The sequence below is a fragment of the Petromyzon marinus genome, chromosome 80, assembly GCF_048934315.1.
Source record: "Petromyzon marinus isolate PM22_M1 ecotype Great Lakes invasive population chromosome 80, UKy_Petmar_22M1.pri1.0, whole genome shotgun sequence".
NCBI classification, from domain to species: Eukaryota; Metazoa; Chordata; class Hyperoartia; order Petromyzontiformes; family Petromyzontidae; genus Petromyzon; species Petromyzon marinus.
In genome coordinates this window covers 234,807-291,234 of record NC_133746.1, presented here as the reverse complement: position 1 = coordinate 291,234, position 56,428 = coordinate 234,807, and the positions used below count along the sequence as shown (strand labels likewise).

General features: G+C 48.7%; 1 protein-coding gene across 1 annotated transcript; it reads right to left on the bottom strand.

The window, feature by feature from the left end:
• Positions 1-450: 450 nt before the first annotated feature.
• Positions 451-54,340, bottom strand: LOC116958613 (von Willebrand factor A domain-containing protein 5A-like). The gene is made up of 15 exons (XM_076057274.1): positions 52,878-54,340; positions 48,477-48,682; positions 38,104-38,355; positions 34,599-34,721; positions 29,326-29,682; positions 20,262-20,343; positions 19,682-19,902; positions 19,426-19,514; positions 18,954-19,098; positions 15,722-15,801; positions 8,061-8,175; positions 6,670-6,828; positions 5,121-5,233; positions 3,605-3,891; positions 451-800 (listed from the first exon to the last, which is right to left on the bottom strand). The coding sequence occupies exons 1-15, from the start codon at positions 52,918-52,920 to the stop codon at positions 547-549; spliced, it is 2,526 nt and encodes an 841-aa protein (XP_075913389.1). The 5' UTR covers positions 52,921-54,340; the 3' UTR covers positions 451-546.
• Positions 54,341-56,428: the final 2,088 nt, after the last annotated feature.

Below are 56,428 nucleotides of genomic sequence, written 5' to 3'. Positions count from 1 at the left end.
GGATGACCGTTGAAAAGTATGATCTTGTGTTTTGATTTAGTGTGCTGATCTTAAAGGTGCATTGAAAAATGTTGATACTCCTACTGATGCTCCTGCTGTTGTGGAGTGACTCATGCAGCCAGCTATGGCTGCAGGGTTTGGTGGTACATGTTGTTTCTGTCGTTTATTGTGAAAATTCGGTCACAGTTCCTATGATCACTGTTACATTGCTTATGGCTTTATTTTGGTGATTTCGAAAAGTTTTTTGGTTTGGCCATGTTTGTTTGTTTGTTGTAGTACGGAGTTAGACTGATGGCTTTAATCTAAGTTGTCTTGTGGTTGTTGTTTGTTGTTTGACTTGCATCCCACTGGGATTTTTGCACACAGCGTTGGTGTACGGTGCTTTTTCTGGAAGACTGCAGTTTTTTCCTGGATTTTTCTGTTTGCACGTAGTCACTTTAAGATGTTTTCTTGTTCATGTTTTTGTTTTGTTGCGGTTGCACCCGATTCAGGAGCCGAATGGCTCACGGGCTATACCTAATAAACTGAAACTAACAGCACTTGCCCCTACAGTCTGTTAAGGCTAAACGGGGGATCTTTATCTATTTGTCTTTGTATCTGTGCTTGTCGCTGTGTGTGTGTATCTGTACGTGTCGCTCTGTGTATTGTGTGTGTCGCTGTGTGTGTATTTGTGCATGTCGCTGTGTGTGTGTGTGTGCATCTGTGTGTGTGTGCATCTGTGTGTGTGTGTATGTGGTACGCACATGTTGTAGTGGATCTTGGAGTATCCAATGAATTCAAGTCCATCATGTGCATGGGCACTGCAAAAAAAAATCACCACGTCATCCTCACTACGTCATCATCATCACCAACTGAACGAAACACTGAACTAAAAAAACACCTACCAACAGACTGACCGACTAACACACAAACCGACTAACACACAAACTGACTAACACACAAACTGACTAACACACAAACTGACTAACACACAAACTGACTAACACACAAACTGACTAACACACAAACTGACTAACACACAAACTGACTAACACACAAACTGACTAACACACAAACCGACTAACACACAAACTGACTAACACACAAACTGACTAACACACAAACCGACTAACACACAAACCGACTAACACACAAACTGACTAACACAAACTGGCTAACACACAAACTGACTAACACACAAACCGACTAACACACAAACCGACTAACACAAACTGACTAACACACAAACTGACTAACACACAAACTGGCTAACACAAAGACTGACTAACACACAAACTGACTAACACACAAACTGACTAACACACAAACTGGCTAACACAAAGACTGACTAACACACAAACTGACTAACACACAAACCGACTAACACACAAACTGACTAACACACAAACTGACTAACACACAAACTGACTAACACAAACCGACTAACACAAACCGACTTACACACAAACTGACTAACACACAAACCGACTAACACACAAACTGACTAACACACAAACTGACTAACACACAAACTGACTAACACAAACCGACTAACACACAAACTGACTAACACACAAACCGACTAACACACAAACTGACTAACACACAAACTGACTAACACAAACTGACTAACACACAAACCGACTAACACACAAACTGACTAACACACAAACCAACTAACACACAAACTGACTAACACAAACTGACTAACACACAAACCGACTAACACACAAACCGACTAACACACAAACTGACTAACACACAAACTGACTAACACACAAACTGACTAACACAAACCGACTAACACACAAACCGACTAACACACAAACTGGCTAACACACAAAGTGACTAACACAAACCGACTAACACACAAACCGACTAACACACAAACCGACTAACACACAAACCGACTAATACACAAACTGACTAACACAAACTGACTAACACACAAACCGACTAACACACAAACTGACTAACACACAAACCGACTAACACACAAACTGACTAACACAAACCGACTAACACAAACCGACTAACACACAAACTGACTAACACACAAACTGACTAACACACAAACCGACTAACACACAAACTGACTAACACAAACCGACTAACACACAAACCGACTAACACACAAACTGACTAACACACAAACCGACTAACACACAAACTGACTAACACACAAACCGACTAACACACAAACCGACTAACACACAAACCGACTAACACACAAACTGACTAACACACAAACTGACTAACACACAAACTGACTAACACACAAACCGACTAACACACAAACTGACTAACACAAACCGACTAACACACAAACTGACTAACACACAAACCGACTAACACACAAACTGACTAACACACAAACTGACTAACACACAAACTGACTAACACACAAACCGACTAACACACAAACCGACTAACACACAAACCGACTAACACACAAACTAACTAACACACAAACTGACTAACACACAAACTGACTAACACACAAACTGACTAACACACTTACCAACTATAACACTGACCAACATATTGGCCGATCAACACACTGGCCAGCAAAACACACTGTCTGACTAACACACTGACCGACTGACACACTTACCGACTAACACACTGACCGACCGACACACTGACCGACTGACACACTGACCGACTAACACACTGACCGACCAACACACTGACCTACTAACACACTGACCTACTAACACTGACCTACTAACACATTGGCCGACCAACAAACTGACCTACTAACACACTGACCTACTTACAGATTGGCCGACTAACAAACTGACCGACTAACAAGCTGACCGACTAATAAACTGACCTACTAACACACTGACCGACTGACACACTGACCGACCAACACACTGACCGACCAACACACTGACCGACTAACACACTGACCGACTAACACACTGACCTACTAACACACTGACCTACTAACACATTGGCCGACCAACAAACTGACCTACTAACACACTGACCTACTAACACACTGACCTACTAACACACTGACCTACTAACACCCTGACCTACTGACACACTGACCTACTAACACATTGGCTGACCAACAAACTGACCTACTAACACACTGACTGACTAACGCACCATCCGACTTTCACACTATCATACCGACTAGGCAGATGCACAGACACAGCAATTAAGTGACCGGCAAACGACAACACAGGCTGAGAGACAGAGAGACATACAGGGACTGACCGACTGACATACCCCCAGACACACCGACTGACTGACATGCCCACAGACAGACACCCTGACCGACTGACATACCCACAAACAGATACACCAACTGACTTACCCAAAGACAGACACAATGACCAAGTAACTGACCCACAGACAGACACACCGCCTGACTAATATACCCACAGACTGACCGACTGCCAGATCGACAGACTGACACACAGACTGAGTGACATGCTGACAAACCATATCACAGACCCACAGACCGACCAATTGACATATCCACAGACAGACAGACAGACCGTCCGACTGACAAACCCACAGACTGATTGACCCACACGCTGACTGACAGAACCACTGACCCACAGACCGACCACACAAAGCCACCCACCCACCTCCCCCCGCTTCTAACCTGAACCACGGAAGAAGTGATGGCGTGGGGTGGGGCGCTCCTGCATGGCGGCCCCTAGTGGCTGGCGGGAGTCGATGTCCACTCCAACGAAGGCCGTGTAGGGGGACACGATGCCCGACTCCACGCTCAGCGCCACCACTCGCTCCCGGCGAGCCTTGGCCTCCTCCTCCTCATTATTCTTATTCCGCTGCTCCGTATCGCCCGGCGCCGGCGTAGAGTCGGGGGCGTTGGGACCCGACACGAGGTGGCGGATCATCGCCTTGGCTGCGAGCCAGTGCAGGGTGGTGCTGGGAGAGGTCACGGTGGAGGGGGGTTGTAGAGGCTCACTCTTGAGCCTGAGAACCGCTCGCTGAGAGTCTCACTCTCTGGGTCTGCCTGAGCTGCTGCTGCTGCTGCTCCTTGGTCCTGTCATGTTGCTGGGTTCCCCTAACCAGCTTCATCAAGTGAATGGTTTCAGTACGATGATTGATGAGCTTGAAAAGTCAACATCATCATCTAATCTTCTTTGGTTCTTTCGGTAAAGTCACGTAGAATGAGAATAAAATAATAAATTGATGAAATAAAATAACGCAATGATATTCTCACGACGTTTCTTTATTTTATTCTCATTCTACCTGGTGACTTTACCGAAAGAACCAAAGAAGATGAATCCTTGCAGTCACGAACGCTTTAAATCGAAATCATCATCTAATGTCTGGGAACCTCGGGGTAATTTTTTTATCCCGCCTTGAACTTTTGAGTGTCATGCAAGGAATGTGACTTAAGGTCTCCTCCTTCTGTCACCTGTTACGAGTGAGAGTCTCATTCTCCCTGAGTCTCACTGCAGACTCTGGCCCTGGGCCCGTTCTCCTCCTGGAGTCTCACTCCAGACTCTGACCCTGAGACCATGATTGAAAGCGATGGCACTTAGATTAAATAGTGTGGAATGCAGCAACTGAGAGCAGAGTGTAAAGGGAGTTGAAGCTCCGAGTTGGGTTTTTGTGAGACCAGGTGAGAAATAACGAGATCAGGGATGAGTCTCATTCACATGAGTGGGTGAGAATGAGTGGGTGGGTGAATGAGCGGGTGAGTAGGTGATCGATCAGGTGGGTGAATGAGTGAGTGGGTGAATGAGCAGGTGGGTCAATGAGCAGATTTGTGAATGAGTGGGTGGGTGAATGAGTGGATGAATCAGTGGGTGGATGAACTAGATCATGGTGAAATTAGCATGTGGATGAACGAGCGGGTAGGTGAATGAGGAGCTCGGTTAATTAATGGGTGAATGAGTGGGTGAGTGAATAAGTAGGTGGGTGAATAAGCGGGTGAGTGAATGAGTGGTTGGGTGAAGTAAGGAGTGGGTGAACGAGCAGGAGGTTGAATCAGTGGGTAGGTGAAGGAGCGGGTGGTTGAATGAACGGGTCAGTGAATGAGTGGGAAGGTTGAATCAGCAGGTGGGTGAACGAGTGGATGGGTGAACGATCGGATGGGTGAATAAGTGGGTGAGTGAACAAGTGGGTGACTGAGGGGGGCTACATACCGGGACTCGTCAGGGTTGGCGGTCTGGCTGGTGATGGGAACCCGGTTCTCCACGGACTCCCCATTTAGGGAGTACTTGAGCACTGCCTCGCCCTGCCATGGGGCAGCCGGAGCCTGTAGAGATGAGAGGCCCAGTCTGGGAGACTGAACGTGAGACTCAGTCCCTCCCTGAGTCTCACTCTGACCCAGAGATCCAGTCACCCCGAGTCTCACTCTGACCCAGTGACCCGGTCACCCCGAGTCTCACTCTGACCCAGAGACCCAGTCACCCCGAGTCTCACTCTGACCCAGAGACCCGGTCACCCCGAGTCTCACTCTGACCCAGAGATCCGGTCACCCCGAGTCTCACTCTGACCCAGTGACCCGGTCACCCCGAGTCTCACTCTGACCCAGAGACCCGGTCACCCTGAGTCTCACTCTGACCCAGAGACCCAGTCACCCCGAGTCTCACCCTGACCCACAGACCCGGTCACCCCGAGTCTCACTCTGACCCAGAGACCCGGTCACCCCGAGTCTCACTCTGACCCAGAGACCCGGTCACCCCGAGTCTCACTCTGACCCTGAGACCCGGTCACCCCGAGTCTCACTCTGACCCAGAGACCCGGTCACCCCGAGTCTCACCCTGACCCACAGACCCGGTCACCCCGAGTCTCACTCTGACCCAGAGACCCGGTCACCCCGAGTCTCACCCTGACCCACAGACCCGGTCACCCCGAGTCTCACTCTGACCCAGTGACCCGGTCACCCCGAGTCTCACTCTGACCCAGAGACCCGGTCACCCCGAGTCTCACTCTGACCCACAGACCCGGTCACCCCGAGTCTCACTCTGACCCAGAGACCAGGTCACCCCGAGTCTCACTCTGACCCAGAGACCCGGTCACCCCGAGTCTCACTCTGACCCAGAGACCCGGTCACCCCGAGTCTCACTCTGACCCTGAGACCCGGTCACCCCGAGTCTCACTCTGACCCAGAGACCCGGTCACCCCGAGTCTCACCCTGACCCACAGACCCGGTCACCCCGAGTCTCACTCTGACCCAGAGACCCGGTCACCCCGAGTCTCACCCTGACCCACAGACCCGGTCACCCCGAGTCTCACTCTGACCCAGTGACCCGGTCACCCCGAGTCTCACTCTGACCCAGAGACCCGGTCACCCCGAGTCTCACTCTGACCCACAGACCCGGTCACCCCGAGTCTCACTCTGACCCAGAGACCAGGTCACCCCGAGTCTCACTCTGACCCAGAGACCCGGTCACCCCGAGTCTCACTCTGACCCTGAGACCCGGACACCCCGAGTCTCACCCTGACCCACAGACCCGGTCACCCCGAGTCTCACTCTGACCCTGAGACCCGGTCACCCGGAGTCTCACTCTGACCCAGAGACCCGGTCACCCCGAGTCTCACTCTGACCCAGAGACCAAGGTCACCCCGAGTCTCACTCCAGACTCTGACCCTGGGACCCGGTCTTCCCGACGCTCAATTAGACTTGTCCCCATGTCTCGCCGTGTCTAAGCAGGTCCCCGTGTCCCCGCGTGTTGCGTGCGGTCTCACGGTGCCAGCGAGCTGTGCGTAGAGGATGGTTCGCTCGCCCAGGAAGATGCTGCGTGGCACCTCGGGCACCACGACGGCCGACAGGCCCGGTGGGAGGCTCCAAGAGAGTGACACGGAGGTCAGCGTGGGCTGGAGGGCGCACTTCAGGGCCTTCAGCACCTGGGGTGGTGGGCACGGAGATGCAGACAGAGTGAGGGAGACAGAGGGGGGGAGGGAGATGGAAAGACAAGTAAAGGGGTGAGGGAGGAAGGGAGGCAGGGATGGAGGCAGGGAGGGAGATGCAGAGAGATAGGACGGGAGATGGAGAGACAAGTAGAGTGAGAAGGGGAGATGGACCGAGTGGTGGGGAGATGGAGAGAGAGAGGGAGATGGAGGGAGGGAGATGGAGGGAGGGAGATTGAGAGAGAGGGAGATGGAGGGAGGGAGATGGAGGGAGGGAGATTGAGAGAGAGGGAGATGGAGGGAGGGAGATGGAGGGAGATGGAGGGAGGGAGATGGAGGGAGGGAGATGGAGGGAGGGAGATTGAGAGAGAGGGAGATTGAGGGAGAGGGAGATGGAGAGAGAGGGAGATGGAGAGAGAGGGAGATGGAGGGAGAGGGAGATTGAGAGAGAGATGGACAGCGCGAGTGAGAGGGATAGAGAGGTGGGAAGAGAGAGTGAGAGGGAACGACAGGTAGAGGCAGAGGGGGCGGGGGGAGAAGAAGGGAGAGCGAGAGAGAGGGAGGGAGACAGGGAGGTTCAGAAAATGGTCACTGGTGTTGACCGTGAGCGGGAACCGAATGAACTGGTCCTGGGTCTCCCCTAGGTCGAAAGACTGAGAGACACAGAGACACAGGGAGAGAGAGAAAGACAGAGACAGAGAGGGATACAGAGACACAGCGACAGAGACACAGAGACAAGACAGATTGATACAAAGACAGAGAAACACGGAGAGAGGCAGACATGGAGAGAGACAGAGAAAGAAAGAGACAGAGAGAGACGGAGAAAGAGACAGAGAGACTTAGTGACAAAGAGACAGATACAGAGAGCGACAGACAGAGAGAGACACAGCGATAGACAAAGAAAGACAGAGACACAGAGAAAAACAGAGATACAAAGAAAGACAAATACACAGAGTGACAGAGAGACAGAGAGATATCAAGACAGAGGGATACAGCGACAGACAGCCAGAGAGAGAAAGAGACACAGGAACAGACAGAGACAGAGAGAGACGCAGATATACTGATACAAAGACAGAGAGACACAGAGACAGAGAGACACAGAGACAGACAGCCAGAGAGACAGAGAGAGACGCCCAGTCCCCGGGCGTCTGAGCGGCACTGTCTCAGCTGCGGGGTCTCCGTGTTGGCAGTTTTCAGTCTGAGCGGACCTAGGGGCACACGGCACTCACCTTGCCCTGCAGACGCTCCTTGCCGGTGATGAACTCGGCCGTCCCTCCACCGCTGGCGGCGATCCCCTTGATCAGCTCCGTGGAGGCACCGTCACCGATTCCAAAGGAGAAGCAGCTGCAGACACAGAGACACACAGAGACACACAGAGACACACAGAGACAAAGATCCCCCTTATAGCCTTAACAGACTGCAGGGGCAAGTGCTGTTAGCGAGCACCTATTAAGACCGGAACGGTACACGAGGGGGTGGGTGGCCAGCACCAGGCCCGACCGCCTTTGTCTCCCTAGTGGCGATATTTACACACCGCACCAGGTACTCATTTGAGGCTGAGTCGACCTAGGGGAGGCCCGGGACCGGTTCAGATAATCGTCACTGGTGTTGGCCGTGAGCGGGAATCGAACCCGGGTCGCCAGGTTCATAGCGCAGCGCGCTAACCGCTACACTGTCGCTCCCCACACACACGCACACAGACACACGGACACACATATACACAACAACAACCGCCATTCGCCACTAAGTGGCGGTGACGTCACCACGACGCTTGTGCCAGGCTATGTGCACGTTGAGGCCACGGGAAGTGTTGAACGCCCGCTGGCAGGAGGTCACGGGGCAGACCCAGGTGCCACGGGTCGACTGACTGAGACGACTGGCCGATGCACCACCTGTGCCCCCTACTGTGCCAACCTGCTGTGCTTTAGCCACTCGGCGCTCTGCTCGTTGTTGTGAGCGTCGCTCCTCCGCCCTCCGTTGTTGTTGGAGGACGACTGCCGCCAACTGCCCAGTAGCGTCCTTCACGAGCCTCCTCCACAGAGGCCGATCTTGACACCGCTGGTACCAGTCATCGGCAAGTCCACTCAGCTCCACGTCCTCCTGTACCACATCACTCCATCTCTTCTCGAGCCCGTGCCGCGCCTGTTTAGCCCCCTCAATCCGGCCAAACAAAAGCTGTTTCGGCATGCGGTGGCTGGGCATGCAGGCTACATGACCCAGCCAACGCAGCCTTGCCTGCCGGAGGAGCTCACCGATGGAAATTTAGATAGATCCTTTATTGTCATTGTCACCAGTACAACGAAATTTTAAATGCTCACCAGTCAGTGTATCATTCATAAATTTAAATAAATAAAACAATAAATAAAAATATAATATAATAAAAAAAATTATATATAAAAACTGCCCAAGTATACCCACATACCCACATTTTGTCATTGCACATCCCTATTTTACAGTCAATTGTAAACAGTGTTACTTAATAATTAATTAGCAGTAGTGAGTGTGGTCATTGCTGTAGGATAAACGCAGTGTTTGAATCTGTTTGTCCTTGCTTTGACTGATCTGAATCGTCTGCCTGATGGCAACAGCTCAAACAGAGAGTGTCCAGGGTGAGAAGAGTCCTTTATAATGTCGTGCGCTCTTTTGATGCAACGGGAGCTGTGTAGTTCTTCCAGTGTGGGGAGAGGGCATCCGGCGATTTTTTGGGCCGTGTTGATGACCCTCTGCAGTGCTTTCCTCTGAGCCACTGTGCAGCTGGTGTACCAAACACAGATGCAGTATGTAAGAATGCTCTCGATGGAAGCTTGGTAGAAGGACACCAGCGGTTTCTGCGTGATGTTATTCTTCCTGAGTATTCTCAGGAAGTAAAGTCTCTGCTGGGCCTTTTTCAGTAGCTCGGAGGTGTTGGCGCTCCAGGTCAGGCCCTCCCCAATGTGGCACTCCCAGGAAGCGGAAGTCTGCCACCCTCTCCACACAGTCCCCGTTGGTGGTTAGTGGTGGAGTGTCCGTTTTCTTTCTCCTGTAGTCTATTATGAGCTCCTTGGTCTTTGCGGTGTTAAGGAGCAGGTTGTTGCTCCTGCACCTTGCTGTCAGCCGCTCCACCTCGTCCCTGTAGGAAGACTCATCCCCCCCCCCCAGAGATGAACCCCACCACTGTGGTGTCATCAGCAAACGTCACAATGGTGTTGCTATGGTGGACGGGGGCACAGTCATGTGTGTAGAGGGAGTAGAGCAGGGGGCTCAGTACACAGCCCTGGGGGGAGCCAGTACTGAGGCTCAGGGCCGTGGATGTACGACGGCCCACTCTGACCCTCTGTCTGCGGCCCGAGAGGAAGCTATGTATCCACATGCAGGTGGAATGTGGAAGCCCCAGGTCGCCCAGTTTTACCACCAGTTTGTGTGGCAGGATGGTGTTGAACGCAGAACTGAAATCCATGAAGAGCATCCGCACACAGCTCCCCTGCTGCTCCAGGTGTGACAGTGCAGCACGTAGTGCTGTGGCCACGGCGTCCTCCGTGAATCGGTTCGCTCTGTAGGCAAACTGGCGGGGGTCAAGGCTTCGGGGAAATGTTGCAATGATGTGACTCCGGACAAAGTTTTTCAAAGCACTTCATCACCACTGGCGTCAGTGCTACTGGCCGGTAGTTGTTGAGGCTGGAAATGTGGGGGGGTTTTTTCGGCAGGGGGACTATGGTGGTGGACTTTAGGCAGGGTGGTACCGTGGACTGTTCCAGAGACAGGTTGAAAATCCTTGTGAAGACTCCAGGCAGCTCGTCAGCACAGTCCATCAGCACACGTCCCGGGACGCCGTCAGGTCCCGCAGCCTTCCTCGTGTTGATGGCCCACAGCGTGAGCCTCACCTCGTGCTCCTCTACGTTGAGGTTCCAGCTGCCGTGGACCGTGGGGGTTTGGTGATGCTGTCCCTGGTGGTGTCACCTCAAAGCGGGCAAAGGAGAGGTTCAACTCCTCTGCCAGAGCGGTGTCACCATCAGCAGCTCCGAGGTTGGCCCTGTAGTTGGTGAGGTGCTGAACTCCCTGCCACACCTGCCTGCTGTCGTTACTGTCCAGGCGTTCCTCAATCCTCCTCCTGTAGTCTGCTTTGGCCTCACGGATGCCTCTCTTCAGGTTAGCTCGGGCTGTGCTGTAGAGAGCTTTATCTCGAGATTTGAAGGCGATGTTCCTCTCCTTCAGCAGCTGCTGGACCTCCCGGGTCATCCAGGGCTTCTGGTTGGGGTAGACCCGAATGCGTTTGTCCACAGTGACAGTGTCTATGCAGTTTTTAATGTAGCACAATACACTGTCTGTGAACACCTCCAGGTCCTGATGTTCGAATAGCCCCCAATTGATCCTATCAAAGCAGTCCTGCAGCTGTTGGGTGGTACCCTCAGGCCAGGTGGTGACAGTTTTTGTGATGGTTGGAGCCGTTTTCTTGATGGGGGCGTATACAGAGATCAAAAGCAGGGGACAAATGGTCAGACTGGCCCAGGTGTGGTAGTGGTCTAGCCCTGTAGCCTAGTTTGATGTTGGTGTAGACCTTGTCCAGAGTCTGAGTTCCCCTAGTAGCACACTTAACATGCTGGTGGGATTTAGGGAGCGCTGCCTTTAAGTCTGCATGGTTGAAATCCCCTGCTATAACCTGCACAGCGTCAGGATACTTGCTCTGCTGAATGCTAATGCTGCCATGTAAAAGTCCAATAGCTGAGTTAGCATTGGCATCCGGTGGGATGTAAACAGAGGTTATCATGACCACAGTAAACTCTCTTGGGAGGTAAATGGGCCTACATTTAACAGTCACATACTCCAGATCTGGTGAGCAGTGGTTGTCTACAGTCACTGTGTTAGTACACCAGCTGTTATTCACGCACACACAGAGCTCCCCTCCTCTGCTCTTACCGGAGACAACTGTTCTGTCATGGCGCTGTGCTGTATAGCCTTCTAGCTCAATGGCTGTAGTCTGTAGCCTCAGTTCATCCATTTTGTTCGCGAGGGATCTGGCATTCGTGAGAAATAGGCTGGGTAGCGGTGGTTTGAGTGGCTGCCTCCGTAGCCTGGCTAGCGCACCGGCCCTGCAGCCTCGCTTCTGCCTTCTCTCTCTACGCCACCTTCGCCTCCTCCCTGCCGGGATGATGATCCACGGAGAGCCGGGGCTCCTCGCTAACTCCACCGGAATCTTGTGAAGACGGAGAAACTCGCTTGTAACACTCCGTTCGTAACATAGTCCGATCTTAAGGAGATCGTGCCGGCTAAAGGTGTTACTCGCCCGACAAAATGTACACAAAACAAGACATAATGCGTACATAAACAACCATACAAGGCACCGACCGGGTAGATACTGAGCTGCTGCAGCTGTGTGCGCCGCCATCTTCCACATTCGATTAAGTAGAAGTCCAGATATTTCGAAGATTTGTGAGCTCCTCACACAATCCAGCCTGGTTAAACCCAGGATGGATCGTTGGCAGGCCAGCCTAAATGTTTCCAATCGATGAAGATGTTCCATTAGAGGAGTCCACGTTTTGCAAACATAGAGAAGGGAGGGCATGACCTTAGCTGAGAAGACCCCAAACTTCTGGCGCGGTAAACCAAGTAGCTTCCACACAGCGTTATGCAGCTGATGAAATTATATTGTCACTTGGCTGATTCAGCTTGAGACCTCTGCTGTCAAGCTGGAGCCGGTCATGAGCACCCTGTCCAGGTATGGAAAACTCTCCACTCTGTCCACATCACCAATTGGGAGTTTTGGGGGTGGAGTGTTTGATGGCACAAAATAACCAGGCATGTGCTTAGTTTTGTTGTTGCTGATGGTAAGGTTCCACCTTTTAGTGGCCCGCTCCAGGTTCAGCAGCAGCGCCTCTAACTCCTCCTCTAAGTGAGCAGCAATCACCAGATCATCAGCATACATAACGTGGTTGACCAATAGGGAGCCATCTATTAACCGCACCAGGGCATCGATCAGCCATCAAAGACTTCACTAACTACGTGGTTGGAATAGATGTAAACTAATGTGAGAGTCAAATGACATCTCTGTCGCACCCCAAGGTGAACAGGGAATGGGTCCGACTCCGAGGCCTGCCCACCATCATGAAGGTCCTTAATTATTGTGAGCACAGAGTCAGGGACTCTGAAAGCAAAAAGAACAACCCAGAGCCCAGGCCTACTGATGGTATCATAGGCCTTTACCAGGTCAATAAATTTGAGATGAATGTCCTGTTGGAATTACCTACACCTCTGCTGTAGCAGACAGACAGAAAATATGGCATCTGTGCTGGAACACCCTGGCCTGAAACCACATTGGGGCTCTGCAAGCCTCTCCTCAGCGTGCCTGGCAAGGCGATGTTGAATAATCATTGCCAGGACCTTTCCCAGTACACTGAGGAGGGAGATGTCCTTGTAGTTGTTACAGGCTGTGCGGTCCCCCTTCTAAAAGAGGGGGGCCATCAGGGCATCCTTCCATTCCTGCGGAACCTGTTCAGTGGTCCAGACTGTTATTATGATGTCATGTAGAGCAGAGATTATCTCTGCTTGCAGCATTTCCTGGTCTAAGACTCTAGGTTCTCTTCTGTACTTCCTCAATAGATGGCACTTGAAGCAGTCACTCACAGCGGGTGACTACTTCTTCCAATATTTGAGTTTGCCTCATGATGTTTTCCAGGCTGAGGGATTTCCCCTTCCCCCAAGACTTACAGAAATGCTCAGAAAATCTGCAAACATATAGCTGGGGGTCAGAGATTTGATCACCGTTATTTCCCATAATGATAGTGATAGGTGTGGTGCTGCCAGTTACTTTATTGATGGAGTTAAAGAGTGATTTGTGATCACGGGGTATTGAGGCAGACTCCATCTCCTCAGTAACCTATGACCACCACCGATCCTTGCAGCGCCTCATGGCTATTTCGAAACTCCGAGCGAAGACTGCAGTAAGCCCACTCATTCTCTGATGTGGGATGCTGGATACGGTGGAAATGGGCCTGTCGCGTTTTCTGAGCCAGCAAGAACATCTCCTTTGTCAGCCAGGGTCTCTGTGGAGATTTGGACCGTGTACCAAAGCAGCTATTGCAGCTTTATGAGCCACGGGTCCTAAACCTCGCCAATTTCTCCTCAAGCATTAGGAGGCAGGGGGGAACGATGCCAACCCCAGCTGCAAGCGCTAAATTCTCACTTGCAACTTTCATCAGCTAGCTGAAACCAGGCCACTGTGGTTTTGAATGGGGTCCTGGGTGTACACCCACCACCGGAGTAGAAGAATGGCAGGCGCATCTTACAGATGACAAGCCGATGGTCAGTTGGGCAGATCAGCTCGATGGTAGGTGCTAGTGTCAAGGATATCCAGTAGATGTGTTTGGTTACACCTGGCGTGCATCCGTGATGCTGACAGATGCACCCATGCTCGAACAGCGTGTTGGTAATTATAAGCACATGGGTTGTACAGGAGTCTAGTAGCCTACTATTGTTATGGAGCTGATCTGGCCCATGCCTTCAAATCACTCCAGCCAAGTTGTCAGCATCATGACCGACTCGGGAATTAAAGTCACCCAACAGGATGACTCTATCCTGAGGGGCCACTTTAGCTAGCACCTGTGACAGGAGCTCATAGAAGGCATCTGACTCATCAGCCTTGCCTGCATCCCTCGACGGATGTTCGTCTTCGGCGGGGGTATAAGTAACCACGACCACCACTCCTCGTCTCCGGTTGATGGAAGGCGTGCCCAAAGTAGCCTGGGGCTTAGAGCATCCCACACCTCACCACCACGCTCCCACGTCCCCTTGATTATTTTGTTCAGAAGAAGAGCCACACCCTGTTGTTTGGCAGTCTCCTGCCCCGAGTAGAGGACTGTCCACCCCTAATGGTGGCAGGCGCCAGAACCGGTCCACCATACCTCCTGAATACCGCAGAGATCCAGGCGGTAGTGGTCCAACTCCCGCTAGAGGAGTGGCAGCCTCTCCTCCGCAGTGAGCGTTCGAACATTCCACGTGGCCACCCGCAGTGGCTTTTTGCTGTTTCTGGAGGAACCCCGAGGGTAAGGTTTCAGTTTCCTGGCTCCACCAAATGGGGTTTGGCCAGGAGACGTCATAGACGCCTGTCCCCCGGTGCACAAGCTTAGCTAGATATTTTTTGTTCGTAGTGTCATGCTAATCTGTTTGAAGGTGGAGGGGTTACCAGCCCCTCGTACCCGTTCAGAGGCCCTCTTGGCTGCTGTGGTGGCTACAAATGCCATGAGGGGAATTAGTCCTCCCCCCATGGCACTGCTCACAGCGTTCCTGTCCGGCACCACCGAGGAGGTAGGGGGTTGTTTTGCCGGATACAGAAGCACACACACAGATGCACACACACAGAAACACACACAAAGATCCACACACAAATCTCCCATGTAGCCTCTAACAGACCGTAGGGGCAATTGCTGTTAGCGAGCACCTATAAACACAGAGGCAAATATCACCCATGTAGCCTCTAACAGACTGTTGGGGCAAGTGCTGTTAGTAGAGGGCAGTAGCCCCGATGAAGGCTGGCACTGTGGGACACCAGGAGGTGAGTGAGTGGACGAGTGAGTGAGTAGCTGCATGAGTAGCTGAGTGAGTTAACTAGTGAGTGAGTAGCTGAGTGAGTGGCTGAGTAAGTGAAAAGCTGAGTGAGTGAACTAAATAGTAAGTAGCTGAGTGAGTGAGTAGCTGAGTAAGTGAGGTGCTGAGCGAATTAACTAGTGAGTGAGTGAACCATTGAGCTAACTAGTGAGTGAACTAGTTGGTCAGTGAACTAGTGAGTGAACTAGTGAGTTAACTATTGAGTGAGTTAACTAGTGAGTGAGTTAACTAGTGAGTGAACGAGTGAGTTAGCTTTTGAGTGAGTTGACTAGTGAGCGAACCAGAGAGTGAACTAGTGAGTAGTAAGTCTAACCGATGGTTGCTTGCGTTCTCCTTCACCAGGGTGATGACATCACGGGTGTTGGACACTTCCCCATCGGTCAGCACCATCAACTATGACATCACAACATCACAACACCATTAACTATGAAATCACATCATCACAACACCATGAACTATGACATCATAACACCGTCAACTATGACATTACATCGTCAAAGCAACATAAACTATTACATCACAACACCGTCAACTATAACAGTACAACCTCCCTACTATACACTACACTGCTATACAGTACACTACTATACACAACACTATGATACAATACTATACGCTAATATACACTACACACTACTATACACTCCCTACTGCTATACACTACACTACTATATAATACACTACTATACACTGCACCACTATACACTGCACTATACACTACACTATGTAACACTACACTATTATACACTACTTCACACGATATACTACTATACACTGTCACTACTATACAATACTATAGACTAATCACTACTCGGCACTATACACGACTTTACACTACACTACCATACACTACACAATTATAAACTACTAAACACTATGATACACGATACACTGCGATACACTACTATACACTACGATACACTATACACTACTATACACTACACACTACTATACACAACACTGCTTTACACTGCACTACTATAAACTACACAAATATACACTACACACGCCACGAAGGGACGTGGGTGGGGAGGGGAGGGCTAAGTTAAGCCGCCTTTTGTTATGCTGTTATGCTGTTGGCAGAACGAATTCTTCGGCAGTGGCTGATCATTGTCTCAACACAGCAGGTTATCATGACATTGTTTTCTCCGATATCAAAGTACTACGCAAACCTCCCAGTTAATTACCAAAGATTTCTCCATGAAGCCATCCAAATATAAAACAAACATAGACACAACTTCAACCGAGAGGATGGCTTTAAATTGAGCAACCATTGGAAAGATGTCATCAACCAAGTCAAACTTTAGCTGCCTTATAATTGTACAGCCGTTTCCGTTTCTACCAGTGGGTTGTACTCGCTCTCGTGCAGCGCGCCATCGCTCCCCCCGAACCCCCTGCAGGATAACAAAAGGCGGCTTAACTTAGCCCCTCCCCCTCCCCACCTACGTCCCTTCCTGGCTCCTCCCCCCCCCCCCCCTTAACCTGTGTATATAATCCCGGGTGTCTCAGAGCTCCTCACTTGATACAGATATTCTGCTGTGACTGTTCCACCTGAAGACGGAAGCTTGTGTTGCCTCCGGAACGTCGTGATTTAATTTAGTTGTTTTCATTTATTTTATTTTACCTACTATACACGACACTAGTATACACTACTATACACGATATACTACTATACACTACACTAGTATACACTACACTATACACTACACTACTATACACTACACTAGTATACACTACACTATACACTACACTACTATACACTACACTAGTATACACTACTATACACTACACTACTATACACTACACTAGTATACACTACTATACACGATATACTACTATACACTACACTAGTATACACTATACACTACACTACTATACACTACACTAGTATACACTACACTATACACGATATACTACTATACACTACACTAGTATACACTACTATACACGATATACTACTATACACTACACTAGTATACACTACACTATACACTACACTACTATACACTACACTAGTATACACTACTATACACTACACTACTATACACTACACTAGTATACACTACACTATACACTACACTACTATACACTACACTAGTATACACTACACTATACACGATATACTACTATACACTACACTAGTATACACTACTATACACGATATACTACTATACACTACACTAGTATACACTACTATACACTACACTACTAAACACTACACTACTATACACTACACTAGTATACACTACTATACACTACACTACTATACACTACACTAGTATACACTACTATACACGATATACTACTATACACTACACTAGTATACACTACTATACACGATATACTACTATACACTACACTAGTATACACTACTATACACGATATACTACTATACACTACACTAGTATACACTACTATACACGATATACTACTATACACTACACTAGTATACACTACTATACACGATATACTACTATACACTACACTAGTATACACTACACTATACACGATATACTACTATACACTACACTAGTATACACTACTATACACTACACTAGTGTGTAGAAGGGCTTGTTGCTGGCAGTGAAGGGTATCTGCAGTTGCAGCAGCCCTGACTGACATCAGGTCACGTGATAGACCAGAGAGAGGGATGTAGGGGAAAGGTTACAGAAGGGCCACGTGAGGGCAGCGCAGGAACCCGCTGGTAGGTTCTAGAAAGGGGGCGTGGCCGGGGCGGAGCGAGGCCACGCTGGGAGCATAAAAAGTGACCCCGAACGGGAGGTCGGCGCTGGCGTTTGGAGGGATCCGGTCGTGCTGCTGGAGTCTTTGTGGCCGTCTCCGTCATCACCATCTTGGTGCCGTCAGTCAAGCAGTCTGCCAGCTGTCCTGACTAGGAGCTGTAAAGGCTGTTAGTAAAGAGAGTGCCTCCTACTCTTAGTGTCTCTGAGTCAGTCACTACACTAGTATGCACTACTATACACTACTGTACACTAGTCACTACTATACACTATTCACTACTATACACTACTATGCACTATTCACTACCATACACTACTATATACTATACACCACTTCACATTACTTTACACTCTACACTACTAAACACTACACTGCTATATACTACACTAGTATACACTACACTACTACACACTACACTATACACGACACTACTAGACATTACACTACCATAAACTACTATACACAGCACTACTATACACTGTACTACTATACACTACTATATGCTGTGCTCAACTTGGTGGAAACAATCGGGGTTAAATTAGATACTCAACTAAGCGCTAAACCACTGAGGCCGAAGACAACCATAGCCGTTACCAGCACGGCGGTCGTTACACTCGGACTGTAAGCACGTTCGGATATATAAAGCTCAACTCACCTGAACAATGGATCTCTCCAAAGAGCTTCTTTGCACGACTCAACATTAGGCCACTCGAAGACACTGAAACTACTCCACCACCCCACTTGCTCTGGATCACAATGGACCGGCCGAAGCAAGGGGTGGTATCGGGCAGGACCGCGCCACTCGCCTGCCGGGGGTGTTCCGGCCGGCACGCCGAGCGGTAGATGGCCTCCAGAGGCTCCAGGATCTCGGTGCCCCTCAAGTCGGCGCTCATCTCCTTGACGAGCTTCAGCGCCTCCGCCATGCTCGCCTGTGAATACTTGCGGCTCTTCCTGGGCGGGGAGGGGAGGGGGGCGGTACAGAAAGCGGGATAGAGACGTCTGCTCATCACTGTGGCAAGTACAGTCTCCACTGCCTCCCTCTCTCTCCACTCCATCCCCCATTTACTCCCTCCCCCCTCCACTCGCTCTCTCATTCCCTCCCTCCACTCCCTGCCACCTCCACTCCCTCCCTCTCCATCGCACCTCCACTCCCTTCCACATCTCTCCGCTCCTTCCTCCTCCCTCCACGCCCTCCCAAACCTCCATTCCCTCCTCCACTCCGTCCACTTCCTCCCACCTCTCCTAGGGGTTGGGTGCTTGGGGCTGGGGGTGGCTCACGGGAAGAAGCTGTTGTAGCTGCTTCCGAATGCGTAGACGTTGAAGAAGCAGCCGAGAGGCAGACTCTTCAGCAGCAACATCAGCGTCTCCTGCATGGGGGAAGCATGACATTGACATGGGGGAAGCATCATGTTAACATTCATACGCACAGACCCACAGACTCGCCACACAGAGACCCACAGACTCACCATACAGACACCCACAGACTCATTACACAGACACACACACACAAATGGTCCCACAGCAGCGAGCCCACCTTGGCGCTGTGGATACGAGTCTCCCTCCCTCCTCTGCCGTCATTGACCATGGGGAATTCCATGCTGCCGGAGCAGTCCACCAGGAAGATGAACTCCCCCTTTTGAGTCAACGCCTTCGCCAGGGTGGTCGTCTTCCCTCGCGCCCCCTTGGCGGACTTTGTCTTTCCCGTGCCGAGAAAGAAGTTCAGCATGGCCACTGTGTCACTCATCAGAGTGGAGGCTGGGAGGGAGGAGGAGTAGGATGATGAGGAGGGGGTAGGATGAGGGGAGGAGGGGGGGAAGGGGGAGGGAAGGGGAGGGTGGAGAGAAGAGGATGGGGAGGGAGCGAAGGAGAGGCGGGGGCGGAGGATGGAGGGGGTCGCGTTTTTTTCAGAGCGTCTGCAAAATCGTGAAAACTTCAAACGTCCCATTGTGTTTTCCCTTACTCTTTTTGCGTCTCGCATTTGTGTAGCGTGAACGGTCTTCCATCGCACTACTCCTTGGTCATTTGCGGAGTGGGGTTTTGTCACCATCGGGTTCAATTTGTGCGCGTTGTATGAGGAATGCGGCGGTAGGCGGTAGACGCTCACCGAACGCCACCGGCATCTTCAGGGCTCTGCTTTCTGTCAGGCTGTGGCTGGTGTTCCGCCACGCCCAGCTCACCAGGTATTCCGGTGCCTTCCTGGAGCAGTGGGTGGCAGAGGATGCTGTGTTGCTTCGTACTGCTGGTTATGGTGGACTGAGCTGGGCCAACTCCTTGCGGCAGAAACTCGCTGTTTATAGATGTATCGCCCGCTCCTTTTTCTATCATGGGCACATTCATTTTATTTGGTGTAGGAGGTCATGGGTTCGATCCTGACCCGGGCGAGACATTAACTACCTCGCCTAGCCTGTAGGAGGTCGTGGGTTCTATCCCGACCCTGATGATATGTTGACTACCTCGACTGGTACGCGAGGGGGTCGTGGGTTCGATCGTGAACCTGACGATGGCGCTTGTAAATTTAGTTTTTGCGTGTCTCTCTCTCTCTATCTCCTTGGTGAGATGTTAACAACCGCACCTGGTACGCAGGAGATCGTGGATTGGATCTTGTCCCTGATGAGATGTAAACTACCTTGCCTGGTGAACAGGAGGCTGTTGGTTCGATCCTGATTAGATGTTAACTACCTTGGCTGATATACAGGAGTTTGTAGGTTCGATCCTGACCCTGACGATGCCTGTTGCATATTTGGAGTTTGTGCGTCTCTCTCTCCCCGTGGTGAGATGTTAATTACCTTGCCTGATATGCAGGAGGTCGTGGGTTGTTGTGAGGGCTTAGATACAGCGACGATAGTGGGAGGGGTTATGAGGTGACCTGCAGCGGGATGAGTGACTGGGTGAGTGACTGGGTAAGTGAGTGAGTGTATGGGTGAGTGAGTAACTGGGTGAGTAAATTACTGCATGAGGAACAGGTGGGTGGGTGAGTGAGTGAATAAATAAGTGACTGGGTGGGTGAGTGAGTGACGAGGTAGGTGAGTGACTAAGTGGGTGAGTTAGTGAGTGAGTGAGTGAGTGACGAGGAGAGTTACATGTCAGTGAGTGACCAAAATAACTTAGTCATTGCTGTAGCATGTCAACCCAACTACATTACTCTGAATTATCTAGGTGAGCGAGTGTGTGAATGAGCGATTGGGCAGGTGAATGAATCACTGGGTGACTAGGTGGCTTATTGACTGACACTTCACGTGGCCTGGCACAATTGACGTGGTTACGTCACCACCACTTAGTGAATAGCGGTTGTTGTGTTTCTGTGTGTGTGTGTCTGTGTGTTTGTGTCTCTGTGTGTATCTGTGTATTTCTGTGTGTGTATCTGCGTGTGCATCTCTGTGTGTGTCTCTGTGTGTGTGTGTCTGTCTGTCTGGCAAAACAACCCCCTACCTCCTTGTGGTGCCGGACGGGCAAAGCTGACGTGGACAGTGCTGTGGGGATGGATGGCCAATTCCGATTGGCCTTTCCCCACATGGCGTCTTTGACAACCACAGTGGCTAAATGGGGGCTCTGGACGGGTGCGAGGGTCTGGCAACCCCTCCACCTTCAATAATTTACCACTAAACCATGACTGAAATATCTAAATAATAAGCTTGTGCTGGACGCCTCGGGGGGACAGGCGTCTATGACGTTTCCTGGCCAAACCCCAATTGGCGGAGCCAGGTGATTGAAAAAAGACACTACGTGTGGCCACGAGGAATGTTCGAACGCTGACTGCAGAGGAGAGGCTGCTACTCCTATGTCGGGAGCTGGATTGGTACCGCCTGGATCTCTGTGGCATTCAGGAGGTCCGGTGGACCGGCTCTGGCTCCTGCAATCATGAGGGGTGGACAGTTCTCTACTCGGGGCAGGAGACTGCCAAACAACAGGGTGTGGCTCTTCTTCTGAACAAAAGAATGAAGGGGGCGTGGGAGCATGGCGGTGAGGTGTAGGAAGCTGTAAGCCCCAGGCTACTTTGGGCTCGCCTTCCCATCAACCGGAGGCGAGGAGTGGTGGTCGTGGTTACTTTTGCCCCCACTCAAGACGAACATCCGTGGAGGGATGCAGGCAAGGCCGATGAGACAGATGCCTTCTATGCCCTCCTGTCACAGGTGCTGGCAAAAGTGGCACCTCGGAATAGAGTCATCTTGTTGGGTGACTTCAATGCCCGAGTTGGTCATGATGCTGGCACCTGGTCTGGAGTGAATGGAAGGCATAGCTAATGAAAGTTGCAAGCGAGAATTTCATCATCGCTTGCGGCTGGGGTTGGCTTCGTCCCCCACTCCTCCTGATGTCGAGCGTAAATGGGCGAGGTTTAGGACTGTGACTCATGCAGCTGCAATGGCTGCATTGGGTAACCAGTCCAGACCTCCCCAGAGATTCTGGCTGACAGAGGAGGTGTTTAGGATGGTTGAGAAAAAGTGACAGGCCCATTCTCATCGGCTACAGCATCCCACATCAGAGAATGAGGAGGCTTACCGCAGCCTTCGCTCGGAGGTTCGGAGAGCCGTGAGGCACTGCAAGGATGGGTGGTGGTCGTGGGTTGCTGACGAGATAGAGTCTGCATCAATGGCCCGTGATCACAAATCCCTTTTTAACTCCATCAAAAAGTAACCTGCAGCGCCACACCTACTACCATCAATAGGGGAAAGAACGGTGTTCCAATCTCCGACCCCCAGCAACAGATTTGCAGATTTGCTGAGCATTTCTGTGAGGATCTGGGGGAAGGGGAATGCCTCAGCCTGGGAAACATCATGGGACAAAGTGGGGATGACCTTGCTGAGGCTGTGTGCCTCAATTATTTAAGGAGGCAGTCACCCCCTGTGAGTGGATGGCTGAGGTGCCATCCGTTGAGGAAGTACTGAAGGCGATCCAGAGTCTGAGACCAGAAAAGGCACCGGGCAGAGATGATCTCCCAAGCAAAATGCTAAGGGAGGGTGGCGTTTGTGCACAGACTGCCCTACATGACATCATAACAACATATTCTTATTCTTTGGTTCTTTCGGTAAAGTCACGTTGAATGAGAATAAAATAATAAATTGATAAAATAAAATAACACAATAATATTCTCACGACGTTTCGGCCACAACACAAGCGGCCTTCATCAGGTGAAGGCGACGAGACTGTCTGGAGGACAGCGCTGGAGTGAGAAAGCCACGCTGAGATCACGACCGTTAAGCTGTGTGAAAAGAAACAAAGCGCCTTGACAAAGAAATTAGCATAAAATTTAGCATTGAAATGGCTGAGTGATTAGCTTGTGACTGGTCACAGAAAAGGCTATGTTAAAGTTAAAGCAAACACATCTGCAAAGGCACTCCTTGACAAAGGAATTAGCATAGAATTTAGCATTGAAATAGCTAAGTTAAAGTATACACATCCGCAGAGGCACTCCTTGACAAAGGAATTAGCATAGAATTTAGCATTGAAATAGCTGAGTGATTAGCTTGTAACTGGTCACAGAAATAGCTATGTTAAAGTCAGAGCATATACATTCACCGAGGCACCTAGTACAAATCAAACAGGAGAATTTAGCATTGAAATAACTAGGCGAATTTAGCATTGAAATAACTGAGTGATTAGCTTGTGACTGGTTACAGAAATGGCTATGTTGAAGTTAAGGCCTACACATCTGAGCTATTCACAGTAACTGGGTATACAATACAATATATAATGAATATTATATAGTGAACCAATAAAAAATACTAAAATATTAATTACCTCAATGTTATCAATAAACTCTATATTCTCCAATCAGCTAAGCTACCAACAATAAGTCGATATATATCACAATGCTATTTGGCGAAAAATGGGTGGATTCTTACCCTCAACTTTAGCACCACGGATAGCTATGGGTCCTGTTCAGACGGACGAGTTCATCCATGGTCGGAACAGAGGAGGGGGAGAGAGACAGCTGCGAGGCGCTGTTATACTCCATGTTGTAAACCATACCATTAACCGTGTTGTGAGAGATATTAAGAGTCAATGCCAGCGAAAGAGCTGTGGTCTTAGAGTCGCGGCATTTTTTATTGGTTCACTATATAATATTCATTATATATTGTATTGTATACCCAGTTACTGTGAATAGCTCAGATGTGTAGGCCTTAACTTCAACATAGCCATTTCTGTGACCAGTCACAAGCTAATCACTCAGTTATTTCAATGCTAAATTCGCCTAGTTATTTCAATGCTAAATTCTCCTGTTTGATTTGTACTAGGTGCCTCGGTGAATGTATATGCTCTGACTTTAACATAGCTATTTCTGCGACCAGTTACAAGCTAATCACTCAGCTATTTCAATGCTAAATTCTATGCTAATTCCTTTGTCAAGGGGTGCCTTTGCGATGTGTATTCTTTAACTTTAACATAGCCTTTTCTGTGACCAGTCACAAGCTAATCACTCAGCCATTTCAATGCTAAATTATATGCTAATTCCTTTGTCAAGGCGCTTTGTTTCTTCTCACACAGCTTAAAGGTCGTGATCTCAGCATGGCTTTCTCACTCCAGCGCTGTCCTCCAGACAGTCTCGTCCCCTTCACCTGATGAAGGCCGCTTGTGTTGTGGCCGAAACGTCGTGAGAATATTATTGTGTTATTTTATTTTATCAATTTATTATTTTATTCTCATTCTACGTGACTTTACCGAAAGAACCAAAGAAGATGAATCCTTGCAGTCACGAAAGCTTCAAATCGAAATTTAATCGCCTCTACGGAGAGGGATTCCACACCACCTTAAGATCATTCAACAGACTCCGGGATAAGAAGGCTCAACTAATCGAGTCTCTCACCTTTCTGAAGAGATGCCACAACTCTAAGGTAATACCAACCGCATTTACACTAACCTCTGCTGTTGCAACTTCTCTCAATGCAAAACGAATTCTAGCTAGAACTAGCTTCGCTCTTATCTCGGAAAAAATCAGACTTACACGCACCGAACTCGATCAGTTAGACAAGACACTCTACAAATCACACTTAACATTGACAGCAACAATGTCTACATCGGATTGGGAACATGTGGACAATATGACTACCTCTTCGGCTGCCACTATGTCGACCAAATGTAGGGACAATTTGATTTCTAAATTCAATCACCTCTCCAGCAAAAAATCGGATCCACACACCGAAAAGATAGAGGTCAACAAAGTCGTAATTAATCACAGTAACAGTTCCATTTCTGATGGTCTGAAATCCGTTGAAGCTAAAGGTCTAAACTTTGCTGTCACACCGAGACACTTACTGGTTAATGATATCATTGCCCATGTCGACGTTGCACTCAAGGGCTTGAGTCACATCGCTGCAGACGTAGCAAGATCTGAAATCGCTGCAACCCTCAAAAACGCTAAGTTGCCACCCAGCAACATCAGCAAAGATGAACGTTTTGAATTATCTCAATTAAAAAAGAGAGATGATATTGTCGTCCTCTCAGCCGACAAGGGCAATGCCACTGTCATCATGGACAAAACAGAATATAACAACAAAATTAAAGAACTACTCAACGATGGCAACTATAAAAATAAAAAGAGATCCCACCAACAGCCTGGTTACCAAAACGAACAAAATCATCTCTGATTCAACAGCATTAATTGATGAGACCAAACAGTTATCGTTGAAACCCTCTGCTGCCAGACCACCAAGATTATATGGCCTTCCAAAGATACACAAAGAAGATACACCCCTTCGTCTCATCGTCTCTACTATCAACTCCCCCACCTATAAACTGGCACGTTTTCTTGCTGATATACTGCGACCTTTCACTGGAAAAAACACCTCTGCAGTACTAAATTCTACTCACCTGGTATCGACAATCAAAGGCATTTCCCTGTCCCCAGACGACCTGCTTGTCAGTTTTGATGTGGTGTCCTTGTTCACCAAAGTCCCGGTACCTGACACCATCGCTATCATTGAAGACCTGGTTCATCAAGGACTGCATACTGATGTACCCCCCCTGGTGAGACATTGCTTAACCAACACATACTTCACCTGGAATGGAACTTTCTACAAACAAACTGAGGGCACCCCAATGGGCTCCCCCCTATCTCCGGTTGTAGCCAACGTATTCATGGAAAAAATTTGAAACTGACGCCAACCAGACTGCCACTCTGCGCCCGACCTTATGGAAGAGGTACGTGGATGACACCTTTGTCATCTCGCCACATGGCCAGCCTGCTCTAGACCAATTCCGCGACCACATCAATTCCATATACCGAGCCATCAGATTTACCATGGAGGTCGAAAAAGATGGCAAACTACCCTTTTTGGATGTCTTACTTAAAAGGAGACATGATGGTTCAATGAGCCACTCTGTCTACAGGAAAGCTACCCATACAGATGCTTACTTGAAACCGGATTCCCACCACCATCCATCCCAAAAGAACTCCCTCATCAAGACTCTATACCATAGAGCCCAATGCATTTCCGACCAGGAACACATTACCAGTGAACTCAAGCACGTACACCAGGCTCTCAGGGCTAATGGTTACTCCGACTACACAATCCGCAAAGCCATCACTCCAGTCATGAAGAAGGATCCTCTTGTGGAGCCACTCAAAACCATCACCTTACCCTACATTGCAGGGGTCACTAAAAATATCTCCAAAATCCTGAATAAACACAAGATCCAGGTCCGATTCAACACAGTACATAAAATCCGTGATCTAGTTCCACCTGTAAAAGATGCTGTTCCAGACATACAGTACAATATCTCGGACCGCATCCGCGAACATAAAGCAGACTTGAAACACGGTAGAACGAACTCCTCTGCCGTGGCAGATCACTGTTATAATTCAGTGGGCTCACATGACATTGACTTCTCCAAGACGGAGGTTTTTTGCAAACCAACTGGCTACCATGAGAGATTCGTTCATGAGGCCATTCACATATACAAGCACAGAGACAATTTTAACCGAGAAGATGGATTCTGGCTTAGTAACCATTGGAAAGATGTTTTAAACCATTTCCATTCTTAATTAATTGTATTTTACGATGACCTTCAGACCGCAGCTCTTTCGCTGGCATTGACTCTTAATACCTCTCACACCACGGTTAATGGTATGGTTTGCAACATGGAGAATAACAGCGCCTCGCAGCTGTCTCTCTCCCCCTCCTCTGTTCCGACCATGGATGAACTCGTCCGTCTGAACGGGACCCGTAGCTATCCGTGTTGCTAAAGTTGAGGGTAAGAATCCACCCATTTTTCGCCAAATAGCATTGTGATATATAACGACTTATTGTTGGTAGCTTAGCTGATTGGAGAATATAGAGTTTATTGATAACATTGAGGTAATTTATAATTTAGTATTTTTTATTGGTTCACTATATAATATTCATTATATATTGTATTGTATACCCAGTTACTGTGAATAGCTCAGATGTGTAGGCCTTAACTTCAACATAGCCATTTCTGTGACCAGTCACAAGCTAATCACTCAGTTATTTCAATGCTAAATTCGCCTAATTATTTCAATGCTAAATTCTCCTGTTTGATTTGTACTAGGTGCCTCGGTGAATGTATATGCTCTGACTTTAACATAGCTATTTCTGTGACCAGTTACAAGCTAATCACTCAGCTATTTCAATGCTAAATTCTATGCTAATTCCTTTGTCAAGGAGTGCCTCTGCGGATGTGTATACTTTAACATAGCTATTTCAATGCTAAATTCTATGTTAATTCCTGTGTCAAGGGGTCCCTTTGCGGATGTGTATGCTTTAACTTTAACATGGCCTTTTCTGTGACCAGTCACAAGCTAATCACTCAGCCATTTCAATGTTAAATTATATACTAATTCCTTTGTCAAGGTGCTTTGTTTCTTCTCACACATCTTAAAGGTCGTGATCTCAGCGTGGCTTTCTCACTCCAGCGCTGTCCTCCAGACAGTCTCGTCCCCTTCACCTGATGAAGGCCGCTTGTGTTGTGGCCGAAACGTCGTGAGAATATTAGTGTTATTTTATTTTATCAATTTATTATTTTATTCTCATTCTACGTGACTTTACCGAAAGAACCAAAGAAGATGAATCCTTGCAGTCACGAAAGCTTTAAATCGAAATTTTACATATTCTTAGCTCTTTCGGTAAAGTCCCGTTGAAGGGAAACAATAAAATAATAAAATATATATAAAATAATAAAAATTCTCACGACGTTTTGACCATAACACAAACCGACACACCTGATGACGACCGTTTGTGTTATGGTCGAAACGTCGTGAGAATTTTTATTGTTTAATATATATTTTATTATTTTATTGTTTCCCTTCAAAGTGACTTTACCGAAAGAGCTAAGAATATGAATTACTGCAGTCACGAAAGCTTTAAATCAAAATCATAACAACAATCTGGGCCACTGGACAGGTTCCGCAGGATTGGAAGGATGCCCTGGTGGTCCCCCTCTTTAAGAAGGGGGACCGCACAGACTGTAACAACTACAGGGGCATCTCACTCCTCAGTGTGCCGGGAAAGGTCCTGGCAAGGATTATTCAACATTGCCGTGCCAGGCACGCTGAGGAGAGGCTTGCGGACTCCCAATGCGGTTCCAGGAAAGGGCGGTCCTGCACAGATGCCATATTTTCTGTCCATCTGCTACAGCAGAGGTGTAGCGAATTCCCACTAGATCTACATCTCTGTTTCATTGGCCTGGTCAAGGCCTATGATACCATCAGTAGGCTTGAGCTCTAAGTTGTTCGTTGTGCTTTCGGAGTCCCTGACCCTCTCCTCATGCTCATTAAGGACCTTCATGATGGTGAGCAGGCCCGGGTAAAACTACGTGGCCGGGAGTCTGAGCCATTCCCTGTACACCTTGTGGTGCGACACGGATGTCCTCTGGCTCCAACATAATTTAACATCTATTTCAACCACGTAGTTAGTGAAGCCTTCAGTAGCTGCACCGGAGGAATTTCCATCTGGTTCAGATACAAAGGGAGGCTGATCGATGCCCGGGTGCGGTCAAGGGATGGCTCCCTATTGCTCAACCACGTTATGTATGCCGACGACCTGGTAATTGCTGCTCACTCAGTGGAGGAGTTGGAGGCGCTGCTGCTGAACCTGGAGGTTGCCACCAAGAGATGGGGCCTTACCATCAGCCCCACCAAAACTAATCACCCCCCTCGTGTGCCATACCGGCCTTTATAGGTCTGCGCAAACAGCATCTGCCCCTACAGTCTGTTCAGGCTACACGGGGGATCTTTGTCTTTGTGTCTGTGTGCGTCTGTGTGTTTCTGTGTGTGTTTCTGTCTACATATGTGTGACTGTGTGTTTGATGTGCATCTCTGTGTGTGTGTCCATGTGTCTCCGTACCCTTGGTCGTGTCGCCTGCCTCCAGGAGTGTGAAGGGGCGGTGCTTCTGGACGGGGTGGACAAAAAGCTCCACGTCACGGTCCATCTTGAACCCTTCCCCCAGAGACACCTGGGCCCACGGTGGGGGTGGTGGTGGAGCAGCAGTGGGCAGGGGAGGGGAGGCAGGATGAGGGAGGGTGAGGGTGTTAGGGAGTGGAGGGAGGGATTTGGAGGGGAGGTAGAGGAAGGAAGGAGGCCATCACCGCTCATGGCCACCACATGGATCAATCAAATAACGCAACCCAGCACAACCCCAGCGCAATCCAGATCTATCTGATGCAATACAGATGACCATATACACCCACATAGGTCAAGAGTTTCATATAGAACCACTTACAGGAAGTTCCTGGCTTTGTCCATGGGAAAAAAAAACATATATTTCAAAACTTTTCCACTCTTAAAAATTAAACATATACATACACAAATACTATGCTATTATGAAAGGCCAGCATTCCATTTGTCCGTCAACAAAATTATGAGAGACTTTCATAAGTCCTGAATCTAAAAGTTATAGATAGTGGGGGTAAAAAGTTTATATAAAAGGTATACTAACGTTGTTGACCCCCATGGCCCAGATTATTTTTGCCCCCCCTCCGCCCCAATATTTTTTTACCTCCCCGCCCCCACCCAAATTTGTATTTATTTTGCACGCATATATACCTCCACACCGTACGTACAATATAATTAGTCCTATCTACTGACTCTATATTAGTATCTACTGACCAAAGTAGTATCTACTGACTATAGTAGTAGCTAGTGACTCTAAAGTAGTACCTGCTGACCATAATAGTATCTAGTAACGCTATAGTATTATCTACTGACTTTAGTATTGTCTACTTACTGTAGTAGTATCTACTGAGAGTAGTAGTATCTACTGACTCTATAGTAGTGCCTACTGATTCTACATTAGTATCTACTGACTCTACAGTAGTATTTACTGACTCTGTAGTAGCTACTGATTCTATAGTAGTATCTACTGACTAAAGTAGTATCTACTTACTATAGTAGTAGCTAGTGACTCTAAAGTAGTACCTGCTGACTATAATAGTATCTAGTAACGCTATAATATTATCTACTGACTTTAGTATTGTCTACTTACTGTAGTAGTATCTACTGAGAGTAGTTGTATCTACTGACTCTATAGTAGTACCTACTGATTCTACATTAGTGTCTACTGACTCTACAGTAGTATTTACTGACTCTATAGTAGTAGCTACTAATTCTATAGTAGTATCTACTGACCAAAGTAGTATCTACTGACTATAGTAGTAGCTAGTGACTCTAAAGTAGTACCTGCTGACTATAATAGTATCTAGTAACGCTATAGTGTTATCTACTGACTTTATTAGTGTCTACTTACTGTAGTAGTATCTACTGAGAGTAGTAGCATCTACTGACTCTATAGTAGTACCTACTGATTCTACATTAGTATCTACTGACTCTACAGTAGTATGTACTGACTCTATAGTAGTAGTTACTGATTCTATAGTAGTATATACTGCCTCTATCGTAGTATCTACTGACTTTACAGTACTATCTACTGACTATAGCTGCATCTACTGCAGCTATAGTCATATATACTGACTGTAGTTGTATGTACTGACTGGAGTAGTATATACTGACAATAGTAATAACTACTGATTCTCTAGCAGTATCTCCTGACTCTACAGTAGTATTTACTAACTATATAGTAGTGTAGTGACAAGATGCCATCTGGTGGCCATTGGGGCTAACTACGGGTATGGGTGCGCTATAGAATGACGCATTTGCAGGCGACCACAAAGGGGGGCGTAACTGGGCCAAGGAGATCGAATTGGAAGCTCCTGCAACTCGTAGAAGGAAATGTTGGCCGCGGATATTATTTATCCTTCAACTAGCCCTGGGGAGCACCCCTGGTTCTGGTTAAGAAGCACAATGGCAGTCTAAAGTTCTGTGTGGATTTTCGCAAACTTAATAAGGTTTCGGTGGCTGATGCATATCCACTCCAGCAAATGGATGACTCCCTAGATGCGTTATCCGGTGCACGTTTTTTTTTCGACACTGGACTTGTTATCGGGGTTTTGGCAACTTCCCCCTTATGGGGTTGCATTTGGCACCTGCCACTTTCGAGCGGCTTACGGAATTGGTCCTGGTAGAACTGCAGTGGGACTCCTGCCTCATCTACTTAGATGACATCATTGTGTTTAGTAGCACTTTTGAGGATCATTTGCAGCGGTTGCGATCTGTGTTCTCCAGGATGCGGTCGGCTAATCTCAAATTGAAGCCCACTAAGTGTCGTTTGTTGCAAACCTCTGTGTGATACAAAACGGCCTGCGTGCATGATTAGCCGACCTCGAAGTCTGTGGGTGAGGTGCGCAGTTTTGTAGGGTTTGCGTCATATTACCGATGATTTGTTACACAGTTCGCGATTGTGGCAAAACCTCTCCACACTCTGACCGCTAAGAACCAGAAAGTTAAGTGGGGGGAGGAGGAGGAGGCTGCTTTTGTGGCCCTTCATGATCGCCTTTCCAACATGCCTCCCCTTAACTATCCGGATTTCTCCCTGCCAACTATTCTGGACATGGACGCTAGCAACACAGGCATAGGGACTGTCCTGTCCCAGGTAAAAAAACGGAGTTGAGAGGGTGGTCACGTATGGCAGTCGCGTCCTTTCCACTGCAGAACAGCGGTACTGTGTCACCCACAGGGAACTTTTGGCCATGGTGTACTTCATACAACAGTACAGGCCTTGTCTTGATGGCAGGGATTTTGTTGTTCGCACGGATCATTCAGTATTCTCTGCGAGTGGACCAACCTTTCGGCCAGCTCTCACGCTGGCTGAAAATACTCCAGCAGTACTCTTTCCGAGTTGTCTTTGTCGTAAAGGGGTGCGACATTGTAACGCGGATGCATTGCCCCGCTTGCCCCTGATGGAATGTCGCGCGTGTTCGTCGGGCACGTGCCGCTGTAAACCGCCTGTGGCGGGGTCTCCAAACGTCGTGGCGGTGCTCGGTGAGGGGGAGCCCGCCGAATTGCTCGCACTGGGGGACAGCACTTTGAACCTCGTCTATGCCGAGCGGGGGCGGCTACAGATCGAGGAAGTGGAGGTCTGCAAGTCGTCCTTCATGAAGGACTCTTGATGAGGTGGGACAAGGGGCTGCACCGTCACTGCATTGTGGTTCCGACCGTCTTCCTGGGCAGGTTGACGAAGGGTTGCGCACGAGGAAAAGCTGTTGCACCTTCGGGGTGCGAAAGACGTTTTTGACTTTGCAGCGTGACTTTTATTGGCCGGGAATGTCAAGCGACGTGCACCATCTGGTAAACGGTTGCACGGATTGCGTGCCAGCAACCGCCACTGAGGAATTCTTAGTCCATTATGGCGGCTGGGATTCACGAGTTGGTCGCACTTGACATCCTGGGACCCTTCCCGTCCATGCGGAGGGGAAATACATTTCTCGTAGTAGGGGTTGAATATTTCTCTCAGTGGCCGACCAATCAGCCGCATCTATTGTCGACGCATTTTTTGCATGGCTATGTAATGGACAAGAAAGCCCCCGAGTAGCTTTACATGGATAAGGGCCGGGATTTATCATCGAAGCCGCTGAGTGAGGTGTGCGACACGCTAGGCACAATTGTTCTGCCCTCAACTGTATAATTGTTGTTGGTATTAGCCGGAACGGCTATCTTTTAAACATGGGGGGTGGGGGGGGGGGGGTGATGTAGTGACAAGATGCCATCTGGTGGCTATGAGGGCTAACTATGGATACGAGTGCGTTATAGAACTAGGCAAATGTAAGCGACCACAAGGGGCGCGTACCTGGGCCAAGGGTCAAGGAGAGGAACGAACTGGAAGCTTCTGGAACCCGTGAGAGAGTTCCAGAAAGAGGGGCGTGGCCGACAGCAGGTCGAAGGCCACGCCGGGTGAACATAAGGGAGAGACAATCGGGGGGCTCAGTGCTGTCGTGGGGGATCGGGTCCTGGCTGTCATCGCTGCCATCTCTTTGTCGTCATCGTCGCTGCATGGCCAGCCAGCTAAACAGTCTTCATCGCCGTCGCCGCTATATAGTCAGCCACCTATATAGTTGTACATCGCCTCTATCGCTGTATGGGTGGCTAAGCTATAAGTCAGACAGCGCTTATGTTACTCTGTGACCCTGTCCTTAAAGTATACAACAAAAAATAAGAAACCCTCTTGTCTTGGAAGTTGTCTCATTACAGCAGTATCTTACTGAATCTATCGTAGTATCTACTGACTCTATAGTAGTATCTACCAACTCTATAGTAGTATCTACCAACTCTATAGTAGTGTCTACGGTCTTTTGTAGTAACTGCACACATTGAGGTGCAGGGGGAGAAGAATATATGACGCTGTGTCAGGATTTACCTCAGCGTGAGCTTCTGCAGCAGTAACATTTTTTTTGGTATATTTAGCATTTTTAACGAATATAAGAAACCTCCCTCCCGTCGCAGCTCAACAAGCTTCATTGCCTTGCTAGGGGCAACCGCGAGTTAGCATTTCCACACATGTGCAGATGCGTGCTTTGGTGCACACTCAAACGTATCATTACGATCAGCGTACATTGTCACATTGGGCAAAAACAAATAGCAATGTTTCGTCCGAAGGCTTAGTGTGTTGTATCTGTGTACTTTGTTGAAACGTAAACCAAACAGTATGTTAGTTAAACGCGTGACAAGGATTGGCATGTACAAACAGACAGACCAAAAATTACGTTTATAGGTAAGATAGAGATCCATAGAGACCCATATAGGACCATAGAAACCCACAGAGATCCAGACACTCATATAAAACCGTAGAGACCCACAGAGACCCAGACACTCATAAAGAACCATAGAGACCCACAGAGACCCAGACACTCATAAGAACCATAGAGACCCACAGAGACCCAGACACTCATATACAACCATAGAGACCCACAGAGACCCAGAGATCATATACAACCATAGAGACCCACAGAGACCCAGACACTCATGAAGAACCATAGAGACCCAAAGAGACCCACATACTGAGGCGAGGTAGTTAACATTTCGTCAGGGTCATGATTGGTATCCACGACCTCTTGTGCACCAGGGGAGGTAGTTAACATCCCCTAGCAGGCACGTAGCCACCCTTGCCTGAGCCACGGAGTTGCCCGGACCCGAGTAGGAGACCGGCCCGAGGTCGCAGGCCGAGGTGATGGCAGCTATGCCTCCGGGAGCTTCGGCATGGAGACGGAAGGCCATTGAGTAGGGCAGCGGCTGGGAGCAGCTCACAAACGGCACGGAGGGAAGAGCGGAGTCCGCTGATGATGATGATGATGAGCCTGCCGGTGGGAGGGAGGAGATGCGGAGTGGAGGGAGCAGATGGAAGGGAGGGCGGAGATGGGGGTGGGATGGGGAGGAGATGGGGAGTGGAGAGAGGAGATGGGGAGGGAGGAGATGAGGAGGAGAGGGAGGAGATGGGGAGGGGAGAGAGGAGATGGGGAGAGAGGAGATGAGGAGGAGAGGGAGGAGATGGGGAGGGGAGGGAGGATGGGAGGAAGAGAGAGGCGTGTTCACACAGAGCTCCTGATTTCACCTCTACAACGTTTTTATTTTCACTCTCATTATTTTCGCCTTTTTTACGGAGAGTTTATCTCCCATCAGTGAGTTATTTGCGTTGAGTTGTAAGTTCAACTGCCTGGCAATAGATGGCGGTGGTGGTGGCATCTACATCTGCAGCTCGTGAAAAACCAGTGGCATTTACATCTGCAGAACACCAGTGGCATCTACATTTGCAGAAAATGAAGAAGCAGTGGAATCTATATCTGCAGAACGGAAGAATCAGTGGCATCTACAGTACGTGACTTTACAGAAAGCACGAAAGAGTATGCTCCTCTGGATTTTCAGAAGAGGTTTCCAGCAACGGCTGTCCTATGTCATGGCAGCTCTACACCCCCATTGTGGAACTTTCTCTGCGTCTTCTTCAACAAAAGCTCGCTGGCTTAACTTTGAAGGAGTCCAGTATGAGAGTGACTCTCACAGCATACGCCGCTGACATTCTGTTCTTCCTACGAAGCTTTAGTGACATTGAACGGCTACTGGAGTGCCTGGGAGGTATGCTCCCATGCGTCCTCCTCCAGGATGAGTTGGGAGAAGTGCAGCAACTCGTGGGGATGTGGAACGAGGCTCAGTTCCCTGAGTTGGCCAACGCCGTCGTGTGGAGCGAGGGATGCCTTCAACATATTGACGTCTGCCAAGGGCCTGGAGATAAGCTGCTTGAGAGAAACTGGGATATTTTGGAAGAAATGAGTGAGGACATGACTGTAGCATTGTGGGCCGTGCCTGTGTACAACCCTCACGTTCAGAGGCAAACCCCTGGTGGTGAAGAACCAGTTTGAGTTGGTCCACATTGTGGCACTGCTTTTTTCACCCTCGCTCCAGCCGCGTATTTGATCGGCAGCCGGCAGAGGATGGTAGCGAATTTATTTTGCTCGCATAGAAGGCACCGGGGCGTTGCTGCCGTAGTCTTAGCATTGCCACGGCGTTCGAGGCGGGCAGGATCTAATGTGCATATGGAGTCAACTGTCCACCTTTCGCTTGCAAGCCGTGCAAAGGTTTCGGTACACAGCCCCATCAACTGTGGGGTGTTCCACAGCATCCTTGTTTATAAGTCACCTGGTGGTGAGGGCTGAAGTTCAGCAAGCGGATATTCTATATTTGCATTACAGGTATCCCGCTAACGCAGATTGAAGAAGTGTCCTACAGTCCTGGGCTCTCTTAGTCACTACCCAAACAAATGAACACCCGGCCAGCATCAGACTTCGCTCGCGAAGCGCTTTGGTGGAATCATGACACGGGACGAAACTTTATCTTGTGGGTTTAGCCATAGAGAAGCGTCACGGTCGATGCGCATCTCACCAGGGTAGACGATCTGGCTGCAATGACGGGACTGCATTAAATAAGAATCGCCGCGAAACTTATAAACGAGGTGCGCAAGGCTCAGCTCAAAAGGAGTGGGAGCACGCATTCCCTGAGTGTTGATGACGTGTCAGCCCCTGGTAGTCGAGTGTCTCCAGAGATGACTGTTGAGTCGGCAAGTAAAGTACTCACTTTCTCTTTCGATTTAAAGCTTTCGTGACTGCAAGGATTCATCTTCTTCGGTTCTTTTCGGTAAAGTCACCAACACGTAGAATGAGAATAAAATAATAAATTGATAGAATAAAATAACGCAATAATATTCTCACGACGTTTCGGCCACAACACAAGCGGCCTTCATCAGGTGAAGGGGACGAGACTGTCTGGAGGACTCCAGCGCTGGAGTCCTCCAGACAGTCTCGTCCCCTTCACCTGACAGCGCTGTCCTCCAGACAGCCTCGTCTCCTTCACCTGATGAAGGCCGCTTGTGTTGTGGCCGAAACGTCGTGAGAATATTATTGTGTTATTTTATTTTATCAATTTATTATTTGATTCTCATTCTACGTGACTTCACTTTCTCTTCTCGCAGATCGGCCGTCGGGAAGGGCGCTTCTCAAATGTAGAACGGAAGAAACGGTATGCTCACGTGGTGCCCCTCAATAATAACCAGCAGGTACTGAGGTCGTGCAAAGGAACACGCTTGGAGGGACTCAAAGCGACCGTGTAACCCTCCTCACTGGGAGCTGTTCTCACCCATCATCTAAACGCCAGGGTGGCCTCAGCTGGAGTACTGCCCGTGTTACGGTGACCACAGGTAATTTTCTGGCACACTTCACGGGACGCCGAGCCAGAATGTTTGTTCCGTGGTGGATTCGAAACGGTAGCCCGTCGGCGTGTACATTGCAAAAGCCTCGACTCAATTTTTTAAGCTCCCACGCGACATCTTGCCAAAGTTTAGACTTAACTTCTCCTCCAACAATTATTTTTTTTTTGGGGGGGGATATGAAGGGAAAGCCGGCACCAAAGGTATGGCAGAGTGGACTTGGTGAACTCCATCACGAACAATGGGAAACTGGCGGCCTAAAGGGCTGGGAAATGGGCAATTGAAGGAAACGGCTTATACAGCAGCCACTGTCGCAACTTCAAGGGCCTGGTTTCTGCTCGAATTTGACTGGAATTTCGCCACACTCAGTTGATGGGGGGTAGGTTGGGGGGTGGTCGTGTGATCGTGTTAATCACTGTCATCAGAATCATTGGAAAGATTTGATAAACCATTTCAGGTCTTAATTGATCGTTCACGCTTACAGTGGCTTTCAGACAGCATACATTATAATTTTTCGTCTCCCCCCTTCCTCTTTTCAGAACGTAGATGGACTAGTCCTTCTAAATAAACTGACAAATCGCTGCGCGTGGCGCTGACGTTTTTTTATAAATAAATAAATACACCGTTTAAAAATAAATAAATTTATGCAAACCGACACACCTGATGACAACCGTTTGTGTTATGGTCGAAACGTCGTGAGAATTTTTTTTATTGTTTTATATATATTTTATTATTTTATTGTTTCCCTTCAACGTGACTTTACCGAAAGAGCTAAGAATATGAATTACTGCAGTCACGAAAGCTTTAAATCAACATTTCACTGTCATCAGGTTCACAATAGGCCGTGTCGGAGACTGAGCCAGCAAAAGGCTCACGTCCTGGTCTCTGTTGGTGAGTTCACAATGGCCACATTGCTATCACTGCTGTTATCACCGCTGAAGTAGAAGTGATCTCACCTGGCGGCGTGTAGCGAGGGTTGAGGACCGTGGGCAGGCAGAATCTCACCGCTCCGTCCGGCTCCACCGGCAACTCGCTCACAAACTCCACCCGCAGCTCAGCAACCTCGCCCGCCCCCAAGTTGCCCAGCACGCACTGGAACACGTCGCCCCGTTCCTCGGAGAGCAGGAAGGCCGTGCGGCCAGAGCTCATCGCATCGTCGTACACCTCCTTGGCCTGGGGAAACGATACACTCACACATTCACCCATTCACTCATTCACTCATTCACTCATTCACCCATTCACTCATTCACCCATTCACTCATTCAACCACTCACCCACCCAATTACACACTCACTCAGCCATCCACTAACTCACTCAACCACTCACTAAAGCATTCACTAGCGCACCCACCTGACCACTCACTCACAAACTCACCCACTCACACATTCACCCATTCACTCATTCATCCACTCACCCACCCAATTACACACTCACTCAGCCATCCACTAACTCACTCAACCACTCACTAAAGCATTCACTAGCGCACCCACCTAACCACTCACTCACAAACTCACCCACTCACACATTCACCCATTCACTCATTCAACCACTCACCCACCCAATTACACACTCACTCAGCCATCCACTAACTCACTCAACCACCCACTAAAGCATTCACTAGCGCACCCACCTGACCACTCACTCACAAACTCACCCACTCACACATTCACCCATTCACTCATTCAACCACTCACCCACCCAATTACACACTCACTCAGCCATCCACTAACTCACTCAACCACTCACTAAAGCATTCACTAGCGCACTCACCTAACCACTCACTCACAAACTCACCCACTCACACATTCACCCATTCACTCATTCATCCACTCACCCACCCAATGACACACTCACTCAGCCATCCACTAACTCACTCAACCACTCACTAAAGCATTCACTAGCGCACTCACCTGACCACTCACTCACAAACTCACCCACTCACACATTCACCCATTCACTCATTCAACCACTCACCCACCCAATTACACACTCATTCAGCCATCCACTAACTCACTCAACCACTCACTAAAGCATTCACTAGCGCACTCACCTAACCACTCACTCACAAACTCACCCACTCACACATTCACCCATTCACTCATTCAACCACTCACCCACCCAATTACACACTCATTCAGCCATCCACTAACTCACTCAACCACTCACTAAAGCATTCACTAGCGCACTCACCTAACCACTCACTCACAAACTCACCCACTCACACATTCACCCATTCACTCATTCAACCACTCACCCACCCAATTACACACTCACTCAGCCATCCACTTACTCACTCAACCACTCACTAAAGCATTCACTAGCGCACTCAACTAACCACTCACTCAAAAACTCACCCACTCACACATTCACCCATTCACTCATTCATCCACTCATCCACCCACTAAATAGCTCACTCACCCACTAGACCAGCCACTCACCCACTCAATAGCCCACTCATTCATCCACTCGCTCCCTCACCCGGTCACCCACTCACTCATCCACACAAACACCCACCCACTCACTCACGCACTCACTCATTCACTAGCGCACTCACCTAACCACTCACTCACAAACTCACCCACTCACACATTCACTCATTCAACCACTCACCCATCCAATTACACACTCACTCAGCCATCCACTAACTCACTCAACCACTCACTAAAGCATTCACTAGCACACTCAACTAACCACTCACTCACAAACTCACCCACTCACACATTCACCCATTCACTCATTCATCCATTCACCCACCCAATTACACACTCACTCAGCCATCCACTAACTCACTCAACCACTCACTAAAGCATTCACTAGCACACTCAACTAACCACTCACTCACAAACTCACCCACTCACACATTCACCCATTCACTCATTCATCCATTCACCCACCCAATTACACACTCACTCAGCCATCCACTAACTCACTCAACCACTCACTAAAGCATTCACTAGCGCACTCACCTAACCACTCACTCACAAACTCACCCACTCACACATTCACCCATTCACTCATTCATCCACTCACCCACCCAATTACACACTCACTCAGCCATCCACTAACTCACTCAACCACTCACTAAAGCATTCACTAGCGCACTCACCTGACCACTCACTCACAAACTCACCCACTCACACATTCACCCATTCACTCATTCAACCACTCACCCACCCAATTACACACTCATTCAGCCATCCACTAACTCACTCAACTACTCACTAAAGCATTCACTAGCGCACTCACCTAACCACTCACTCACAAACTCACCCACTCACACATTCACCCATTCACTCATTCAACCACTCACCCACCCAATTACACACTCATTCAGCCATCCACTCATTCAACCACTCACCCATCCAATTACACACTCACTCAGCCATCCACTAACTCACTCAACCACTCACTAAAGCATTCACTAGCACACTCACCTAACCACTCACTCACAAACTCACCCACTCACACATTCACCCATTCACTCATTCAACCAACTCCCACCCAATTACACACTCACTCAGCCATCCACTAACTCACTCAACCACTCACTAAAGCATTCACTAGCACACTCAACTAACCACTCACTCACAAACTCACCCACTCACACATTCACCCATTCACTCATTCATCCATTCACCCACCCAATTACACACTCACTCAGCCATCCACTAACTCACTCAACCACTCACTAAAGCATTCACTAGCGCACTCACCTAACCACTCACTCACAAACTCACCCACTCACACATTCACCCATTCACTCATTCATCCACTCACCCACCCAATTACACACTCACTCAGCCATCCACTAACTCACTCAACCACTCACTAAAGCATTCACTAGCGCACTCACCTGACCACTCACTCACAAACTCACCCACTCACACATTCACCCATTCACTCATTCAACCACTCACCCACCCAATTACACACTCATTCAGCCATCCACTAACTCACTCAACCACTCACTAAAGCATTCACTAGCGCACTCACCTAACCACTCACTCACAAACTCACCCACTCACACATTCACCCATTCACTCATTCAACCACTCACCCACCCAATTACACACTCATTCAGCCATCCACTCATTCAACCACTCACCCATCCAATTACACACTCACTCAGCCATCCACTAACTCACTCAACCACTCACTAAAGCCTTCACTAGCACACTCACCTAACCACTCACTCACAAACTCACCCACTCACACATTCACCCATTCACTCATTCAACCAACACCCACCCAATTACACACTCACTCAGCCATCCACTAACTCACTCAACCACTCACTAAAGCATTCACTAGCGCACCCACCTGACCACTCACTCACAAACTCACCCACTCACACATTCACCCATTCACTCATTCACCCATTCACTCATTCAACCACTCACCCACCCAATTACACACTCACTCAGCCATCCACTAACTCACTCAACCACTCACTAAAGCATTCACTAGCGCACCCACCTAACCACTCACTCACAAACTCACCCACTCACACATTCACCCATTCACTCATTCAACCACTCACCCACCCAATTACACACTCACTCAGCCATCCACTAACTCACTCAACCACTCACTAAAGCATTCACTAGCGCACTCACCTAACCACTCACTCACACATTCACCCATTCACTCATTCACCCATTCACTCATTCATCCACTCACCCACCCAATTACACACTCACTCAGCCATCCACTAACTCACTCAACCACTCACTAAAGCATTCACTAGCGCACCCACCTAACCACTCACTCACAAACTCACCCACTCACACATTCACCCATTCACTCATTCAACCACTCACCCACCCAATTACACACTCACTCAGCCATCCACTAACTCACTCAACCACCCACTAAAGCATTCACTAGCGCACCCACCTGACCACTCACTCACAAACTCACCCACTCACACATTCACCCATTCACTCATTCAACCACTCACCCACCCAATTACACACTCACTCAGCCATCCACTAACTCACTCAACCACTCACTAAAGCATTCACTAGCACACTCACCTAACCACTCACTCACAAACTCACCCACTCACACATTCACCCATTCACTCATTCATCCACTCACCCACCCAATGACACACTCACTCAGCCATCCACTAACTCACTCAACCACTCACTAAAGCATTCACTAGCGCACTCACCTGACCACTCACTCACAAACTCACCCACTCACACATTCACCCATTCACTCATTCAACCACTCACCCACCCAATTACACACTCATTCAGCCATCCACTAACTCACTCAACCACTCACTAAAGCATTCACTAGCGCACTCACCTAACCACTCACTCACAAACTCACCCACTCACACATTCACCCATTCACTCATTCAACCACTCACCCACCCAATTACACACTCATTCAGCCATCCACTAACTCACTCAACCACTCACTAAAGCATTCACTAGCGCACTCACCTAACCACTCACTCACAAACTCACCCACTCACACATTCACCCATTCACTCATTCAACCACTCACCCACCCAATTACACACTCACTCAGCCATCCACTTACTCACTCAACCACTCACTAAAGCATTCACTAGCGCACTCAACTAACCACTCACTCAAAAACTCACCCACTCACACATTCACCCATTCACTCATTCATCCACTCATCCACCCACTAAATAGCTCACTCACCCACTAGACCAGCCACTCACCCACTCAATAGCCCACTCATTCATCCACTCGCTCCCTCACCCGGTCACCCACTCACTCATCCACACAAACACCCACCCACTCACTCACGCACTCACTCATTCACTAGCGCACTCACCTAACCACTCACTCACAAACTCACCCACTCACACATTCACTCATTCAACCACTCACCCATCCAATTACACACTCACTCAGCCATCCACTAACTCACTCAACCACTCACTAAAGCATTCACTAGCACACTCAACTAACCACTCACTCACAAACTCACCCACTCACACATTCACCCATTCACTCATTCATCCATTCACCCACCCAATTACACACTCACTCAGCCATCCACTAACTCACTCAACCACTCACTAAAGCATTCACTAGCACACTCAACTAACCACTCACTCACAAACTCACCCACTCACACATTCACCCATTCACTCATTCATCCATTCACCCACCCAATTACACACTCACTCAGCCATCCACTAACTCACTCAACCACTTACTAAAGCATTCACTAGCGCACTCACCTAACCACTCACTCACAAACTCACCCACTCACACATTCACCCATTCACTCATTCATCCACTCACCCACCCAATTACACACTCACTCAGCCATCCACTAACTCACTCAACCACTCACTAAAGCATTCACTAGCGCACTCACCTGACCACTCACTCACAAACTCACCCACTCACACATTCACCCATTCACTCATTCAACCACTCACCCACCCAATTACACACTCATTCAGCCATCCACTAACTCACTCAACTACTCACTAAAGCATTCACTAGCGCACTCACCTAACCACTCACTCACAAACTCACCCACTCACACATTCACCCATTCACTCATTCAACCACTCACCCACCCAATTACACACTCATTCAGCCATCCACTCATTCAACCACTCACCCATCCAATTACACACTCACTCAGCCATCCACTAACTCACTCAACCACTCACTAAAGCATTCACTAGCACACTCACCTAACCACTCACTCACAAACTCACCCACTCACACATTCACCCATTCACTCATTCAACCAACTCCCACCCAATTACACACTCACTCAGCCATCCACTAACTCACTCAACCACTCACTAAAGCATTCACTAGCACACTCAACTAACCACTCACTCACAAACTCACCCACTCACACATTCACCCATTCACTCATTCATCCATTCACCCACCCAATTACACACTCACTCAGCCATCCACTAACTCACTCAACCACTCACTAAAGCATTCACTAGCGCACTCACCTAACCACTCACTCACAAACTCACCCACTCACACATTCACCCATTCACTCATTCATCCACTCACCCACCCAATTACACACTCACTCAGCCATCCACTAACTCACTCAACCACTCACTAAAGCATTCACTAGCGCACTCACCTGACCACTCACTCACAAACTCACCCACTCACACATTCACCCATTCACTCATTCAACCACTCACCCACCCAATTACACACTCATTCAGCCATCCACTAACTCACTCAACCACTCACTAAAGCATTCACTAGCGCACTCACCTAACCACTCACTCACAAACTCACCCACTCACACATTCACCCATTCACTCATTCAACCACTCACCCACCCAATTACACACTCATTCAGCCATCCACTAACTCACTCAACCACTCACTAAAGCATTCACTAGCACACTCAACTAACCACTCACTCACAAACTCACCCACTCACACATTCACCCATTCATCCATTCACCCACTCAATTACACACTCACTCAGCCATCCACTAACTCACTCAACCACTCACTAAAGCATTCACTAGCGCACTCACCTAACCACTCACTCACAAACTCACCCACTTACACATTCACCCATTCACTCATTCATCCACTCACCCACCCAATTACACACTCACTCAGCCATCCACTAACTCACTCAACCACTCACTAAAGCATTTACTAGCGCACTCACCTGACCACTCACTCACAAACTCACCCACTCACACATTCACCCATTCACTCATTCAACCACTCACCCACCCAATTACACACTCATTCAGCCATCCACTAACTCACTCAACCACTCACTAAAGCATTCACTAGCGCACTCACCTAACCACTCACTCACAAACTCACCCACTCACACATTCACCCATTCACTCATTCAACCACTCACCCACCCAATTACACACTCATTCAGCCATCCACTAACTCACTCAACCACTCACTAAAGCATTTACTAGCGCACTCACCTAACCACTCACTCACAAACTCACCCACTCACACATTCACCCATTCACTCATTCAACCACTCACCTACCCAATTACACACTCACTCAGCCATCCACTAACTCACTCAACCACTCACTAAAGCATTCACTAGCGCACTCACCTAACCACTCACTCACAAACTCACCCACTCACACATTCACCCATTCACTCATTCAACCACTCACCCACACAATTACACACTCACTCAGCCATCCACTAACTCACTCAACCACTCACTAAAGCATTCACTAGCGCACTCACCTAACCACTCACTCAAAAACTCACCCACTCACACATTCACCCATTCACTCATTCATCCACTCACCCACCCACTAAATAGCTCACTCACCCACTAGACCAGTCACTCACCCACTCAATAGCCCACTCATTCATCCACTCGCTCCCTCACCCGGTCACCCACTCACTCATCCACACAAACACCCACCCACTCACTCACGCACTCACTCATTCAACCACTCACCCACCCACCAACTCATTAATTCAACCACTCACGCACTCACTCACTCACCAACCCACTCACCTACTCACCAGACCAATCACTCCCCCACTCAATAGTCCACTCATTCAGCAACTCACTCATTCAACCACTCATTCATCCACTCACTCACTCACCCACTCAATAGCCCACTCATTCATCCACTCACTTACCCACTCAACAGCCTACTTCTTCACCCACTCAATCAACCACCTAATATGCACTGGATTACGTCCTCCCGCTCTTCATAGAGCAGGAAGGCCATGTGGCCGGAGCTCAGTGCATCGTGGTACTCCTCCTTGGCCTGAGAACACGATGGCATTCACTCACTCACCGGGTCATCCATTAACTCATCGACCCACCCACTCACTCATTCACTCGCCCACTCACTCGCTCACTCACTCACTAGCCAACCCACCCACTCACTAACTCATCCACTCACTAGCCCACTCAATCACCCACCCAATTACTCGCTCATCCACCAACTCACTCATCCATTAATTCAACCACTCAGCCATTAATTCAACCACTCAATCACCTGCTCACTCATTCATCCACTCACCCACTCATGAATCCACTCACCCACTCATTCATCCACTCACGCACTCACGAGCCCACTATGCCACTCATTAAACCACTCACTCACCAACCCATTTACCAACATACTCACTTGTTTATCTAGCAACCCACTTACATGTTTACTAATTTAACGACTCACACACCCACTCGTTTACTCATTCAAGCACACACGCACTAGCCCAAAAACACAACCACTCACCCACGCACTCACTCATTCAGGCACCCACTCATCCACCTACTCACTAGCCCACTATCAAAACTAATCACCCATCCACACACTCAATTATTCAACCACTAATTCATCCACTCACTCACCCACTAAAACAGCTTCTCATGCATCTACTCACCTGTTCACTCATTTAACCACTCCATCCACTGAATCACCAGCTCGCTCAATCATTCAACCACTCATTCATCCACTCACTTAGACACTCATTCAACCACTAACCCACCTACCCACCCTCATACACCCACTCGTTTACTAATTCAACCACTCACCCACTCACCCGCTTATCCACCCACCCACTCAGCCACCCACCCACTCAGCCACCCACTCACCCACCCATTCACCCACTCATTCACCCACCCACTCTCCCACCCATTCACCTACTCACCGACCCACTCACCCACTCACTCACTCATCCACCCACCCACTTATCCACCCACCCACCCATTCACCCACCCAAAGGCAAAGATCCACTGTCTACCCCTTACAGACTTTTGGGGCAAGTGCTGTTAGTGAACACCTATGAAGGCGGCACGGCACACGCCCGGCCACCTTTGTACTCACTTGAGGCTGAGTCGACCTAGGGGAGGCCCAGGACTGGTTCAGATAATCGTCACTGGTATTGGCTGTGATTGGGAATCGAACCTGGGCCGCCAGGTTCGGAGCACAGTGTAGCGATAACTGCTACACTACCGCTCCCCACCCATTCACCCACTCATCCACTCACCCACCCACTCACTCACTCGCTCACTCACACACCCATTCACCCACCCACTCACCCACCCATTCACCCACCCATTCACCCACTCACCCACCCATTAAACCACTCACCCACCCACTCACCCACCCATTCACCTACTCACCCACTCACCCACCCATTAAACCACCCACTCACTCACCCACCCATTCACCCACCCACTCACCCACCCATTCACCCACTCACCCACCCATTAAACCACTCACCCACCCACTCACCCACTCACTCACCCACTCACCCACCCATTAAACCACTCACTCACCCACTCACCCACCCATTAAACCACCCACCCACTCACCCACCCAATCACCAACCCACATACCCATCCATTCACCCACTCACCCACTCACCCACCCATTAAACCACTCCACCCACTCACTCACCCACTCACTCACCCACTCACCCACCCATTAAACCATTCACCCACCCACTCACTCACCCATTCACCCACCCACTTACCCATCCATTCACCCACTCACCCACTCACCCACCCATTAAACCACTCACTTACCCACTCACCCACCCATTCACCTACTCACCCCCCACTCACCCACTCACCCACTCACTCACCCACCCACCCACTCACCCACCCACCCACTCACCCACCCACCCACTCACCCACCCACCCACCCACTCACCCACCCACTCACCCACTCACCCACCCATTAAACCACCCACCCACTCACCCACCCACTCACCCACTCACCCACCCATTAAACCACTCACTCACCCACTCACCCACCCATTAAACCACCCACCCACTCACCCACCCATTCACCCACCCGCATACCCATCCATTCACCCACTCACCCACTCACCCACCCATTAAACCACTCACCCACTCACTCACCCACTCACTCACCCACTCACCCACCCATTAAACCATTCACCCACCCACTCACTCACCCATTCACCCACCCACTTACCCATCCATTCACCCACTCACCCACGCACCCACACATTAAACCACTCACTTACCCACTCACCCACCCATTCACCTACTCACCCACCCACTCACCCACTCACTCACCCACCCACTCACCCACCCACCCACTCACCCACCCACTCACCCACCCACTCACCCACCCACCCACCCACTCACCCACCCACTCACCCACTCACCCACCCATTAAACCACCCACCCACCCACTCACCCACTCACCCACCCATTAAACCACTCACCCACCCACTCACCCACCCATTAACCCACTCACCCACCCACCCACCCACTCACTCACCCACCCACCCACCCACCAACCCACCCACCATCTCCTTCTCCTTAATGACGGCGTCAATGTGTCGCCCGTTGAGGCTGGCGCTGAACGCGTGCACCGCCGAGTCGTCGTCCAGCGGGAAGAGGAAGGAGGCCTCCACGGGGAAGGCCTCGGCGTTGAGGTAGCTGAGCGTGGCGCGCACGGAGGCCACGAAGCCCTGCACGCTCGCCTCCACCGACACGGCCTTCAGCGGCACCGCTGGTGAGGAGAGGTCAGGTGAGGTCAGGTGAGGTCAGGTGAGTTGGTTAGGTGAGGTGAGGTCGGGTGAGGTGAGGTGAGGTCAGGTGATGTCACGTGAGTTCAGGTGAGTTGGGGTGAGGTGAGGTCAAGCGATTGGAGGTGAGGTTGTGGCGACAACTCACGCCCACTTAGTCACTGGCCCCACCCACTTACGGCATAGCCACGCCCACTCAGCCGCGAGCCCCGCCCATTGCTGCCCACACACTAACACGCAACAAAGACATCTATAATATAGTTGGTTTTTTTTTTGGGGGGGGGGGGGGGTTAAATCACGTAAATATAAATGTGTTGTTAAACAAGCCACCACCCGACACAGCCAATAAGTAAGGTTTGTCACATAAATAGAGCATGCCAATTCGTTACTGGAATGGCACAACGGTGTGTTGGAGAGTCAATCCACAACATTTACAATCTGAGTACGACGTTTCGCCAGTAATTACAACCGGAATCATCAGGCGACAGCCAGATTTGTGGAGAAATCTTCCTCCTTAAATAGAGGGATAGATTAACACGTAGCCTTTCACGATCAATTTTTATCCATAATACAGGATGCTTTGGGTTTCGATCGCGTGAAAATATAAATGTGTCGTGAAAACCCGACACAGCCAACTAGTGTAAGGGTTGTCACGTGAACAGAACATGCCAATTCGTCACTCGTACAGCACACCGGTGTGTTTTGAATGCCAAAACGAAATAAAATAACACGAGCATTGAAACTGCCCAAGTAATTAAAACAATAAAAAAAACCGAACATTGTGGGAGTAAATTTTGATTTAAAGCTTTCGTGACTGCAGTAATTCATATTCTTAGCTCTTTCGGCAAAGTCACGTTGAAGGGAAACAATAAAATAATAAAATATATATAAAACAATAAAAATTCTCACGACGTTTCGACCGTTTGTGTTATGGTCGAAACGTCGTGAGAATTTTTATTTTTTATATATTGTATTATTTTATTGTTTCCCTTCGACGTGACTTTACCGAAAGAGCTAAGAATATTGTGGGAGTAACTGATAAACTAGCCAGATGTTTGTAAAAACAAAATATCTGAGTCAGATTTGGCACGGTACATAAAATACAGAAATTATTCTCTGGTACAAAAGATGTATTACCGAAGCTATCAACAGAAGGTGTGTACAGGATTAACTGCACTTGTGGCAAATGTTATGTTGGGCAAATAGGACGAATGATCAGCACGTAACTAAAAGAACATCAGAGAAATATTAAATACTCCCAAATATATTTGTCAGCAGTAGCAGAACACGTGTGTCAACCAGGACACTGAATTGATTGTGATAATGTTGAAGTTATGTGCAAAACTAGCTACTACTGGCCAAGACTAGTTAGATGATCTATCGAAATTGAAAGAAATAAAAATAATTTTAACCGTACGGATAGCTACCGACTTAGTGCTGCGTGTAAGCGAATCGTCAAATAATACATCGTTTAAATACATGCCGATACAGGCCACCATACTTTAATAGGGATTACTGTTGGTAAGCCACTTTAATACACACAATGAACAGGAAGGACAAGATCAAAGGGCTCGCATAATGCGCATGTACAATTACGTTGACTCATTAATCCTCCCCCACCACATTGGGCAAGAGCGCAGAAATGTGGTCACCACATCTACGCCTCCTCTATATAAGGAACGAAACAGCTGGACTTCCCCACGAATCTGGCTGTAGCCTGATGGAGCTGGTTATAATTACCGGCAAAACGTCGTACTCAGATTGTAAGTGCTGTGGCTTGGCTCTCCAACACACCGGTTAGTGCTGTACTAGTGACGAATTGGCCACGTTCTGTTTACGTGACAAACCCTCACTAGTCGGCTGTGGGATAGATGTGATGGCGTCACTTCTGAGCTCTTCTTGTGTAAAGGCCAGAGAGAGAGAGTGGGGGTTAATAAATGCAGATCAATTACATTGGGTATCCATTGTTACTTTATGCATGCACAAACCCACGCGTTTAAAAAGACGAAGATCCTCGCGTATATCCTTAACAGACTGTTGGGGCAAGTGCTGTTAGTGAGTAGTGGCAGCAGCTATAAAGGCCGGCGCTGTGGCACACGAGGGGGTGGGTGGCCAAGAACCACTCTCGGCCGCCTTTGTGTCCCCAGTGGCGATGTTTACACGACGCACCAGGTACTCATTTGAGGCTGAGTCGACCTACGGGATGCCCAGGACCTTTTCAAATGATCGTCACTGATGAGGGCTGTGAGCAGGAATCGAACTCGGGTGGCCGTGTTTATAGTGCAGCGTAGTGCTAACCGCTACGTTACCACTCTACACATATACATGTAAATACACACACGAGTACACACATGCACACGTGAACATACACACACACATCGTGAGTACACACACACACTCATCTTGAGTATATACACACACTGATCCTGAGTACACACACACTCATCCTGAGTACACACACACACACTCAACTTTAGTACACACACACACACCGTTAGTACACACACACACACTCATCCTGAGTAGACACACACACTCATCCTGAGTACACACACACACACTCATCCTGAGTACACACACAGTCATCATGAGTACACACACACACACACTCAAGTTTAGTACACACACACACCGTTAGTACACACACACACACTCATCCTGAGTACACACACACTCATCCTGAGCACACACACACACTCATCCTGAGTACACGCACACACACACACTCATCATGAGTACACACACACTCATTCCTGAGTACACAAAAACACATCGTGAGTACACACACACTCATCCTGAGTACACACACACTCATGCTGAGTACACACACACACTCATGCTGAGTACACACACACTCATCCCTGAGTACACACACACTCATCATGAGTACACACACACTCATCCTGAGTACACACACACACTCATCCTGAGTACACACACACTCATCATGAGTACACACACACACACTCATCCTGAGTACACAGCCACACATCCTGAGTACACACACACACACACATCCTGAGTACACACACACTCACCCTGAGTACACACACACACTCATCCTGAGTACACACACACACTCATCCTGTGTACACACACTCACCCTGAGTACACACACACACTCACCTTGGGTATACACACACACTCATCCTGAGCGCACGCACACTCAACCTGAGTACACACACTCATGCTGAATATACAAACACCCATCGTGAGTACACACACACTCATCCTTAGTACACACACACTCATCCCGAGTACACACACACACTCACCCTGAGTACACACACACACTCATCCTGAGTACACACACACACATCGTGAGTACACACACACACTCATCATGAGTACACACACACATCCTGAGTACACACACACACACATCCTGAGTACACACACACACACATCGTGAGTACACACACACACTCATCATGAGTACACACACACACTCATCCTGAGTACACATACACTCATCCTGAGTACACACACACACACATCCTGAGTACACACACACACACACATCGTGAGTACACACACACACACATCCTGAGTACACACACACACACACTCATCCCGAGTACACACACACACATCCTGAGTACACACACACTCATCCTGAGTACACACACACACACACTCATCCCGAGTACACACACACACACATCCTGAGTACACACACACACATGCTGAGTACACACACACATCCTGAGTACACACACACTCATCCTGAGTACACACACACACTCATCCTGAGTACACAGCCACACATCCTGAGTACACACACACACTCACCCTGAGTACACACACACACACATCCTGAGTACACACACACACATCCTGAGTACACACATACACTCATCCTGAGTACGCACACTCACCCTGAGTACACACACACACTCATCCTGAGTACACACACACACACACTCACCCTGAGTACACACACTCACCCTGAGTACACACACACACACTCACCCTGAGTACACACACACACACTCATCCTGAGTACGCACACTCACCCTGAGTACACACACACACTCATCCTGAGTACACACACACACACTCACCCTGAGTACACACACACACTCATCCTGAGTACACACACTCACCCTGAGTACACACACGTGTACACACACACACGTGTATACACACACACACACGTGTGTACACCCAGACACTCACCTTTCTCTTGATACTCATGAACGAAGATGAGTCCACGATGCATGATTGCAGATGGAGATTCCTGCGTGTGTGTGTGGAGGGGGGAGAGAAACAGCGTTGGGAGGGCAACTCACTGGCACATACTAAGCTGAAAACTAAATGATTATTTTATTTTAACCAGGTAACGTCCCACTGAGCTGCTACGTCGCTCTTTTTCAGAAGCTCTGACCTGGCCACTACAAATGATATCAGCTCAACCAAGTCGTCTGACATCGACATCATGAGTAAATTACAGACGCATAGAGACCCATGTAGATCAAAGAGCTACATAGAGACCCACAGAGATACATAGAGACCCACAGATATACACAGAGACACTATAGAGACACATAAAGACACAGAGTTACATGGAAATACATCTAAAGACAGACACAGAGAGTTACATGCAGACCCACAGATATACATAGAGACGTATGAATACACGTAGAGAGACATAGGGACACACAGAGAGACACAGAGACACATGGAGAGAGACATAGGGACAGACAGAGAGATATTGAGATACATGGGGACATACTGTGATACATATAGACAGGCAGAGACACGGAGACGCATAGAGACCCATAGAGACACTTAGAGACCCACAGAGATACACAGACACACACCGAGATACATAGAGACACAAAGAGATTCGTAGAGACACAGAGCCACACAGAAATGCATAGAGACACACAGAGATATGCAGACACACATGAAGATACATATAAACACGTAGAAACATAGAGACCCACAGAGATACATAGAGGCGCATAGAGATACGTAGACATATATAGTGACACAGAGATGCACAGTCACGCAGACACACAGACACACAGAGATATGCAGACACACATGAAGATACATATAAACACATAGAGAGAATGAGACCAACAGATATACGTAAAGACCCACAGAGATTATACATAGAGACTCTCTAAGATACATAGAGACACAGAGCTACATAGAGACACTATAAGATACAGAGAGACACAGAGCTGCATAGAGACACATGGGGAGGCATTGTGACAGATACTCATAGGGACCCACAGACTGAACTTAAAAACTCAACTCAATTGTTACCAGATGAGGCCCCACTGAACAGCTTAAGTGCCTCTTTAGTGACAAGCGACGAGGCCACACCTCATGCCAGCTGCTCCACGCAGTGGCTTATCGTCATCATCGTCATCATCGTCACGTGGGAATGTAGAACAACAGCAGCAGCAGCAAAATTAAATAACCGTGGACGTTGATTCTTAACGTAGCGGGGGGGGGTGTTGAAACCGCAGTGACCACCACAGGGAAAGAGAGAGAGAGATAGACTCAGACTCCAAATATACAGCAGCAGCAGCAGGCGTCGTCAGGGTCGGGATCGAACCCACGACCTCCTGTATACCGGGCGAGGTAGTTAACATCTCAACTATACACACACAGAGAGACAGAGACCCCCCCCCCCCCCGTGTAGCCTCTGACAGACTGTATGGGCAAGTGCTGTTAGTAGCGAGTAGCAGCGCCTGTACACACAGAGACAAAGATGCCCCGTATAGCCTGCCACATGCTGTTAGGACAAGTGCTCAGTAGCACCTATGAAGGCCGGCACTCTGGCACACGGGAAGGTGGGTGGCCACACCACGCCCGGCCACCTTTGTCTCCCCCAGCGATGATGTTTACTAAAACAAAACTGCACCAGGTACTCATTTGAGGCCGAGTCGACCTAGGGGAGGCTCAGGACCAGTTGGTCAGATATCCGTCACTGGTGTCGGTGTTGGCCCATGAGAAAATGAAATCGAACCTGGATCTGTGCACGGTTCGTAGCGATAGCGTTGAGCTAACCGCTGCGCCACCACTCCCTGTGCCTTGACAAAGATCTCGCGGGTAGCCTCTGACAGACTGTTGGGGCAAGTGCTGTTAGTAGCTAGCAGCAAGCCAACACACCCCCTCTGTGTGTTCCACAGTGGCGGGGTACAGAGGCGCTGCTGTTACTCACTGCGACTAACAGCACTTGCCGCTACAGTCTGTTACAGGCTACACGGGGGATCTTTATCTTTGGTGGTGGTGGTGGTGGTAAGCAAATTTTGCCCCGTGAGAACTCGTTCACCCGTTATGACCTGCCCATAGACTAACACTACCCATAGACTAACACTACCCATAGACTAACACTGCCACAGACTAACACTGGACCCATAGACTAACACTGCCCATAGACTAACACTGGACCCATAGACTAACACTCCCCATAGACTAACACTGCCCATAGACTAACACTGCCCATAGACTCAACACTGCCCATAGACTAACACTGCCCATAGACTCAACACTGCCCATAGACTAACACTGCCCATAGACTAACACTGCCCATAGACTAACACTACCCATAGACTAACACTGCACCCATAGACTAACACTGCCCGTAGACTAACACTACCCATAGACTAACACTGCCCATAGACTAACACTGCACCCATAGAATAACACTGCCCATAGACTAACACTGCCCATAGACTAACACTGCCCATAGACTAACACTGCACCCATAGACTAACACTGCCCATAGACTAACATTGCCCATAGACGAACACTGCTCATAGACTAACACTACCCATAGACTAACACTACCCAGAGACTAACACTGAACCCATAGACTAACACTGCCCATAGACTAACACTGCCCATAGACTAACACTGCCCATAGACTAACACTACCCATAGACTAACATTGCCCATAGACTAACACTGCCCATAGACTAACACTACCCATAGACTAACACTACCCGTAGATTAATACTACCCATAGACTGACACTGGACCCATAGACTAACACTGCTCATAGACTAACACTGGACCCATAGACTAACCCTGCCCACAGACTAACACTGCCCATACACTAACACTGCCCATAGACTGACACTGGACCCATAGACTAACACTGCCCATACACTAACACTGCCCATAGACTAACACTGCCCATAGACTAACACTGCCCATAGACTAACACTACCCATAGACTAACACTACCCAGAGACTAACACTGAACCCATAGACTAATACTGCCCATAGACTAACACTACCCATAGACTAACACTGCCCATAGACTAACACTGCCCATAGACTAACACTGCCCATAGACTAACACTGCCCATAGACTAACACTGCCCATAGACTAACACTGCCCATAGACTAACACTGGACCCATAGACTAACACTGCACCCATAGACTAACACTGCCCATAGACTAACACTGCACCCATAGACTAACACTGGACCCATAGACTAACACTGGACCCATAGACTAACACTGGACCCATAGACTAACACTACCCATAGACTAACACTGCCCATAGACTAACACTGCCCATAGACTAACACTGAACATAGACTAACACTGCACCAATAGACTAACACTGCCCATAGACTAACACTGCACCCATAGACTAACACTGGACCCGTAGACTAACACTGCTCATAGACTAACACTGCCCATAGTCTAACACTGCACCCATAGACTAACACTGCCCATAGACTAACACTGCCCATAC

Coding starts and splice junctions, on each gene's coding strand:
- LOC116958613 (XM_076057274.1), bottom strand. CDS start 52,920: ATGCATCGTGGACTCATCTTCGTTCATGAGTATCAAGAGAAAG. Junction 19,099..19,425: donor AGCTACAACAGCTTCTTCCC/GTGAGCCACCCC, acceptor CTCCCCGCCCAG/GAAGAGCCGCAAGTATTCAC. Junction 3,892..5,120: donor GCCAACCCTGACGAGTCCCG/GTATGTAGCCCC, acceptor GACCTCTCCCAG/CACCACCCTGCACTGGCTCG.